Source organism: Chenopodium quinoa, unplaced genomic scaffold (assembly GCF_001683475.1).
Source record: "Chenopodium quinoa cultivar QQ74 unplaced genomic scaffold, ASM168347v1, whole genome shotgun sequence".
NCBI lineage: Eukaryota > Viridiplantae > Streptophyta > Magnoliopsida > Caryophyllales > Amaranthaceae > Chenopodium > Chenopodium quinoa.
In genome coordinates, this window is record NW_018743919.1 from 246,728 (window position 1) to 303,217 (window position 56,490).

The 56,490-nt window shown below is 34.8% G+C and overlaps 5 protein-coding genes and 1 pseudogene across 7 annotated transcripts; 4 read left to right on the forward strand and 2 right to left on the reverse strand.

The window, feature by feature from the left end:
- Positions 1–11,460: 11,460 nt before the first annotated feature.
- On the reverse strand, positions 11,461–13,116 carry LOC110687113. The gene has a single exon (XM_021863733.1). The coding sequence runs from the start codon at positions 13,114–13,116 to the stop codon at positions 11,461–11,463; it is 1,656 nt and encodes a 551-aa protein (XP_021719425.1).
- Positions 13,117–22,592: 9,476 nt separating this feature from the next.
- Positions 22,593–25,291, forward strand: LOC110687210 (protein MOTHER of FT and TFL1-like). Its single transcript, XM_021863824.1, has 4 exons — positions 22,593–23,016; positions 23,397–23,458; positions 23,606–23,646; positions 24,826–25,291. Exons 1-4 carry the CDS (start codon positions 22,804–22,806, stop codon positions 25,047–25,049), a joined length of 540 nt encoding a protein of 179 aa, XP_021719516.1. The 5' UTR covers positions 22,593–22,803; the 3' UTR covers positions 25,050–25,291.
- A 3,150-nt stretch (positions 25,292–28,441) lies between these two features.
- On the forward strand, positions 28,442–30,047 carry LOC110687115 (annotated as a pseudogene).
- Positions 30,048–31,471: 1,424 nt separating this feature from the next.
- LOC110687211 (uncharacterized aarF domain-containing protein kinase 2-like) lies at positions 31,472–38,228 on the forward strand. 2 transcript variants are annotated; one of them, XM_021863825.1, is made up of 5 exons: positions 31,472–31,799; positions 33,246–34,584; positions 34,940–35,203; positions 36,479–36,634; positions 37,750–38,228. In XM_021863825.1, the coding sequence occupies exons 1-5, from the start codon at positions 31,792–31,794 to the stop codon at positions 37,867–37,869; spliced, it is 1,887 nt and encodes a 628-aa protein (XP_021719517.1). In that variant the 5' UTR covers positions 31,472–31,791; the 3' UTR covers positions 37,870–38,228. The 2 variants fall into 2 exon arrangements, with proteins under 2 accessions (XP_021719517.1, XP_021719518.1); XM_021863826.1 differs by lacking the exon at positions 31,472–31,799 and adding an exon at positions 32,608–33,097.
- A 973-nt stretch (positions 38,229–39,201) lies between these two features.
- Positions 39,202–46,129, reverse strand: LOC110687212. 2 transcript variants are annotated; one of them, XM_021863827.1, is made up of 11 exons: positions 44,088–46,129; positions 43,840–43,985; positions 42,925–43,027; positions 42,679–42,811; positions 42,517–42,580; positions 41,400–42,414; positions 40,560–41,087; positions 40,360–40,432; positions 40,194–40,279; positions 39,813–39,932; positions 39,202–39,728 (listed from the first exon to the last, which is right to left on the reverse strand). In XM_021863827.1, the coding sequence occupies exons 1-11, from the start codon at positions 45,576–45,578 to the stop codon at positions 39,648–39,650; spliced, it is 3,840 nt and encodes a 1,279-aa protein (XP_021719519.1). In that variant the 5' UTR covers positions 45,579–46,129; the 3' UTR covers positions 39,202–39,647. The 2 variants fall into 2 exon arrangements, with proteins under 2 accessions (XP_021719519.1, XP_021719520.1); XM_021863828.1 differs by having other exon boundaries at positions 42,517–42,575; positions 42,674–42,811.
- Positions 46,130–54,702: 8,573 nt separating this feature from the next.
- LOC110687116 lies at positions 54,703–56,210 on the forward strand. The gene is made up of 4 exons (XM_021863734.1): positions 54,703–55,249; positions 55,368–55,651; positions 55,737–55,988; positions 56,055–56,210. Exons 1-4 carry the CDS (start codon positions 54,703–54,705, stop codon positions 56,208–56,210), a joined length of 1,239 nt encoding a protein of 412 aa, XP_021719426.1.
- The last annotated feature ends 280 nt before the right edge of the window (positions 56,211–56,490 follow it).

Here is a 56,490-nt window from a genome sequence, read left to right on the forward strand (position 1 = left end):
TTCTATTTTGCCCATTTTCTTCATTTCTTATCAAATGAACTCTTTCTTTCTCATAACATGTCAATAATAGGTAGTTTTAGGTGTTTATGGCTTGAAATCACAAAAAAAAAAAAAAAAAAAAACCAAATACTTAAGTTTTAAGAACCATTTTCATCCAAATATGGCCTCTATGACTTCTACTTTGCCCATTTTCTTCATTCCTTACCAAATGAACTCTTTCTTTCTCATAACGTGTCAAAGACAATTTTAGGTGTATATGGCTTGAAATCACAAAAAAAAAAAAAAACCAATTACTTAGCTATAAGAACCATTTTCATCCAAATTCATCCAAATATGGTCTAAATGACTTCTACTTTGCCCATTTTCTTCATTTCTTATCAAATGAACTCTTTCTTTCTCAAAACATGTCAATAATAACTAGTTTTAGGTGTTTATGGCTTGAAATCACAAAAAAAAAAAAAAAAACCAAATACTTAAATTTTAAGAACCATTTTCATCCAAATATTGCCTAAATGACTTCTACTTTGCCCATTTTCTTTATTTCTTATCAAATGTACTCTTTCTTTCTCATAACATGTCAATAATAGCTAATATTAGGTGTATATGGCTAGAAATCACAAAAAACCAATTACTTAAGTTTTAAGAACCATTTTCATCCAAATTCATTCAAATATGGCCTAAATGACTTCTACTTTGCCCATTTTCTTCATTTCTTACCAAATGAACTCTTTCTTTCTCATAAAATCTCAATAATAGATAGTTTTATGTGTATATGGCTTGAAATCACAAAACAAACCAATTACTTAAGTTTTAAGAATCATTTTCATCCAAATTCATCCAAAAATGGCCTAAATTACTTCTACTTTACCCGTTTTCTTCATTTCTTATCAAATGAACTCTTTATTTCTCATAAAATGTCAATAATAGGTATTTTTAGGTGTTTGTGGCTTGAAATCACAAAAAAACCAAATACTAGGGTTTATAATTTGAGGCTTTTTAATTCAAAACCAAATCTGAAAATTTATATACAAAAACCAGTGCGCATTTGGCGGAGCTCATTTAAGTTTTTCTACTAGTGAATACTTATCATCAAACATCATAAAAACCATCACAAAACCCCAAAAAAAAAAATTAGATTAAGGGTGGATTGAATTAAAAATCAAAAAGAAGAATTTTTTTTATACAAAACACACACACGCACAAGGGGGGAAAGGGAGGGTGGCTGGCGCCACCTCCTACGGTTGCTGCTGCTGCCGGCCTTGTGCTGGCGGCGGCGGCCGACTGTGGTGGTGGTGGCAGCTGGCCACCATGGTGAGTGTGGTGGTGGTGGTGAAAAAAAATTAAAATTAAAATAAAGGGGAAAGAAAATAAGAGGAGAGAGAGAGAGTTTACCTTTGGGTATTCTCCACCTTGGGCAAAGTTTGATTTTGCTCATATGATGGGTATTTATACCCTCTCTCAATAACCCTCCTACTTAAAATTTCTTTACTACCCTTAATGATCCCTTTCTTATTCAAACTAGTATCTTGACTTTCCTTAAATACCATTGACCTTAAAAATTACCTTTTTATAAAATAATATGCACCAATATTTCCAAATCATGAAATAAAATATTTTCAAGATTGTTAAATAATTAAAAATAAACTTTTAATTAAAATAATTCTTTTTAAATTAATGAAACACCATAAATAATTCATTTTGAATTATTTAAATATTTTAAGAAATACTTATTTAAATTATAATATGTATAAAAATACGGGGTATTACATGTCACACCACCATTACATAGTAATACACAAATGCCTTCTATTTTACTTGCCTATTAAACAAACTTACCATCCTTTTTGCATGTTGTATAGCTGACATAGAACCCTGATAGTGGGTTGGTTCAACCACATTTTCCAGGGAACCGTCCCTTCTGTTCTTCCTGTTTTGGGCCAACCGCTTCTTATACATCGGATCTGTGGCAACAATATCCATCATCTTCTTGGCGCCATTCATCTTGTGTGTGACTATGTAGAACATGTCACGTAGGCGAGTTGCAAACTTCTTTTCAAAAGTTTGCTTCACATGCTCGTTCAACTGAGGTGCCCATGTGAATTGTTTCTGCGAATGATAAACTTTAAAATTTATAAACTCAACTCCATCAATACTCTTAATAAAATATGTATTAACTAAGTTAAAAATAGCATACGCTGAACAAGTTCCACCAGTGTTGTTTCGTTCCTTCATCAACCTCTCCATAGTTCCTCCAAGGTCTTAATAGTATCCAGTTAGCGTACCGGAGACCACGCTCCTCACCTTGTTATCATCAAACCTACATTAATCGAGAAACAACAATGTTAGATGATCATCAACAAAAAGTAATATAGAACTTGGTAGAAGTAATAAATAGGTTAATTTTTGTAAAATAAGAATATAAGTCCAATTCATTAAATGTACACACATACCAGAGCGTAGTAGGGTCTAATACCAGCAACTCTGAATGCTGCTGTGTCAGATTTTGTGGTTGCGTGCAGGCGGGCTCCTGAGTGGCACCCAAATCATGTGCCTTCGCTTCCTCCATTTCTTCGTCATCGTCGTCGATCACCATTTGAGCTTTCCCCTTCGCCTTTTTCTTCTTCAACGATTCTCCATCTTTACCCCTCGCCATGACCACTGGAAATAGTTGTTAGTAATATGACATGATATTATAAATTACAAGTATAGTGCAATGTAACAAAATTTTATACAAAAAGTAATGATTCATTATACACCAAGTCATATTTTGATTTTACAATAACAAGCAAATTCTTAAAGGAGTTTAACATATTCTCCTATTCATTAATCTCATCACTACTATCACTACTGTAATCATCACTACTATCATCTAATAATACATCAATGTCATCATCCTCGTCACTATCACTAGAGTCGATGCTAGATTCATCATCTTCATTGCTTGAGATAACAAAGCCATCGTCATCATCTTCATCATCATCATCTAGGACATAGTCTGGAATGTCATTCGGTGGGCAAAGCGTTGCATGTACTTGTGGGGATGGTGCCTGCAAAAACTCTAAGTCCACCGGAGCATCAACCACTGACCTTGTTTGTGTTTTAAACATAGCCCATCATTGAACTCGACCTCGTTTCTGGCTAGGATATGATGCGTGGTCCACTTGAGTCACTTAGTAAGACAATACAAAGGGATCATACTTGGGGTATGTCTTAGTATGATTTACTTCGACAAGCTTATATTGTTCATTCCCCTACCACAATCCATCCAACTACACTTAAACAAAATAGTCTTGTACTCTTTTTCAGGACCAGTGTAGACAAGCTCAATTATGTCGTCTAAAATGCCGAAGTACTCTCCACCACCCTCACTTGATACACACACCATAATTCATTGTAGATTTGTGCTTGCCATGGGCATGTGTATGGAAATTAAATGCACCGACAAAAAACTGTCTCCAAGTTCGAACACGCTTGAAAGGGCGCATGCACAACGCTTGCAGGACATCCGAATTTAGTTTATCTTCAACCACCTATCAATGTTTTGAATATAAACGTCACAATTCATGAATTGAATAAGGGGTGGTGCAAGAAGTAAAATGTCATAATTATGTCACTGTTAGACCGTTTATATCACCTTGTGATGAAACCAATCAGAGAATTCAGCTTCTCATTTCTCCATGACTTCTTCTCTACGGAGATAAGGTCGAGTACTAAGAATGTAGTCCTCAAACTTCCTACAAGGTCAAAGACACGAGGTAAATCAGCATTGTAATCATTTTAATTGTTCATAACTTTGAATACAATTCATTCCTAAACATATTATACGTTTCGTATACACCAAGAATGCCGTTGTTTTGTAACACGAACAAATGAGCACACTCAAGTTCTTTTTCATCTAAAAACCGAGTTTTACCCTCATTTGACACACAACCGCTATCCACCATGAACAACTCTGGTATTTCAGCGTTGTCCACTACAGAGTCCACGTTGGCATTCACATTTCGACTGAGATCTCGTGTTTTTATGTCAACTGATGCCTGAAAGTAATTAGAGCAGAAGTTTGCTATCTCTTCGGTGAGATAAGCATTGCACATGGAACCTTCAACTCGAGCCTTGTTCCCAATTTTTCGTTTCAAGTGATTGAGGAACCTGCAATTATAGTTATATAAATGTATAAACAAGTCATGACAATGAATGGGATGTAAAAAAGAGGATGTGAAAGGGTCTTTGATTTACCTTTCGAAGGGATACATCCATCTATATTGAACAAGGCCACATAACTTGCCCTCATATAGCAAATGAATAGGTAAATGCTCCATAGAGTTAAAGAATGTAGGAGGGAAGACCTTCTCAAGCTTGCAAAGGATCTCAGGTTTTTCTCCAATCGCTCCATGTCACTAACTGTGATTGTGTAGCAACACAAATTGCGGAAGAATTGGCTGATCTCTCTAATTGCATTCCAAATATGGCAAGGGAGCAATTCCCTCAAAGCAGTGGGCAACAACCTCTCCATGAATAGGTGACAGTCATGGCTTTTCATTCCGTGTAGCTTACATGCTTGTAAATCTACGCATTTGCTCAAATTGGAGGCGTAATCATCAGGAAACCGCAGCTGTTTAACCCACTCACACAAAACTTTTCTCTGAGCCTTATCAAGAGCGAATGGAGCCTTTGGCATGAACTCTTTTCCTCTATCATCCTTCTGAAGATGAAGCTGGGGCTGTTTACAATATTTGGCAATGTCATTTCGAGCTGATGGCGTGTCACATATATGCCTTTTCACATCCATTATAGTGTGAATTAACTATCAAAGAAGTCCGTTTCAATGTGCATGACATCTAAGTTGCGACGAATGACCAGATGCTTCCAATATGGAAGATCCCACAGTGTGCTTTGCTTGAACCACCCTTTTTTGGCTTTTTTGAGGTGTTTAAGTGCCTCGGGTCCATTTATAGCCTTTGGAAGGTCTTTCACACATTCCCACAGTTTCTCTCCTGACATGATGTGTGGAGGTGCACCTTTTTCGATTTTGTTTTTACAAAATGTAGTTCTACTATTCCGAAAAGGGTGATCTGTCAAAAGGAATTGGCTATGGCAATCAAACTAAGAAACGTTACCACCATGTTCGAGCCAAAATTCTTTGCTTTTCTCCATGCAATATGGACAAGCCTTCTTACCAGATGTGGTCCAACCAGACAACATACCATAAGTCGGGAAGTCACTAACGATCCATAGGATGGCTGCTTGAAGATTGAAATTCTATTTCCTCGAAATATCGTAGGTATTTGCGCCAACTTCCCATAATTGTTTCAACTCTTTTATCAACGGCTGCATGTACACATCCAAGTTGCCCTTAGGGTTTTTAGGACCAGGAACGAGCAACGAAAGGAACATGAATTGTCTTTTCTTACACATTGAAGGAGGCAAGTTATAAGGGGTCAATATGACAATCCAACAAGAGTATTGTCCCCCAAGCTTACCATGAGGAGCAAAACCATCTGTACACAAGCCAAGTCGAACATTACAAGGCTCAGAGGCAAACTCTGGAAAGCAACTATCGAGGTGTTTCCAAGCTTTTCTAGCACTAGGGTGTGCCATTGTGCCTTAAACTCGAGGATTTTTCGATACCATGTCATTTCCTCCGAAACGTTCTTGGTTGCAAAGAGCCTTTGCAACCCGGGTGTAATCGAGAAATAAAATAGAACATTCAAATGCACTAAGCTACCTTTAGAAGTCTTCTTGTATCGGCTTTCACTAGCTTGTCCCATGTATCGAACGAGCCAGTGCCTTCATCTCTCAACCACTCCTTTGCCCTATCCCGTAATGAGAAGGGGAAAAGGCGTAGTCTAATTGCATCATCTGTAACACCATTCATCTTCATAGTATCACATTTCTCCAAAAAACTATCAATATGACTTACTGGGCAATTATGTGGTAGCCCTGCGAATGAATCATTGGAGATGAATTGGATGAATTGCGGCTTGAGCTCGAAGTGCTGAGCCGTCACAGGTGGTCTAACGACGCTATAAAGGATTCCGGTAGTCGTATCAGGAATACCGTTCTCCAAAAGGGATTTCGTTGGTTAGTCTACCATGTTTCTATTGGTTTGATTTCTCCTTCTTCTTCTACCTGCCCGTCTTCTTGCGGTTGCTTCAATTTCAGAATCAAAAGGTACTAGATCTTCCAAACCTGAGCTTCGTGTGGGCATGCAACAAGAAAACTAGAGAAAGAGTATCAAAAACACAAGAGAAAATATCCGAAGCAACGAAATAAGCCTAGCAAAAATGAATCACAAATAATCTAATGAAACCGTTAGTCCCCGGCAACGGCGCCAAAATTTGATAGGCGTGTCGCGTACCTAACAAAATATAACCTAACTGACCACTACTATGTAGCAGGGCAAGCAAGGGTCGAATCCCAAGAGACTAAGGTTCAAAAATAATTAAATAGACTCAAATTCCTACTAAGCAAGAATCAATAATGATCGATTAACTAAGAAACTAATGTATGGAAAATTCGAAAATAAACTAAAGAATATGAAGAAATCAAGTAATTAAAACATCCAAGATCTAGTATCACCACAATTACGCTTGATGCAATTATATTTCTACCCCTAACATACGATTCCAATTGAACGGGGAAAAGTAAACCCTAATAAATACCAAGGACCTCTCTCGAGTATCAATGGCTTCCCTAACATACAATCAAGCCTATTCTCATGGTATCATGCATATTAGAGACATTGAACACATTACTCTAACTTCCCAATTATCAAACCCAACTACTCTCGTGTTGAATATCAAATCCTAAATTAATCTACTCAAATCCGTTTAAACCCAACTCTCGCTGTTATAGAAACAATGGAATAATCACAATACTAAAATTACGTATAATCTAGCATTGGCACAATCACAATCAATTTAGCATAGCAATTGCAAAAGTCATTAGAGAATTTAAAGATTTAATTCATGCATCAATCATAATTGGGCTACCCTAGATCTTGGAATAGGAAATTTACTCACACATATTGAAGGAAACAATAACAAAAATAATTGAAGAAAACATAACCAAGAAACAAGAGATTAAAGGAAAATACCGAATCTTGAATTAAATTTAAGGTGGAAAGTATAAATCTTGAATCTTGAATTACAAAAGTAGAGAAAATAAAATAGAGAGAACTAGTTCTTAATAACGTAAAATAAAAGGCTAGAATAAAACTTAATTAAATAATAAAACACCACTTAGTGTAAATATAAGCCTAGAAAAGATAAGAAAATCGGCAAAAGTCTTGGCGCACAAGAATCCCACATAGGCACGGACGTGCCTACCTGCGTGCATAAACTTGGGTAGCTTTTGACTTCCAGGCACGGACGTGCCTGGTGTTGGGCAAGGACGTGCCTGCGCTGGTCTTTGAATACGGCTATAGGCACGGACGTGCCTCCTGCTAGGCGCAGACGTGCCTAATGTCAAAGCAATTTGATGAGTATACTGACTTGGAGGCACGTCGCTAGGCACGGACGTGCCTCCCCTGCTGCGCGTATTACTCATCCTAAATCAGTCATAACTTCATATCTGGAGCTCCGTTTGAGGTGTTTAATATATTGTTGGAAAGGTCTTCAAGTCTACTTTCCAATACAATTTGAATAACTCCATTATCATTTGTATATCAAAATTTATGAGCATAATAGTGAACAAGTGTCATATTTGTCAAGTATTTCATCAATGTTTGATAGGCCGTCGTCGAGCCTACCAAAGATAATAACTCCTATCTTGGTCTCACTAACAATAGTAAGGGTAAGAAAAGGGTCAAACCCAAGAGAGGCGTTGAATCAACCACCGAGTAATACCGTTTAAATAAGCTAAATGAATTCTAAATTGGGTTGGTTTTGAGTAACTTCTTCTAATTCAGTTCAACTAAAGCTAAGAGGAGATTAACAATATTAAGAGGAATCTAGGGCTTGGGTTATACCACTCAATTTCATCACAAATCACAATTAGCATGCAACAAACAAGGTAAATTAATGGGATAAATTAGGGGAAGTCATCTAAAGCACCCAACTACTCTCTCAAGCTAGAGGGATTACTTGAATCATGAATACAACCTACTCTCGTGGTTACATAGCATAAAACAAGTGTTAAAGCATAATCACGATGACATAAACATTCCCTTGACCGGTAATCCCTATTCTCATGGCATTTCGGGTCAATCAAGCATAAGGGAGCTAACTCAAGTTCATCTCTCGATCCTTCGTTGAGAAAGCTTGGATAAATAGTTCTAGCAATGGCCATATACAAGAACTAAGAAATTAAACCACTTAAGCTCAACTAATCATCATCCCACAACAACCAAATTAGCACATGAAACAAGTAATTAGTGACTACATTGAGGATTTTACCCAAACCCTAGAATTTAGACTACTCACAATCCATGGAGGTTAAAGCAATTAGAGGTTTCAAGCAATTCATGAACAAGTTCAAACTAAGGATTAAGCTAATTAACAATCTAAGCATGCAAGAATTAAGCAAGTAATCAACAACAAAGTAAAGAGAAGTAGAAAAGATGAGTAAGAAATGGTTACTATGAAGCTTCAAAGTGAGCAACAATGGTGGATTTTGTCTTCTACAATGATTGAATTTGAATGCTTCCAAGCTAAAAATTAAGAACTAACTAATGATTTGAGAATTTAATGTTCTAAGACTACAAACTAAGAGGAAAGCTCTAAAAAACTGCATCACTATACAAATGAGCTCTAAAGGGGTATTTATATGACCCCCAAATAAAAAGGACGGAGAAAACAAGGAAGGAGTTCGACTGCAGGTCTGCACGGACGTGCCAGATTTGGCACGGACGTGCAAGGCTAAGCACGGCCGTGCCAAGTTTGGCACAGACGTGCAGGAGGGCCAAAATGGAGGCAGAAGCTTCTGCCAAGGTCTGCACGGACGTGCAGCTTTTGGCACGGACGTGCATACTTGCACGGACGTGCTATCATCTTGCACGAACGTGCAGGATGCCCTGCCTAGACTTCTTAACTTTGGGAGGCTGTAACTTCTACGTTTCTTGTCGGAAAAGGACTTGCGACCCGTTGTTGGAAAGCTCTTGAGACGAACTTTAATCTCCAATTTGAATCGCTTCAAAAGGTTGATAAGATCAAAAGTTATGGTTGGTTGAAGTTGACGCTTACGCAAACGACCTTTCAAGGTTCTCCAAAAGCTTTTCATTTCCCTTTAAGGCATTCCTCCTTCTTCCTCCATGGCTCTATCAACCAAGCTTGCCCTTATCCTTGCTCACTCATGCTTGATCATGTCCATAGTGCTAAAAATAGCTACATTACATCAAAAACACAAACAACCGGTGAAGCATGGATGGTACAAAATTTGCATAAAAATAAGATAAAAAATGAACTTTGATGTCGATTAATAACGAAAACAAGGTTCAAAAGTACCCTAAAATCATGCCAAATAACAAGTTATCAATGTTTTGCTTCATTTTCACTCAATTAGCTCTGTTAATCCTGAAATACATCAAAAACAACGAAACTACCCATAAAAGCATCGAATCATCGAAACTAAACCAAATTACACCAAAATAGACTAAAACACTCGACTAAGCTAATAAAACCAACCAAAAATAAGCTAACAAATATGCACAAAACACGACTTATCAAACTCCCCCAAGCTAGACTAATGCTTGTCCTCAAGCATTTAACCATGAATCACAAGGGAGGAGAAAGACAACTTCTCAAACCATCATAATGTGCCATCAATTTGAAATCACGAGGAAAACAAAAATAAGAGTCAATATGCATAAAACCACCATAAACCTCTTAAACTTGGAATCGACAAACATCTTACCACACATCTCCCCATACCAACTCTCACAAACATAAATAACTCTCACTTTAGTTGTGAAAAATAAAAACAATAAACGCTCATGTGTTTACGGGGTGAAATATGATATCACTCAACCTAAGCATAGAATGCATGTCAACTTCACATGAATTGTCCTCTTTAGGCTTGCAATGTGACTTTCTCCACTTCTAATGATTGATGCAATTACGAAAATCATGAAATCCATAAAGGGTAAGCTTGGTAAACAAGGGTAGGACGACGTTATTTGGGAATGTGGTGCTCAAAATATAACAAATCCTAATCCCACTACACATTCAGATGTCGGGTTCAAACCAACCTTATTTCCTCCAACTTCATACAAAATAAGCATAGCCCCTTATTTCTTTCTTTTTCCTTCTCTTTTTTTCTTTTCTTTTTCTCTTTTTTTTTACATTCATTTTTTTTTTTGCAAAAAGAAAGGGATTCATAGCAAATTAGGAATTAGGAAGACTTTTAAAACTCTTTAATTCGAGGTAAGGGTATGTGAAAATTCGAAAACCCTATTTTTTTCCTTCTTTTCTTTTCTCTTCTTCCTTCCTTCCTTCTAATAAATCAATTCCCTTCTTTCTCTTTTTCCTTTTTTTTTTTAAAATTTTTTTTTCATTTTTTTTTTTCATTTTTTTTTATATATATCACTATAGGGCTTTAACAAGTGTAATGCTCCTTCAAAATAAACCTAGGAAAATAGCTCTATGGCTTTAAACGTAGGGTATCAAGAAGGGTTTAAAACACGGCTCAAATTGGCTCAACCTACGGGTGAATGAAAAATAAAAAAAAAAATTATGTAGGCCTAGAATGTGGAGGCTCTATTCTCTACAAGGAAATTTCAATCATTTTTTCGCAACATGCATCATTCAAGTCTCAAACAGTCAAAGAGCAAGACCAAGAATTCAATTATATGAAGGATAACTAATCACACATGAAGAAACACGACTGAGATAGAGTGCAATCAGTCAAATATGGCACAAAAATCTCACCGGGTACACAAACTATTCACATAAGTAGAGCGGGGAGACCATCCTGGCCACAAACCTACTCAATTCCAAGCAAATCGATGAATGGGTTTTCAAAAACTCTTTTCGCAAAGCACACATATATGATTATTATCATAGAAGTATAGGCATGTAATGGCATATCAATCAACACTAAAAAGAAATAAACTAGCCAAATATTAAAAGAAAAACTAATATATACAAGGTGAAAAGTGAATCCTCCCCAAGATAAACCATACATTGTCCTCAATGTATGCATATAACAGTGTAAATGGACAAGGGGAGAGGGAAACAAATCTACTGATCAGGAGGGGTAGGGGGAAAACCATACCTCGGGTCGGAGTTAGGTTGGAAGCACGGACGTGCCTTATTTCGTGGACTCCATCTTCGTAGAATTTTCTCTTTTCACCTATTTAGATAGAGAAAATAATAAAAATTAGAACACTAATAACCAGATCAAGAATCAAAAATAAAAATAAAAAAAAAGAATAAAAGAAAAGTAAAGGATCGAGAATGGGTTGCCTCCCATTTAGCGCTTGTTTATAAGGTCTTTAGCTTGACCGTAGTGATACTCATTGGCTCAACCGGGATCACCACACGAAGAAGGAGTTCCGCGATGTTGCCCATGAAAATATCTGCTTCCAAGTGACTCCTTCATTTTATAATTGACCTGCCTTGTATCCGAACTCACCTTCATATGGCCAAACACATCATCGGGTGGAATTTTGTCCTTGCTTCTCACGAACATTCTATCAAATACATACTTATCAACCAAGGGCTTAGTAGCATCGATTCTTAAGCAAGTACCACCATCAAATATAGAATTATGTTCATCAAAGAGCTTGAACATGACTTGTTTATCCTGGGCCCTAATGGTGACTTGTCCTTTAGGAACATCTATTAAAGCTTGACTTGTGGCAAGGAATGGACGACCAAATATAATCGGGATCTTATGGTCTTCTTTCATGTCCATAACAACAAAATCAACAGGAAAAACAAGTTCACCAACCTTAACTAATACATCTTCAACCACACCCTTAGGGAGTCTAGAGGTCCTATCAGCCAATTGAAGAGAAATAGGGGAAGGTCTAAGTCCTTGCAAGCCTAAACTCTCATATAATGAATAGGGCATTAAGTTAACACTAGCACCTAAATCGCACAAAACCCTATCGAAAAATTTCTCGTTTATCGTGCAGGGAATAGTGAAACTACCCGGATCATGCAGCTTAGGTGGTAGGTTATCATATAAGAGAGTAGGGCCCTTCTTATTTACTACTTCCTTATCCTTTTGTTGATCTTTTATATTCTTTACAAAATTTGCAAATTGAGGCATTTGAACTAAAAGATCAGAAAAAGGAGCAGAAGCGTGTACCTTCTCGAGGGCTTCGCAGTATTTCCCAAAATGTCTATCGATTACGACTTTTGACAACCTTTGCGAGAAAGGCATTGGTTCCTCATAAGCCGGTGGAGCAACATATTTGGGGCCTTGGACATCTTTGCCCCTTTCATCTTTCCTAGACTCCACACTGCACAACTTCTCACCTATTTGCCTCGGAGATGGTTCATCTCTTCTCAAGAAAACTACATTGCATTGTTCTTTCTGGACCTTTGCTTGATCATGAAGAGTTGATAGGCAACTCACCTGTTGTGAAAGTTGACTTATTTGGGTTTCCATGAGCTTACTCTGGGCTTGCAACTGTTGGATGGAGCTACCTTGTTGTTGGATGGCACTATTGGTTGTGGTAATGAAGCTCTCCATCATCAACTCAAGGCTAGATTTTTGGGGAAGTAGTTGCGTTGGTTGTTGGTTCATAGGTGTTCTTTGTTGGAAACCGGGTGGTGAGTTGTAGTTGTTGGATAAGGATGGTTGTGATGGTGGATTCTGTTGTCCTTGGGTGTTCTTATAAGAGAAGTTGAGATGTTGTTTCCAACCTTCGTTGTAAGAATTGGAGTAGGGATCAAAAGGCTGTTTGGGGTTCAAAAAGTAGAAAGCATTGGCTTGTTCGATAGATATCTCACTCATATTCTGCGGGCAATCCGGTGCGATGTGGCGCTGCAAATTGCACAATTGACAAACCTCCAGTGGGCTAGTAGAAGTTCCAGATTGGAACTTATCAAACCTGCTTGTTAGTACCTGCACAGAACAGGCTAACATAGTCAAAGCATCTACATCAAGCTTACCTCCTTTTTTCACATTTTGACGACCTCCTGGATGATAATTATCATTGGCCGCCATCTTCTCAATCGGCTCCTTTGCCTCAGTTGGGTTCTATGTCAAGAGAGAACCCCCTGACGCAGCATCAATGTAGATTCGGAACTCATGGGTTAGGCCATTATAGAAGGTTTGAATCAACAGCCACTCTGGGATACCGTGATGAGGGCATTGTCTCTGTAACCTCTTGAACCTTCTCCAAGCCTCATAGAGAGACTCGTCATCTGACTGTCGGAAGGTGGATAGCTTGTTCCTCAACCTGACAGTCTTCTCATGTCCCAAAAACTTCACTAAGAAGGCTTTCACTAGCTTGTCCCATGTATCGAACGAGCCAGTTCCTTCATCTCTCAACCACTCCTTTGCCCTATCCCGTAATGAGAAGGGGAAAAGGCGTAGTCTAATTGCATCATCTGTAACACCATTCATCTTCATAGTATCACATTTCTCCAAAAAACTATCAATATGACTTACTGGGCAATTATGTGGTAGCCCTGCGAATGAATCATTGGAGATGAATTGGATGAATTGCGGCTTGAGCTCGAAGTGCTGAGCCGTCACAGGTGGTCTAACGATGCTATAAAGGATTCCGGTAGTCGTATCAGGAATACCGTACTCCAAAAGGGATTTCGTTGGTTGGTCTACCATGTTTCTATTGGTTTGATTTCTCCTTCTTCTTCTACCTGCCCGTCTTCTTGCGGTTGCTTCAATTTCAGAATCAAAAGGTACTAGATCTTCCGAACCTGAGCTTCGTGTGGGCATGCAATAAGAAAACTAGAGAAAGAGTATCAAAAACACAAGAGAAAATAGCCGAAGCAACGAAATAAGCCTAGCAAAAATGAATCACAAATAATCTAATGAAACCGTTAGTCCCCGGCAACGGCGCCAAAATTTGATAGGTGTGTCGCGTACCTAACAAAATATAACCTAACTGACCACTACTATGTAGCAGGGCAAGCAAGGGTCGAACCCCAAGAGACTAAGGTTCAAAAATAATTAAATAGACTCAAATTCCTACTAAGCAAGAATCAATAATGATCGATTAACTAAGAAACTAATGTATGGAAAATTCGAAAATAAACTAAAGAATATGAAGAAATCAAGTAATTAAAACATCCAAGATCTAGTATCACCACAATTACGCTTGATGCAATTATATTTCTACCCCTAACATACGATTCCAATTGAACGGGGAAAAGTAAACCCTAATAAATACCAAGGACCTCTCTCGAGTATCAGTGGCTTCCCTAACATACAATCAAGCCTATTCTCATGGTATCATGAATATTAGAGACATTGAACACATTACTCTAACTTCCCAATTATCAAACCCAACTACTCTCGTGTTGAATATCAAACCCTAAATTAATCTACTCAAATCCGTTTAAACCCAACTCTCGCTGTTATAGAAACAATGGAATAATCACAATACTAAAATTACGTCTAATCTAGCATTGGCACAATCACAATCAATTTAGCATAGCAATTGCAAAAGTCATTAGAGAATTTAAAGATTTAATTCATGCATCAATCATAATTGGGCTACCCTAGATCTTGGAATAGGAAATCTACTCACACATATTGAAGGAAACAATAACAAAAATAATTGAAGAAAACATAATCAAGAAACAAGAGATTAAAGGAAAATACCGAATCTTGAATTAAATTGAAGGTGGAAAGTATAAATCTTGAATCTTGAATTACAAAAGTAGAGAAAATAAAATAGAGAGAACTAGTTCTTAATAACGTAAAATAAAAGGCTAGAATAAAACTTAATTAAATAATAAAACACCACTTAGTGTAAATATAAGCCTAGAAAAGATAAGAAAATCGGCAAAAGGCTTGGCGCACAAGAATCCCACATAGGCACGGACGTGCCTACCTGCGTGCATAAACTTGGGTAGCTTTTGACTTCCAGGCACGGACGTGCCTGGTGTTGGGCACGGACGTGCCTGCGCTGGTCTTTGAATACGGCTATAGGCACGGACGTGCCTCCTGCTAGGCGCAGACGTGCCTAATGTCGAAGCAATTTGATGAGTATACTGACTTGGAAGCACGTCGCTAGGCACGGACGTGCCTCCCCTGCTGCGCGTATCACTCATCTTAAATCAGTCATAACTTCATATCTGGAGCTCCGTTTGAGGTGTGTAATATATTTTTAGAAAGGTCTTCAAGTCTACTTTCCAATGCAATTTGAATCACTCCATTATCATTTGTATATTTAAATTTATGAGCGTAATAGTGAACAGGTATCATATTTGTCAAGTATTTCATCAACGTTTTGCTTCATTTTCACTCAATTAGCTCCGTTAATCCTGAAATACATCAAAAACAACGAAACTACCCATAAAAGCATCGAATCATCGAAACTAAACCAAATTACACCAAAATAGACTAAAACACTCGACTAAGCTAATAAAACCAACCAAAAATAAGCAAACAAATATGCACAAAACACGACTTATCAATATTTCACTTACAAAATATATAAAGTAAAGGACACATGCATTATATTATACAAATATATCATAATTAAACTAAACTAAACAAATATGTCAAACAATTATTAAATATTATATGAAACATTATATAAAACAAATATATTAAACTAAATAAACTAACATACATTATATTAAACTAAACTAAACTAACATACATTATATTAAACTAACCTAAACTAACATACATTATTATATTAAACTAAATCAAACACTAACATATCATAATACAAACATTCATTTCAAATATTTCAACATAAAATACAACAAACATGTATAAACTACACTAAAAACAATGATAAACTAACATATCATAATACAACACATTCATTTCAAATATTTCAACATAAAATACAACAAACATGTATACACTACACTAAAAACAATGATAAACTAACATATATCTATATACAATTAGTCACTAACATGCCATGTATAAACTAAAATAAGAATTTTAGAGTTTATAATGTCACTAACCTCTAAATCTGCACTTTGTATTGATAATCAAACCAAGTAAATATACAAATCCTACAAATAATGAAAATTAAAAACTTAATTAGGATTATGGAGGAGGCGTCAGTTTTAATTAATTAAAAAAAAACATAAAAAAAGGAGGAGGGTCTTACTGGCTGTTGGTGGTTCAGGTCGCAGCGACGAAGGAAGAGGGGGGATGTTGTACAAATGGTGATGTGTGGTTAGGGTTTACCGAAAAAAAACCCAATAAACACTACTTACCAAGCGGCAGCCCAGGAGTCACAAGGGGGCGGCGGTGAAAGACGGGTGGTTGCGGTGGTTGTTGTACATGGTGTTGATGGTTAGGGTTTACTGAAAAAAATAAATAAAAAAAACCCAAATAAACAGTACTTATCGATCGGCGACCAAGGACTCACAAGCAGGCGGCGCTCCGGCTGGAGGTTGCTGCGAATCGGCGGTGGTTGCGCCCCCTTTCACTTTTTTCTCTTTCTCTTTTCGTCGTTCTTTCTTTTCCCCCTTTTCTCTTTCTGTTTCGAAAATAAGCAGATCTAAAGCCCCCCCAGATATTCAGACGGAAATATTTTCTGTCAGAAATTAGTACTTCCGACGGAATATTCATCGGAATATAATTTCCGACGAATAATTCCGTCGGAAGTATTAATTTCCGACAAAAAATAATTCCGTCGAAAATTACCTTTTCCGACGGAATTTTCTGACGGATCCAAATTCATCGGAAAATTCGAATTTTTCGACGTAATTTTAGGTCCGTCAGAACGATTCCGTCGGAAATCAACCTATTTCTAGTAGTGATACTACCTCATGTATGGTTGAATTGTAATCAATTACATATTTGAAATCCTGGAACCATAAATTTGTCTAGTCAAATAATGCCTTAGGAAGGATCACCCTTTTGTGGTGTCCAAATCTTTCATTAAGGCAATCCCATAATTCTTTTGGATCTTCAACCATCATGTACTCAGTTTTAAGGCCTTCATGTAAATGATGCCTTAACAACACTAAGGATTTTTCCTTTTCTTATTCAGTTACAGGTTTTATAACCGTCATTGCAGAAGTAGTAGTATCAGCTGTTTGACCAGAGGGACTTTTATTTTCTTTAATAGAGTGCTCCAAGCCTTGAGCTTTCAAATCATCATTGCATCCACTTTCCATTCCAGAAATTTATTTCCAGATAAATCTAAAATGCCGAACTGTCTTTTCATAAGGTCTCCCATTTTAGCTACAACAAATTACGTTATAATTAGTTAAATAATAAATCATATGTACAACACATATGTTTAATTCTTCCATATTTATAGTTAGGTTAATAAAACACGTGATAATTAAATTTAACAATAATAAACCATATATAATATAGTTCTTTTCTCTCCCTTTGGTTTATTATTGTGAGTTTATATGATTAGGCAAAAATGAATCATGTTAGTCACAAAAACAGTAAAAACAACAACAATAACAGTATGTATTAACAATAATTATAATAATGACAGGAATATTATACAATGATGATTAATAACAACAAAACAACATAATAAAACAAAAACATGCTTTTAATCTACTAAAACGACAAAATAAACAAGCTTCACTTGTACATCATGACAAAAATTAATATTGCTACTAACAAGTGATAAATCAATGTCTACTACAAGAGGGGGGGGGGGTGAATTGTAGACTATAGAAAATTTTGCGAAATTAAACTATCTACTAAGAGAGAAGACACTCGAGATAGGCAATGAATAATTTCACTATGTAAAGATGAATTACAATCGCTAATATTCTGCCTAGACTCAAGTTCCGTAAGGAACTCAAGTTACCCAACTACGATCCCTCAATCGCAGTTTCTCACTCTTTGTGATTCTACTCCGAATCACTTGTACAGTATGAAGAACTCTCTCAAGCCTCACACTTAACAACTCTCACAACCCCAATCCCAATTACAAAGTAATTACAAGGATTTCCCTAATGCACTCAAGAAACTCAAGGATGGAAGGAACTCAGCTTTAAAACACTTAGAAACTTTTTACGCTCAGAAAACTGAAGTTGTTTTTCCACACCTTAAAACAGCAACGTTGATAGATTTTTATAGGGAGATTGGTTAAGTCTCAACCATGTTCCCACTTCCCCCTCAATCCCACATTCACCATAACTAGGAAGTTAGGATTTATGTTGAGGAAATTGAGAAACATGGTTTCACTGACTTGTCTCCCAAGTTCAACGTGATACCTTAATTTAAGCAAACTGAATTTTTACCAAGTCAAAATCAGTTTAAAAGAATATTTATTAAAAAGATAAATATTTATTTATTAAAAAGATATTTAAACAATTAATTAATTTATAATAAACTTATCTTTTAAATTAAAGAATTATTTAGATTTTATTTATTTGTAAAACAAATCTTTTCAAACTGATTTTATCTTTTCCTTAAATCAAGGACTTTGAAAACCGTTTTAAATCTCTCGTAAAAATCGTTTCTGAGTCATACGTCAAGTTCCTTCTGGAACTCCAGGTTCCTTCAGGAACTTCGAGTTTCTTATTAGTTCCTTCCAACACTTTTGCTTCTCAAGTACGTACAATAATATACTAAGTATTTGGAGCTTGTGAGGATATCTTGAAAGCTTGCAAATAACGTCAAGTCTTCTAAACTCTTTTGTTCCTACTCCGGAACATGTAGTTTTGTACCTGAATCTTTTTGTTCAACCAAGACTTATAAACATCATTAGTCAGAGTTTGTTTTATGTATGTCATTCATCAAAATATTAAGGTAGTCAATTCAACAACAAGACTACAAGTGCCATAATTAGAAGAAAGTATTGTTTTATCTTCCTTAAATCTTCCTCAAAAGTGAAGGTGTGAGTGTTTTGGTTGCCGTCGTCAGGGAACATATCGGAGAAGAAGGGGGGTGAAAAATTTTAGGTGATTTTTGGAAAAAAAAATTGGGAAAGGATAAGGGATTTGTGGTGAAATCGGGGGAAAATCTGCATTTTAAAGAGGTAAATTTATCCGTTACTATTTTGTTCAACTGTTAAAATATCATATAATAGTCTAATTTAATGGAAAAATTATGGTCCAAATATAAATATTTATAATTGTAAAAGGTTATCACACTGGGAATGCAAGCCATAGTGGTCCGAGAACCCTAATATCTACAAAAGTTCATGGGTTCGAAACGGAAAGAAACACAAAAAGTACGTAAAAGAAAGAAAAATAATAAGTATAAAAAGGCTTCATCTTTTTGTCAATTTAGTTAATAATATGCATGCAAAGTTACTACTAAGCAATTATAATAACTAAAATCAAATTTTTAAGTAAAAGATGAGAATGTAATATCAACATGCATGAATCAAACAAAAAACAATCAACATGAATAAAACAAGGGATAATAGTAATGAATTCATAAGTAAGAGAATTTCTCCACCGTTGTTTTAATACAGTAAATGTTTGAGTTTTTGGTATAGAGGATCCCAAAATATGGGCAACTATAGAGCATACTCCTCAAAACATTTAGAAGTAGATAGTATTTATTTGTTATAACTTTGAGAAGTAGGTATAACTAAACCTGGTTAGGAATCCGTGCTGATAACGTGTTAAAGTTTTACCGATAGTAAAGGAATTATTAGTGAAGGGATAGAAAGCAAGTAATATGATAGAAAACTTTTATTGATTCTTACTTCCATTGTTCACAATACGTGAAATTCTTATATAGCAAAATTTATAAAATATAATAATACACATTATTGTACTACATATATATCATTGTACTTGGTAAATTGCATTAACCGGTTACAAACTTATATACACGTGAACTTCAATCCTATTTGTACTTTTCTCAACATTGTGTAAGTTGTCCATACTAATAAATAAATATTGCTACGGTTTTCAACTCTAAAATTTGAGTTCTTAGTTTTTATTTATTCATCATGGCTAAGTTGGAGAATTGGAAGGGGTACCCTAACTAATACGAAGTAAAATTTATTTATGCTAGATACTTCATACGTAGTTTCGTATATTGTTATATACGCGCATCATGAAAAACAATCACAATGTGTATTGTGTTATTGTTACTTCGAAATTCTACCTCGAAGAATGAATATAATTTATTAATAATAATTCATAACTACTAAGCTAGTCTATAAAGTATAACCAGTAGTAGGATTTTAAAATAAAAACCACTATTGACAACTTGTGTCATCCTCTCTAAACTCTCATCTTCCCTCCCTTTAATCCTTTTTCAAAGTTTTTTTTTTTTTTTTTTTTTTTTTTTTTTTTTTTTTTTTTTTTTTTTTTTTTTAAATATATGCTATGGTTTTGTTGTGAAGTTTTGTGTACAATTTTTGCTTTGTTTTCATCTTACAATTAAAAGTTAGATTGTTTAACATTAACATTTTATCAAATGACAAAGTTATACATGTAAGTACTTTAAATTATTTTTGGTATTTTTATTCAACCTGTGCAAAACAGGCCAAGAGTGAACTAATTATATTAAGTGATCTTATGAGGCTGTTAGTGGTACCTCATACTGCCATTTGGCGTACGTGGAACTTCCACATATCACTTATCACTTTATGATGCATACATACATTCATTTATATCACCACCAATTAGTAGAATGAGTAATTTCCTTTGACGGAAGTTTCACAACAAGTTCTAACTTCTAATTAAGTAACTAGTGTATTACCCGAGCTTTGCTCCGGGTACGACACTTTAAATAATTTTTTTATTATATTAGAGGTTTTAAAACACTTATTATTATTATTATTATTATTTTATTGTGAGTAAATTAGAACATAATGACAGTATTTTGGATTTTTTTTTCTCGTTTTTATTCTACATTGTAATACTTATATGTATTTATATATAAATTTGGATTAATAGAGCATGATTTGTTTCTAGTTAAGATGGTAATTCATGTGGTTTTTAATCAATGAGGTTTGGTGTTCAAATATCTTTGTATGCATTTATAATTTAATGATATGACTTGATGCTAAAGGTTGTTGAATAATGATGTGGCGTGATACTGTTGATGAGTTACACGTGGCACATACAGTGGTCAAACTAATGAAAGCATAACACTTTTTCTCTTCGAAATTATTGTATTTTACATTTAACATTATCCTTATGCTAATCTTAATATTAAGTTATGTAAATGTAAATTATGTGACAAAGGATGTCAATGAATTGAACAACATTAAAGTAGAAGAGCCACCTCCTATAATAGATTTTATTTTACATTTCAATTTGGGACTTTTTGACCTTGATATATGTAATATGTTAGTGGATGATATGATAACAACTTTTTGAACTTTATTTTTGGTGGAATAACTTTTTTTAATTAACTTTACCCTAATTAAGTTAGCGTGTTAATGTGTTATATGTAATATGTATGATATTTAACTTAATAATTTTAGCACTTGTATATATGTATAATTTTAGCAGAAGTAGAACAATCATGTATACCTGTGTTAATGAACAGGAGATGTTGGTTATAAACATCATCGATCACTTTTAAAGTACTCCCAGCCTATTTTAGGTTATGTCACTTATGTGTGTGTATATTGGTAGTTGTTTTAGATTAATTATTTTGTAAATGATATGGTAGATTGAATGAATAATATATTTGTGTTATGTGTGAGATTTAGCCTACGACATGTCATTAGTTTAAACTAAGGATATGTTTTGCTGCAAAACAAAACATAATATTAAACTAATGATATGTACTGTTTTGTTTTGCAGCAAAACATATCATTAGTTTATTATTTATTATTTTTTCTTGTTTTTTTTGACAACAATATGCTCCCTATAATTAAATTTTAGGGTTATCTAGATCAAAACCTTATTATATACTTCCTCTATTCTTTTTTACCTGATCTATTTCTTTTATCATGCTTGTCAATGCAAAACTTTAACGATCAATAACTTTAATTCTCCATAAGTAAAAATTATAAAAGTTATATATTATGATAGTACTTATTGAAACGAATTAAAAAATATCCCACATGAATATGTTTTTTTTTACATATTATTTACAAAAAACGATCAAAAAAGAGGTGATAAATAGTGTAAAAGTCAAAGCGGGTCACGTAAAAAAGAATGGAAAAAATAATAGTAAAAGATGTAAAATTTAAATTAGGGTTGAATATTTTAGAAAAAGGGTCAACTTTTCAGAATCAAAATGCATTTTTTAAAATATGATTCCACCATCTCTCTATGGTATATAATTCTCGTACCTTTATAAATATCTCGTTACCCTTATACCCTCCTATGTGTTTCCAATACATAAGACGACATTGTGGCCAGATGCACGTTGATATCCAAACTTCCAAAGTACTTGTACCAAACAAGCACTAGAAATATTTTATACGAGTTTATTACTCCGTGTGTATAATAACGACCTGATACATATAATTTGCGTTACATCATAAAGACGGCAGGTGCGCACTGCTACTATGAAAACAGTTTAAAGAGACAGAACATCCTCGGATATCCCACACGTGTCCAACTCAACATTCAGTAGAACTCAGTATACTACGTGTCAACCACTTAGCTCCAGTGCTACCTGTCACTCATTTGAAGCCACTTAGCAAAGTCCACTCAGCGACATGTATATAGTTACTATATATGTAAGCTACCTACTATATGACCATGTCTAAAAATATCTGGAAACTTACAATTTTTGGTAAACAAAAAAAAAAAAGAAAAAAAAAATAGAATTTATAATTATTAGCTTAAAATGACAACAATGGTTAGACGGACAGTCGATCCTTTGGTTGTAGGAAGAGTAATTGGTGATGTTCTTGATATGTTTGTTCCGATGGTGGATTTTCGAGTTCAATATGGTACCAAACACATTTTCAATGGTTGCGAAATCAAACCTTCACTTGCCTTTGAAAGGCCTCTTGCTCAAATTTCGGGTCACCCTTCAACAGATAATTTTTATACCATAGTACGTATATATCATCCATATAACTTTCATTGTTGTTATGCTTAATTTTATTATTTATTTTTGAAAATGTAGCATATTGAATATAATGTCTCTTAAATCCCCCCTTACATTGAGAGCTATATAAATTATTGCATGGTTTCGAACTATTAATTTATTCTCTTACAATATGTATAAAATTGTATATATCCTATTAAAATGAATTGGTAGTCACTTGTTTATTATGGTGAGAGGAGGCCAAGTACATAATCAACCTAGGATCATGCAATAAATATTCGTATATCATATTGAGTTGTACTTTACTTTATAATGAACTTTAATTTGTAGTTTGTACAATATTCATGCGCACATTTTATATATTGATATGAATTTGTTTCTTGTAGATCATGATTGATCCGGATGCTCCAAGTCCTAGTGAGCCCAAAATGAAAGAATGGCTTCATTGGTTAGACACGTAACACATGCATGTTTATTTATGTACTTATGTTGTGTGTTATTGACGGAGAACTTTGATAAGAGATTAGAATAATTTATTTTTACCAATTAATCGATGAAATTAATAAATTCGAGGTTGTTTTGACTAATTCATCAGGATTATGGTTGATATTCCTCAAGGAATGGATGCTTCCAAAGGTTCGTCCTCCTTCAACTTCATTTGAGTTGTATTGCTTAATATTTTTCATTTTTTAAATATATATTTTTAATTTTTATTGTATTATGTCAGTTCACACTCTTTATCGTACTCTCCTCTTTATATATAGTGAAAAATATAGGCACATAAAATCTTGTTAGATTTAGAGTAGTAGACTTTAAAGTATCAACTTATATTAGTTTTAATAACTATGATATTGGTTTTACATCGCCAAATCGGCAAACGTGAAACTTAAAGTGCTGTATACATTTGAAAAAACATGAAAGAAGTATAGAAATTACATATGTCATTTATTGCCTCTTGGGGTCAAGTATATGGACATTTTTTCTTCGTTAAGATAGATAATTTCTTGTTCAAGTTTTGATTTAGGTAGCCTCAAGCGTTTATAGTTTAGCTTTTGCTTGACCAATAAAATATTGGTTTATAAAAAATGTATCATTATATATCCCTCTTGCTTTTTCTATGCTTTCATAGTTATATACTACAAAGTATAATTTATATATCCTTATTTTTTATATGCTTTCATAGTTATATACTACAAAGTATAATTTATATATCCTTATTTCTTTTATGTGTAGAGAGGCGTAAAAGACAATAACGTAAATATGATCCGATCTCACATCATGGATATCATCCTAAGTTATTAACTAAATAAACTATGTAATCCACTAATAATAGTCATGCAGATACAAACACTATTTGGAAATTAAATAGTCTCAACTATTTATTTATTTATTTATTTATTTTTAGTGTTTTCATCCGCTTTATCTTTTGGGCTAATTCGAATTCGTATCTCAGTTTTAGGTGCGTGGTTAGTTCTAGTCCTATTTCAATTGTTGGTGCAGTGCTCAGTTTTGGGTGACCTCAACTATTTATTGATTATACTACATTCTAAACTTATCTAGTGATGTTGTATTCACTTACGTCATTTTATTCAATCTTTTTGTTCCAATAACAATCATGTATTTGTACGTAGTAAATAATTTTATCAAACCGAAATTTATAAGGTAATACTCATCAATCCGCCTTAGGTTCTTACCACCAAAAGAAAAAAATCATTCCTTCGCAAATTATATTTGAAAAAAAAACATGGGAAATTATTTGATAGTCACTAATAATTAATTAGTGGACCAACACATTGTAAGGTATGAAATGTGCAGGAAAAGAGTGGGTAGAGTACATGGGACCAAAACCGCCCACCGGTATACACCGGTACATATTTGTGTTGTTTAGACAGAAAGGACCAATCGCGAAGCAGTGGCAACTGCCACAAGCCCGTAGCAACTTCAGCACTCGGAATTTTGCTGCACAAAACGGACTTGGTTTACCGGTTGCTGCCGTTTACTTCAACTCTCAGAAAGAGGCTGCAAATAAAAAACGTTGATTTGAAGTTGGTTATGTTGTACGTGTTGATGGGGTTACTACCTAAATGAGATAGGTTATTGTTTCTCATTTACTTGTTTTTTCTATGCGATCCTGTGTGTGCACTAGTGTGTTCAAAGTTTATTGCATTATGCTAGTAATAGACCAATAATGTGGTTTGTTATGATGTGTGAATATGCATTATATTGTACCACAGGAAGTTTTATAGTTTATAAATTATAATTACTTCGTCGTATAACATAATGATGTCACTGACGATACGGATACCATGTAATCCTATAACATAATGTCATTGGTGGTACATTTTTTATTATTTTCTCATATTATGCTTGTAATTTGTTTAAATATGGGACATACGATTATCATATGTAAAAGATGGAATATGATATGGAATTTTATAGTTTTTGAAAAACTTTTTAAGATGTAAATTGCAAAATTCAATCACTCCTTTTTTTTTTTTTTTTTTTTTTTTTGGGTAGAAAATTCGATCAAACTTAATAATAAAATTGCTATCAAACCAAAGTAGAATAAACTGAAAAAACTGGAGAAAGATTACCTGAAACCGACTACGCCGAAGTCGGACAACTCAGTCGAGCGAATCCACAGAATTTAATAAAGTTTGCGCGCTGAATTACAATATCAGATATTATTTATCCTATTTTGTTCTATCCAATGCTTGTACAGTTGTAAATACGCGTGAGTGTGTCTACAGTTCCTATAATTAAGAATGATCATTTTACAAGCACCAAAAGTTGAATATGATCTTTGTAAATTATTAATTGCCAAAGTAATAATTACTTTATCGGTTTAACAATGTACGGAGTAGCTAATTCTGATTTTCATTTTTGTCAATATATAATTTTAATTATTAATATTTGTAGAACAATATAATTTTCCTTGATTGGAGTATTCTCATTATAAACCAATATTATAGGGGTTAAGAACCAAATAGAGTATATGAGAGTAATATGGAGTATGAACCCTAAGATTAAATTTAAAGTTAAGGAACAATTGTCGTGTCCAACCTTTTGTGAAATTATGATAAGGGACATGTAACATACAAACATGACCAAATGCAACCCTTTGACGACTAAAAGGTACATCTATCTCTATATGTGTTGTCCTCTAATGTTGAACAGGATTGCAAGATAAGTGAACATCAATACCTTGTCAAAATAAACCAGCAAGGGTAGCCTCACGCATGGGACAATGAAACTCTAGAAGAAGATTACGAAGGAAACATGTCTTTGCTATGAAGTTCTCAAAGACTATATTCTACTTACTACATCCGTTTCAAATTATTTGCAATAACTAGACATTTTTTACTCACAGTACACTTTATATCAAATTGTTGCAAATAATTAAAACGGAGGTAGTATATAATAATGAATTAACTTTACTTTTAAAAAAAGCAAAAATTAATAACAAAGGTCTCAAGTAGGGGGACCTTCTTTAAAAGGTCTCAACTTTTGAATAACTAAGAGTGAACTATCATACTATTTTCTTCCAATGGTCCGTTACCTGAATTAACCTGCTAAACAGGTCAAATGGACCAAGTCTCATTGTTTCAATGGTTCTTTTTTTTTTCATATTTTTTTTTGTTGCACTCATTGTGTCATTTCATCACAAATCACTCCAACCAATACCCTGCCAAAACTACCACCGGCGGCCACCCACCACAAAATCATTATCGTCTACCTCCTCTCTCCGGGCACCCTTTCCTGCTAAAACACTATTGTACTTCAACCTCCGTCTTTTCTCCCTCCGTCCCCTGCCAAAACTGCCACCAACTGCCCCTGCACCACAGCGACCACCGCTTAAGAACAACTACCAAACCACCCCACTTCCCCACGACCCCACCTCACTTAAACCCTTAATTTTTCCCCAATTTTGATTAATGAGGTTGTATAACACCTTATTAAATTTGATTAATGACAAAATTTAGGCAAAATCTAAACAAATTTGGGTACAAGTTTGGGTTTGGTCGAAGCGGCAAAATGGGTTATGGTTTAAGTGATCGTGGTAGTGGAGATGCTAGTAGCGGGTCTGTACTCAAGACTGAAAATTTGGATGGGTTTTTTTTGGTAATGGAGGCGTGGGTAGTGAAGGTGGATGCCCTGAATGGTGTGGGTGGTCAGTGGTCTAACGGCGATGGGGTTATGGTGAAGCTGGTGGAGATAGAAGAGGGTTTAATTATTTTTTTTAAAGTTTATTTACAAACATTAACCTCTCAATAGAAATGTGACATGTGGTATTAGTAACCGGCATACCTGGTCATTGTAAACTAAGGACTGTTTTGAGAATATATTAGTATAGTTGGGACTATTCTTAATTATTCGAAAGCTCATATCTTGTAAAGAAGAATGCTTATAATTGTGACCTTTTTTATTAATTTTCCTATAAAAAATAGTAGTAAACTTTGAAAACAAAAAGAGAAATTACTCAAATTAGGTTATACAAAGTAACAATTTGGGCCCTTTCAATTTAGAGAGCCTATGCAATAGGGCTATTTGCATACCTATTAAAAGGGCTTGGAATTATAGTTTGGGCCAAGTTTTTAATACCAAGCCCAGTTAATATTGCATAGGAGCTCTAAAATGGCAGGCTTTATTCATAAACAAATGTTGTTATAATAACTTACAAAGTTACAAGTACATTACATCCTTATCAGAAAAGACATCTGTAAGCTCAAACAAATATCTTGAAGTTCATAATTCGTCCATGTGTAATAATGTATGCATATATAGTAATTTAACTAATACTTTTAGTTGTGCCTTAAAGTTTGTCTTGAATAGCGTGTTTTGTATACAGCTGGCCACACTATGTGGTCGCTTGTAAAATCACAAATTAATCCTTATAATATTAGTCGATTGTCCTGTAATACTGACCGAGTAATCCGTGCAATACTGGCTGATTAACCCTATAACATTGACAAAGAAACTTTTTTAATACTGATCAAGTAACCCCTAATAATACTAACGAAGTAACCCTTATGATGGTTGACTACACGGTATGACTAGAGTTTGTCTTGAATAGATATTATCTTAATTATAATATTATTTTGAAGTTAATAAATATAGCAAAAATGAAAAGTAGCAAACTTGCTAGCCACAAATCCGAAAGAACCTCAAATAAAAGTTAAAAAAAATGATACAACTCATACAACTATACAAGGCATTTATCAGAAGATTTCAGAAATCCAAATGTCACCCTTTTGATTTCTACTATATTCTATAACGTGTTACCCGTCAAATAAAAATAATCAAAAACCTAAAGTTTCGTAACATGCATATATAGTACATATCTAATAAGCTTTGTTATATAGAAAACTAACTTCAAAAAATTAAGCATTTGGCAAACATCATACATACCTAGCAATATTTAGTAGAAGACATGGCTGAAACACCGGAGATCCTAATAGCCGGAAAAGTGATCGGAGATGTACTCAAGCCATTTACTCCGGAAGCTGAGCTAACGGTTCAATACGGGTCCGAAGCGGTCTCTAACGGGTGCAAAATTAAGCCCGTAGAAGCCAAAAATAGGCCTCATCTTCAAGTGACATCTCATAACCCTCATTCCGATGATCTTTCTAGTTAGTGTATTTTAATCAACTTGTTAATTATTTCCTAATATCTTATCAACCTTTTATCATTTTTATTTTATGAGTATTCTATGTCTAGTATGATCAATTCAATTTCGCTAATCGATTTTTTTACTTATTGTTATATTAGATTATGGTTGATCCGGATGCTCCTAATCCTACTCATCCAACCTTAAGGGATTGGCTTCATTGGTAAGTTTTTTGCTATCCAAGTTTATTATAATTAACTTTTCCATAATTATATTACATAATATTATTATCTTTTATAAGTCCAAAATTACAATAATTTAATTTATATGCTATTTTTAAAAATCATTGTACTCCGCAATTAGAGCAACTCCAATGATTGTAGTTAGGAACTTGCTTGTAATATTAAATAATCTCTAGCTACTAGCTTGACTATTGGAGCTAGAAAATGCAATTAGTTTGGTTAAGCAAAGCTAATTTGTTAGGAAAAAAAAACTTGCTAAAATAAAACAAATTAGAATAAATAAAATTAAATTTTGAAACGTAAATTAAGGAGGTGTGGTTCATTTCAATAGTAAGCTAATAGTTAGCATTTGATCTCAAATGAGCTAAAATGATAATTAGCTCAAAAGTGTATATGGCATGACAAGCTAATTTGACAATTAACTTGTCATTGGAGTTGTTCTTATCAACTTATTAATTAATAATCAAACATACTCCGTATTAAATAATTAAAATATTATCTCTGGATGTTGTCTATATGCTACTTAAGTGTTTCATACAAATTATCCAGTACCGTAAAATAATTGTCTAATTTTGTTCTAAGAGATTATGCGCCAAGTCAAATTATTAGGATGAGTAAATGATTGCGCCTAGGAATTGATTGTTTTGGAGCATAAGTTCTTGCAATACTTAAATAGGAGGCTTTTGTAAATTTAATTTGATCATGTCACTTAAATTTGTGGTAGGATTGTTGTGGATATTCCTCAAGGAATGGATGCTTCTAAAGGTACGTGGTCGTTTATTACGTTACTCCGTATAAAATAAATTGCTGTTCTATAATTTTATTTGACGTACCGCATATATAGGATATATATGTAAGTACATAATATATAGCGTTCGATATTTTGATATATAGCGTTCGATATTTTGTGTTGTGTTAACTTGTGTTGATGTGTTTATTGGTTAGTAGGAAGAACGTTGGTCGAGTACATGGGACCGCAGCCATCTACAGGGAAGCATCGCTATGTGTTTGCTTTGTACAAACAGAAGGGGCCTCTAGTGAAGCCTAGGCCACTTCCCCAGAATACGCCCGGGGAAATTTCAATACCCGCCATTTCGCTGCCCATAATGACCTCGGACAGCCGGTTGCTGCCCTCTTCTTTAACTCCCGGAAAGAAGCTAACATAGCTTACGACAATTGATCGAATTACTAGCTAAATCATGATTAGGCTTTACTAGTTTCTAGTTAAGCTTAGTTGATCTGTGTAAAATATCATAAAAAGGCAATGTTATCATTGTTATACATGGAATAAAGGAAGTTTTGTACTTGTAGTTAATGACATGATTTGGACTTGTAGTTGAATTGGTTATCTTAGACAACTAGAATTATTAGTAGTAGTGTATGTAGTAATGTAATTTACGTGTGATATTTATGTGACTATATCTGATGTTGAATCTGTCAAAAATGTTGTTTATTTTGTTTGTATATGAAATTGGTAAAATACAGAAGTACCTTTGTCAAAAATAAAATATAATAAAATAAAATAAAATAAAATAAATATACAAGTATATTTAATATGAGTATTTAATATAATTGAGATTTGTTTAGAAATAAACTAGATTAGACTCGTGCATTGCACGATTTCTATAATTTTATTATTATGCATAAAAAGAAATTGTTTTTATCATTTGTGTAAAAAAAAAAAAAAGTGGCAATTATTTTTTTTGTTTGAAAAATGTATGGTGTTAGATTAAAAAAAAATAATAATTGATGACATCACACATAAAAATGGAGGGAAAAATTTAATGTAAGAATGATAGGATAGTTTAGGGGTTAATGATGTCAGCAATGTTTTGTTTTAATAATAGTTAATAGATTGAGATTTTACTATAAAATGCTCAATAAGCTATCGTAATCTAGAATATTTACTTGTAGCATAGATCAAGATTCAAGAGTATATATTTACATTTTGAATTAACACATACACGACTTTTTTTTTTTTTTTTTTTGAAAGTAATACTACTTGTTTTGCCTACTAATGTTCATAATAGCTACCTATTAACCTATACAAGTATAAATTTAAATCCAAATTTTGTTAACAATCACATACTTTACAGAAAAAAGAAAAGGAAACCAACCAAATAGCCTTTGGAGACAATTAAAGAGCAAACTCCCAATAAAAATAAAAGGAAAGGTCAATAATGATAGACATAATCAAGTCTCAAGTCAAAACTTAAAAAAGGGTTGACATTATTGACAAAAAGTAAATTTTTTATAAGAAAATAGTAGTAAGTATATTATATACGGAGTACATCATATGGAGTATAAGGCTTTGAAGAGTTATGTGTCTACTTAAAATATCTATAATGCTATTATTTTATATGTATTCTTTTAAAATATAATACTCTCAATGCTAATATAATACTTCATTCGTTCCTTTAATACTGCAACATGATAAATGAATACGTTTTTTCAAAGCTTAACTCGAACCTTATACAACCATCGAGTATATTTTCCCCCTATATAAATCACAATAAACGGTTAAATAAGTGTGTGAATAGTGTTAAAAATACACATATTGTAGAGTAATGTTAAAGTTAAAAGAACGAAGAAAGTATGAGTACTCGTTTATACGTTAAAACCCTTATTAAAGTAATTAGAGACACGGTGCATAAATTGCGACTTCTTGCGGCCCACGCTTCAAACAAAATGACCATACAAGCCCACCAACACCCAACACACAACAGCACCAGCAACGCCTCTCTCCCTCGCACCGACCTCTTTTCTCTCTCCTCTCTCTTTGGCCGTCGACCTGCTTGACACGGGCCGTGCTCAAATCCTGAGATTTCCCCTTCATCAAGCTAATCGACATGAGAAAATGCTCTTTCCTCAAATTTCCCTCCATTTTTTTCTTCTAGTTTCTTTACCCATCTTCCTTATTTTGCTCCTCCAATGTCAAGGTCAATTCTTTTCTCCTTTTTCCCATTATTATGTTTGCAATTTTCATGATTTGTTTTTGCTTTTTGTATTGTAGATTTTGCGCCCTTATTTCTGATTTGGGTTTGGGGAATTGGGTGTAGCATAGGTAACAAATTTGAGATTTTTGTGGGGTTTTGTTTTTTGGTTAGTGGGAAGATTTTATTGTTCATTAATTGAGTTTTGTGATTGAAATGTTAGATACCTTGTTTAATCAAGATTCGATGTGTTTGCATGATTAAAAAAAAGAACCAATTTCACATTACGTTTTATATTTGAGCTGCTATTATAAGATATTAGCTCTAATTCAGCTTGAATGATTTGTATATGCTGGGAATTAGTAATATAGCCAGCTACTCAGCTATCTCTATGTTCGAGGAATTGAAAAAGGCTGTGGGAAATAGAAATGCAATCCATTAATGAAGAAGAAAAAAAATGTGGATTTGGTAGTTTCTGGTATATTGTGATTTGGCTTTTTGACTACAGCTTTATGTGTTAGCTAGGTTGTCTTGAGTGAGTGACCATTGTAGTTTTTAAGTTTTGCCAGCCGAACTTAGTTTATATATTTAGTGCTCGAATGTGGTTTTGACTGTTCTGCTCTAGTTACCTTAGTTTTACAAACATCAGTGTGTGCTTGTTAGGTCTATCTGTTTGAACACTAAGTAGTATAGTACTTGCTCTTAGTTTGGTTTACAAGGAGTCTGATCTCGAAGGTTTGCTTAACACTTTGTGTGGATTGAAGGAAATGGAGGGAAAGGAAGGGAAGGGAAGGGAAATGGAGGGAAGGATTATCTTTCATTTGGATAACAAATGAGGAAAGAAGAGAATTAGAGGGGAGAGAAATGGAGGAAATAAATTGTGAGAAATTGATCTCTCCAACAATGGAGAGATTTGGAAGGAAAACTCGTCATTCCTCCCTCCCCTCCCCTTCCCTTCCCACCCATTCCTCTCTCTTCTCTTCTTTTCCTTCCCATTTCTCTATCCAAGCAAATTGTTAGAGTTTACTCTTGTGTTTCGCAGCTGACATAGTCATGCTTGTGCTAGGAGTGGCGTTTATTGGTTGCTACCTGACATTGTCTGATTGCGTTTCTGCTTTATCATATGATTTCGGATAATGTAACGGCAGTGTTGGTCCTCCCCGACATTCTGTTTATTCGGAACAAGATGGAATGCCAATGAAGTTTTTACACATTTGGGGAGATTGATAGGGGCATTGGACATTTTGATTTCCTCTCCTGTTTCCACCTTTTGGCACGCTTCTTCTTTTCTATCATTTGGAGATGTATGTTTCTTCTTTATTATTGCTCTGTTGACACTGAACTGCATGCTTTACTGGTTTAGGCCAAGCTATAGAATGTATTTATGATGCTAACTTGACAACAAGTGATATGGTCATGCTTAATTTGGTCAAACTCGTTGTTTGGTTGCAGAATTTTGATGTTTGGAAACATTAGGAGGGCCACACATTCCTTATTAAAAACCCGTGGCAGCAGCAATTTTGGATTGAAAAGGGATGGAACATACCCCCTCTTCCAGCCATGTTTACCACAATATAGATTGTATTCACAGTTCAGACATAATCATTCAGGATATATGCCTAATACTTCGTATAAACATCTGCAATTCCTTTACAAGAATGGCTCTCCTAGGAACTATTCTTCAATGTATGCAAGTAACACTGTGGCACATCATGCTCAAAATGCTTGGAAAAGGATTACAAAGATACGTTCTTCCTACACTTCAACAATTCCTACCATAAGCAGGGCTGCTGGAGTATTTAGCATAGCCTTAACCAAATCCCACCTTTTGGTGCCGGGAATTTTCACTTTAATATTTGGAGAGTTAGCTCTAACCCAAAGATCACATGCTGAATCAGATTATTTTTCCTCTAGTAACACTGTTTATACGCGGGCACAAGATGGACATATGTACATGAGCAGGTTGATTTCAAACGTACTAGAGGTTCTTATTTTGTTGCTAAGAGTTGTTTATCTGGCATTATTATTTTCACCCAGCATAGCCATGGCTCCATTTGCAGATAGTTGTGGACCTCGATTCAGAAGTTTTTGGCTTCATGTTGTGCATCGTACCCTGGAAAGAGCTGGCCCTGCATTTATAAAATGGGGGCAGTGGGCAGCTACACGACCTGATTTATTCCCAAGAGATTTATGTTCTGAGCTTGCAAAGCTTCATTCTAAAGCTCCAGAGCACAGCTATGCTTATACAAAAAAAACTGTGGAACAAGCCTTTGGTCGTAAAATTACCGAGATTTTTGAGAGTTTCGATGAGAAGCCTGTTGCATCAGGAAGTATTGCCCAGGTGCATCGGGCTGTTTTGCGCTTTCGACACCCTGGCCAAAAGACCAAACCCACTGAAGTTGCAGTGAAAGTTAGGCATCCAGGAGTTGGTGATTCTATCAGAAGGGACTTTGTTATAATAAACACAGTGGCAAGAATATCCACACTTATCCCTACACTAAAGTGGTTGAGACTAGATGAAAGTGTCCAGCAATTTGCCACTTTTATGATGTCACAGGTTGATCTTTCCAGGGAAGCTGCAAATCTTAATCGGTTTATATACAACTTCCGGAGATGGAGAGATGTATCCTTCCCAAAACCTCTCTATCCGCTAGTGCATCCTGCAGTTTTGGTTGAAACCTTTGAGCATGGGGAAAGTGTGTCACATTATGTTGATGGGTTTGATGGGCATGAACGTTTTAAAACTTCTCTGGCTCACATCGGCACCCATGCTCTTCTGAAGATGCTATTGGTAAACAAAACTATGTATTATGTTTGTCTTCACGAAGCTATCAACATTTTCAAATATCTTATGTCTTCTTTAGTTGATTTGCAGTGTAATGTGTCTGTTACTTCAAGAATCTGTCTATTTGATTGGTAATTTTAAGATATGTTTTGAGGATGATTTATAGGCTAAGTTATGTGGTCCATAAGGTCAGCCATTTTTATTGGCAACTTTTGTTTTGTTTTGTTTTTTTTTTTTTTTTACTACTCGAGTCTTTTTACATGTAGTGGAAATTCTTGTTTACGGTGTCTGCTAGACCAGTGGCCTTATTCCTTTTGGTTATTCAGGGAAGTCTTGTAAGCCTAAATGTTCCTTGTTGCAGGTGGATAACTTCATCCATGCAGACATGCATCCTGGAAATATTCTTGTCCGGTTGAAACATGGCAAGCGTAAAGCAGGGGCAAAATCGAAGCCTCATGTCGTTTTTATTGATGTAGGCATGACTGCCGAGCTTTCAAAAAATGACCGTATAATTCTGTTGGAGTTTTTTAAGGCTGTTGCTCGTCGGGATGGCCGCACTGTAGCTGAGCGCACCCTTCAACTATCAAAACGACAGAGTTGTCCGAATCCAGAGGCGTTCATACAGGTTCTTTGTTTACTTCTTTAACTCTTACTTTCGTAACGCAGCTAAGGTTCAAATTATGATATTATTTGGTTACTCCTAGAAACTCACATCTTTCTGTTGTAGTTTGCTTTTGTGTGAAGACTAATACCATTGGTCTTGAAAGTTTAATCACTTGTATACCCTCTGCAACACTATACTAAAGGGAATGTGATCTTTTGGTTCTTGATAATGTTTAAGTAGAGAAGTCAATTTTGTTCTTTCAATTGATGAAAGATATGTTCCCTTGTGCTTAATTGCTCAATTTCAGGGAAAGTTGATTAACTTTAGCTAGCTTCCACTTATCATCCATGTTTAGAGAAGTAAATAATACTTTATTAAAAAAGAAAAAAAAAAAAGAATTTTCTAAGACCCTGCCCTCTCCAGCTTATGCTATACAGTTTTAGTAATAATTAGTTTGGATCATTAAAAAAAGAATTTTGATAAGCAAATCTAGTTTCAATCTGTGAAAATTGGTTCAGCTATGACTAGAGCACTGGTGAAGCAATTACAAGTCTTTTTTGATAAGCAAAATATAGTTTTGGTTAAAAAAAAGTCATCTCTGTCTGCAAATTTCAATTCACATCAGAAATATATATATATATATATAATACTACCTCCGTTTCAATTAATTTGCAACATATACCATAAATAGATACTACAAATTATTTGCAACAAATGTTTTCTTTCCTTTTCATTTCTTTCCATCTCTCTCCTCATCAGATGCAACTTTATTTTTCTCTCTCCATTTATCACTCACAAATAAATTTTACCTAGATGTTGGTGAATGTCACATTGTTGCAAATAAAATGAAACAAAGGTAGTAATAATAATAAAATTGGTAAGAGTTCAGTAACAATCAATTACTGAGAACAAGCCTAGATTTCTCTTCACCTTGGCAAGTACATTGCCATTCTTTGTAGCTCTTTCTCTTACAAAGTGACTCTTTCCGTAAGTTGTATTGTAGTTCCTTATTTCATTACCTGGGTTGGTGTATAGCTTATAATATTTCAGGTTTCATACATAGCTCTTAATCCTCTAATCAGAATCTTCTGATTTGGGTAGGGCTAATTGTTGTGTGTTCTGACTATATGGTGAAGATATGCTTTAGGTTTTCCCTGCCTGTTCTATCTAAATGTGACTTTGTTTCTCCCTTTCTTGGAAATGGGGTTGTAAACAGCTACAAATACATCCTTGTCTTGCCTGGATATCATTTTAGCAAATGCAGCAAAATTTAAACTTTAGTTTGCATATTTACAGGAGGTAACAAAGTCTTTCGATTTCTGGGCTACTCCAGAAGGTGACTTGGTTCATCCAGCGGATGCCATGCAACAATTACTTGAGCAAGTTAGACATCACAAGGTGAACATTGATGGTGATGTGTGCACTGTAATTGTGACTACTTTGGTCCTTGAGGTAACCACTTTATCCTGGCTACTTGTATTGAATAAACAGGGAATGTGTCTACTTTGACTTATCTTTATTTTGGCATTCATACTTAGTTACATTTCAAATACAAGTAGTATATCTGTGGCTTGAAAATGTTATATTTTTCTTAAGTTGTCCTTGTACAAATTATCTACTTCGTATTATGTTTGAATTGAACCTTCCAATTAAAACCAAGCCCATGATCCTGCACCATTATAATTTGAATAAATTGTTGAAACTTTGTTTGGTCTATCCTTTGGCTTTTAAGTTTAGGTTATTTACTCTAAAATACTACATTCTGGGAATGTAGGGGAGGAATTTCTCCTCTATATGCTACAAGTCAAAGTTATTAGTTTCTATTTCATTTCGACCAAAGGATTGTCACATGTAATCTGTTGTTGTGTATGTTCCACTAAGATTGCACTAGAGTAGCGATGATGTAGAACAGTATTTTGGAAGTTTGAACAAATAAATGAGGAAACACTTACAAATGTTGTTGCTAAATGGCGCGTTCAAGTCATCAACAAATGGATGAAAGTGTGTATACAAGTACCTGGTTTATGGGTTTCTGTTAGGATGTGTTTTCAGGAATCATGTGGTCAAAAAGCCTATATCAGGTTGTATCAGGACATGAAGTGAGAAATGAGCTGCTACATGGCGTAAGGGGAAGAAGTGGGTGAGAGGTGTCTTACATTGTTGCTGTCTTATTGGCAATCAACTAGGTGTTCATGCTATACAACTTAAGTTTTTAGTGTGAAAACTATCTGCATCTTCAGACTATTAGGAATCAGAACAACATATTCTTCTCTCTTTTCTGTTAGGTCAGTGAGGTAGGGCCGTAGGGGTTTGTGTTTGGACTTAGGGGATGATAAATCCATCATATAAATGGGTAATAAAGATCCAATCCTAGGGGCATTTTGGGTTTCCTTGACTAAATAAGGTTATTTCAAAAGAGAAACCCTTAAGATTGGATGGTTTCTAATCAGAGAAGGAAGAGGATGGGCTAACTATGACTACTGCATTTTTATTTGAAATAGCTCGTTACTCTTAAATCTTTTAATGTTGTAATTTTCTGTATTGTGTGTCTTCTCTCTTCATTGTAGGGTTGGCAGCGGAAGCTCGATCCAGATTATAATGTGATGCACACGCTTCAAACTTTGTTGTTCAAAGCTGATTGGGCAAAATCTCTTTCATACACTATTGAAGGGCTTATGGCCCCATAAAAATTTGCTTCTTGCTACTACTAGCTGCTGCTAAAAATTTTGATGGATCATATACTATACATAGTTTCCATAAGAAATAAGCTTTAATTAATTTAGGTCATGTTCGATCATCCTTCTTCTCGCTTCTCCAGTCTTGGTCCCATATATATTCTTTTGTTTCAACTTTAATTTGAGTTTTGATGTTCAACTGATATAGAGTAGCACCTGTAAAAGTTTCCCGGGAAAAGGGTTTCTTGTTTTACATTTAATTGGCGTGTACATATTCAAATACATTCTGTATTCATTTTGACCCTCTGTAGTAGAGTTTTCAACATTAAGTTGTCGATTAAAGCTTTAAATTTTTGACTTATTTGCAGTTAAAAAAATAAACAATTTTTTTTGTGAATTTCAAGCTAGAGCTTTACGTGGATTTATAGGTATTTTATCTATGTGGTACGTATAGTGCAGGTGAACGAATATGTCCTAAAAGTATCGGAGATACAGCAAAAGGCAAACGATTTAGTTCCTTGGGCAGTTGGGCACATTTGGAGGGAGAGGATCCTATACGTGCCTATATCACGCAAACCTCCTTATAGATGCAACATTGGAATAGGAACAAAAAAAATCGGTTGTGTTCAGATATCTGGATCTGGATCATCATATCTATGTCACTGGCATTTAATTTGCTGGCTGCAAGCCATCACTTGCATTCATCCATGGTTGAATTTGGTGGATTTAAAGATAAACTAATAATAGTGATATGGACATGAGTTATTAGATGTAACTAGTCAAAGAACATGGGAAATGCCGAAATGGTAAGTCAAACGTTCCATAATTTTTAAAATATGTAACCCTTTAATTAAGTTTTTGTCATATTCTTGTTTTGAAAAATAAGTAACTTTGTCTAATCACTTGTTTCAAGATTAAGCTATGTTACATGGACAATTCACCTTTAGTTCACTTTTATGACACTTGGATACTTCACTTTTAGTTCAAAATCATGGATTTTTTTCACAAAATATCCAACTCAAACACTTGAACACATACCTGTGTCTGATATGGATAAGCGAGTGCCAAGTCGATGTACATAGTTAGCACAACTTTTTGTAGAAGTATCTTATATTCTTTTTTTTTAAAAAAAAAAAAAACTCACGAGGCATGTTATTTACAATTTTTTTGCAATTATGCAAGAAACCAATAAGTATACAATCAATGATCATCAATGCTTAAATCCATGACCCCATGTCATGAAAGCAGATTTCTAAGCCATAACTTCAATTTACATCCTGATTGTTTGCATACTACATCCACCGTTTAAGTCCAGAATCCTTAAACAACATTAGACAATGAATGTTTATGTTAAAGAGTCATACCAAAACTCGATTCAAAATGCCCTTCATCTACTGGTTGCAATTTCATACAGAAACATTTTGGACATCAATTTACTTGATAGCCAAAATAATGAGAATAACTTGGATACAATGGATCTACAAAAAACCAGGAGCACAAAAGTACCCAAATGAGCACCAAAATGAACACCTAGCAATTATTTACACTACTAAAAGAAGAATAATACACCCTGCTAGATCAACCTCAATAATTTGAATTGAATCTGCTGTAACAAGCAGGTCAACAACACCCTCCCCGAGCACAGTACCTCAATTAACAAGATCCCCTTCTTTTTATCATTAGATCAATAGCCTAAACAGCAAAACCTACTACTAAATACACACAAAGAAAACAACCTACATTCCTTGCTAAACCACCCATTTAAGTTCTACCTCATTTATATATTGACATCAACGGCTTCCTTCTTCACTCCGCAATCTGTATATTTCTTTTATTGCTTCGTCTATACTGCATATCGTCATTTTCTCCACCTGATCCAACGCTCACAATGAGTAACCAAAGCACTCACTCAAAAGAAAAAGACATTAAGAAGGAATACTAAAAAAAACGGTTACCTCTAAGTTCCCTTGTTTTGCCTTGTGATTATTAGGAAGAACACGGATTTCATTGATCAACTTGATGCACTCTGATGCATTTTCAGGTGATAAAAATCCCATGGCGATGTTGACACACGACTTCAAGGAAAAAATCACGACAAAATTAATAAATCAAAACAAAGAAAGGCAAGAAAGAAAAAATCAAATGGGACATTTGAAACCAAACACATGTGATTATGCAAACACTACACAACTATGCAGTCTAACTAGAAGTTTCAATAGTCACAATGAGCTCTTTACAAAAGTTCTGCAATTCACAATCAGAAACACCTTGAAGCACGAATTCTTGCATGTTGCTAACTAATAATAATTACTCTCAGGTCTACAAAAGCAGCTTACCTTGACGTTTTTTATTTGGTATGGACATCCGACAGGAATAAACACTGCTTCGCCAAGGCGTTGATTGAAGGACCAAGGTTCAATCTCTGAAATAAAAAAACCATAATGATGGCAGGTCACCAAAGAAAGAAAACAGAAACAAAATGGCTGTAAAGTGAAAAATTACCAAACTCCTCTTTGAGCTGCATTTTATGATCTGCATCAAGATAGAAACTTCCATCAAAAATTGGATGAACTACCTGCAAGAAAGTTCCAAAGATCAGAATCAGCGGGGAAAAAGAGAGGGGGGGGGGGAGAAGAATAGCAGATTAATCACTTGAACTAAAAATAAAAAATAAAAAAGAATTCTAAGCAGGCTTTACGCACATTATCTGAAACGCCATAGCTGAACCTCAATTCATCCACATGCTTTGTAATGTATTCTAGGAGCTTTGGGATGTCTTGTCGGCGGAAGACATCCCACTGGGCCCCAGAAGGCCCTGGAGGGGGACTTTTATCTGTCAAATTGAGATCCCCCAAACTATCCAACTGAGGTATCTGATCTACTGCTTTTTCAGGACTTTGACTCGTCCTGGAGCAAATCATTGAAGCATCAGAATCAGTATCAGAACTGTTAACTAACTTTGCAGGCGAAGATTTATTATTCGGGAGATGTTTGACAGCAGAAGCACCATTTGTAGCTGCTGAGCAACAAGAAGCACCAGCTACTCTATGCAACTCTCCTGCTTCAACTGAAATCTCACTATGCATTACTCTGGTCTCATTATCCAGATCTTTATCAGAAGCCTGACTACCTTTATCCTTCGTGTTACTATTTCGTTTTATTAGCTTCTTAATCTTATTGAACTGCTCTGAGGAACATGGTGCGTCACCCACATGTACTAGGATGTTCACCTGCAAAAGAACACCAAGGAGAACAAGTTCAAAGGTGAAATTATTTAAATGCATATTGTTAGTATTACAAGAAATTAACTAAAGTACTACAATTTTCTAGATGCTCACTCTCAATTTAAATATAAAACAAAAAATGTCCTATATTCCCTACCCAAACCCAACCATAGTTCCCTGAAGGATAAAAATTAAAAAGAACAAACACTCACGTAGTCAAATGAACTAAGCTTAAGCCATCAAAATATTCAAACAGTAAACAATGTTGACAAGAACTGACAGGCATATAGATTATCAAAAAAAAAAAAAAAAACCCACCAGATCATAAGAGTTACAACACAGCTTAGTCAACAATTCGCCCCGCGCAACTTCCTCCCTGCTCCCACATGAGATGCATACATGTGGACCTAGTTTAGAATCTGGAAAATCCTCTGGCAGTTTCCCAGCAATATTCAGAAGTCCCATTCCAGGGTTTGTGTACTCTTGAAGAGGTAGGGCACGAATAATCTCACTATAATATCCTTCTAAGAGTTTCCGGGAAAAATCTGAGGAAATCTTTGCCTTCACTGCAAGTGTTTCACGGTGTTTGTGCATATATCCTTCCTCTACGGATCCGGTGAATGACTCCCTCGTACCAATTTCAACATCATATGAGTCTGAGCAATTCGTAGCTTCACTACGACCTTTCAAGTTTTTACAATTACTAAGGCCATTTTCTAGATAACCACAAAACATAGCTAGTGGGTCCCAACTCAAGCCCCATACACACTGAAGCACATTACGGATCTTTATAGGATGTCCTTTTCGCCAACGTTTCTGGAAGTGAGAAAGCAGACAGTCATGATCATCAGACATACTAGGGCAGTAAAGGAGGTTGTCATCAGACTCTTTCCGGCTAGAAGCTGCCAATTCTTTACTTTTATCGCCTCCCTGAGAGATGCTGACACACGATGAACAATGCACAACACCATTTGTATGTAGAGAGTCATGTTCAGAAGCTGTTTCTTTTGCACTAATTTCCAGTTCCTTGGTCCAATTTAATGGGAATATACATCTCAAGTCAAGGAGGCTATTATCACAACCACCAAGCTCCATAGGTGGACATGATATATGGACAGAAGATGTTGAGTCCAGTATAGGGCCAGAAGCAGCAAGGTCTGCTACATTATCTGAGCACTTCTTCAAACAAGGAGAAAGTGTTTCTGCTCTGTTAGGGTATGTGCCCTTAAGAGATCCACCCTGAGAGTATTCTCGACAGCAACTGAAGCAAAGGTTGTATGAGCAATTCGGGCAGCTTCTGTGGATATCCAATATTGGGCTTTTGCAGTTATTGCTGATCCAGGGGTAAGACAGTGAAGCAGCTATCAAAGACTGAAATACAAATTATTTACAAAATATGCATTTCTAATCAAGCGTAGATCAATAAATCACATACCAGCAGCACTGATCCCTGCAGCCAACGTCAGCTTGTCGAATCTCAACATCAGAGGGATTCTGCCCTGTCAAAATTTATTGCTTCAGAAAGGAGAAACACATATGAAGGAACTTTAGATTTGAGAAGCACAGACCAAAATTCAACATTCATGACCTACCATACCTTTGACCTTCGCCTCCATCTCCACTTCAGCACTCTGCTCCTCATTGATTTGTACAAGAATAGGAAGAAGGAAATTTATCAAATACTGCAAGTGTTGAAATTTGCTTCGCTTGCATTTCACCTTCATAACTACCTACAGCAGTTTGAGAATAGATGTCAACGCTCAGCACACTTATAATCAAACAGTATTATAAACACCCCCCTCCCAAGCGTCCCAAATAAAACAGATAAGAGTTTGCCGTCAACCTTGCCACCCGTATCTTTTGATTTAGAAGAGCTACAGGCCTTACAATCGCAGCTTCCACGACAAACTGGGCATCTCGATTTAACCTCTTCAGTGTCAGCAGATCTGAAGCATAAAGCAAGATGAAATAGATGCTGATTGATCAATCACGAAATAAAGCTAATTTTTTGATAGCATGTATAGAAGCTAATGTGTAAGTACTAAACACAGACAAACGCCCTAATCACAAATTTATGTTGATGGGAAATATTAAAAGTTGCATCAAAAGATGTCATACAATTACAGTTTCAGAGTGCATCAACAATTTGATTGTCCAAATACTATAGATCCATCATAATGCTTTTCCTCTTAACTTTTAATTTTGAGTAATTCCTGGTTGTTTTCCAATCATCACCAACTAAGCACATTTTTAACATAAATGGCTTGAGAATACATCCATGGTCTATTAAATTTGCAAAGATGCTGCAGTATAAGCATAGAAAGTACTTACATAAAAGATTTATTCTAAGGTTGAAGGACACATTCGAACCTCTAATTATAGAAATTTCGCGTTCTCTTGCAATATGGAAATCCATAAACAGAACTGACCAGAGCACTGTCATAATGGCTTATAACAAACATTCCATAACAAAATATTGAGACTGAAATAAATCAAGTGAAAGACTCTCCCAAATCCACTCCAAGTTATGCCTCCATCTAACCAACTTTTCTTATACCATATCACCATTATCACCTAAACTTTAAAATGTACTATCAGGGCTATCACTAATGTCTAATATTACATAGCTAGCCAGTTCTAAATATTAAAACAAAAGCTAACAACTTAAGCTACTTATTTTGGAAGAGATGAATCAACAACCTAAGCTGAAATTGCACTTAATTCTATCTGAAAAAAGAGTAAAATCAACAGAATGTACCTCTCTTTAATGCAATTAGAACAAAAAAATCGCTTCTTACAGCTTGAACACTTGATTAAACACAAATTATCAAACTTCCGACACCAATGGCATTTCTTCCTTCCATTATTCCTTACTTTCTCAACATTCCCAGGATAAGGCACAACCTAATAAATAAATAAAAGCACATAACAAGCAAAACTCAACACTATATATCAAACAAAAACTAACAAAAAACAGAACAAAAATTAAAAACCAAAAGTAACAACCTTCAAAGAGCTTATTGGAGGGGGCTCAATGTTCTTAGACCGAAAACGCCTGTTAACCAAAGAATTCGAACAATGTGCACCGATTTTGATCCCCAGAGAGCCAGCATTGTCAAGTAACTGAGTATTGGGAGCAGGAGGGATTGCCATTAACCCATAAGGCAAGTCCCTAGTAACTTCCCCTGACTCCTCAGGACGTTTTTCACTCTTCTTCTTACTCTCAAGAATCTCCCTTCTCAAGAACACCCTAATCAATTCAGCCTTCATTCGCTTCATCCCTTTATCGGAATTATTCTCCAGCGTTTCCAATTCCCTTTTCCTCTTCAATTTCTTCTCAATTTTCTCCCCTCCATCACCCCTCTGAAGCTTCAATTCTTCAGGAACTGTAATTCTCATCTGCCTCAACCTCCCTTGCTCATAATGTATCTCACACAATGTCTTCCCCTCCAATACCCTCCTCTTACACCGCCATCCTCGCCCATCGGTCCGCTTACACCTCAACTCCTCCTCCTCCACGACTCGTTTCGAATTCTCTTTCTCCACCACCACCTTCTCACTAACCACATTCCCTTTCTCCACCTCCATTCCCACCCCCAAATCATCCTCCCTCTCCACTTTGATCACCACCTCCTTATTTGCCACCGGTACCGCCCCTTGCTCCAAATCATCACCACCCTTAGCTTTCTTCTTCCTCTTATTACCCTTCTTACTCTTCTCCTCCTCAACCAAATCCTTTAATTTAATTTTACTAAAATGCGCCTCACAGAAATCCTGCCCTTCCACCACCTTACTCTTACACCGCCAATCTCGGCCATCGTTTCGAGCACACCGTAAACTCTCCGGCACCGCCATTGCCACCACAACCCCACCTGCGTTCCCCTTCCCCTTAGAATTCCCCTGTTTTTTCCCACACCTAACATTCACCTCCGGCACCGGCCCAACCCCAAGCCCATTTTCTCTCACCTCCGGCATCGGGCCAGGCCCATCTTTTCTCCCCTCCTCCTTCTTCTTCCTCCGCATTATGGGCCGTCTCTGATTTTGGGCCTTGGCCTTATTAAAGTGAATCTCACAAAGAGTTTGCCCTTCCAAAACCTGCTTCTTACACCGCCAACTCCGCCCATCATTCCTATGACACCGTAAATGGTCCGGTACCGTCACCGGCACCGGACCCACCACCGGCGGCGGAGGAACCGGGTCAAATTCCGGCGGGGGAGCTTGGTTAAGCGGCGGTGGGCTGAAAACGACGTCGTCAATGGGTTCGGGTTTGACAGGAAGGCGGATCCGAATCCGAGGTTTGGGTTTGGGTTCGGGTTTGGGTTTGGGATTAGGGTTGGGAGTAGAAGAGGGATTGCGTTGCTTTTGGCCGCGGTAGATGTGAGAGAGGCAGAAGGATTTGCCGTCAACAACAGGGCGTTTGCAGCGCCAATCACGACCGTCGGTTCTCTTGCATCGTAGATCGTCCGGTGGTAAAGGCTCCTCCAAAACCCCTTCCATTGTTATTCCCGAGATAGAGAGAGAAAGTGGGAATTGTGAAGTGTGAAGGGGAGGAGAGAGAAAACGGTGGAATACAGTGATTTGGTGAAGATGCTTGCTTGATTGGTTTATGAAATACTCCAGATTATTGGATTTTTTGTTTTTTTTTTTTGGTTTTGGTTTAGGTTTTATTTTCAGAGGGTTTCTGTTTGGGAAGCAAAGATTGAGAGGAGTGAAATGTACATGGGTATCTGATGAGACTCATACAGATATGTCTATGCTTACTGGACCGTAACGCATTTGTATTTCGGGGTGTCATATGGCTGAGTCTTGTTTTGAGTTTAGACACTAAAATAAATTGAAACAATATGAAACCCCATGAATCATGAAATTCCTTTTTGACATTAAAAAAAATTGGTTTATATATTTTCTGTGGGTTATTGATAAAAGATCTAGGATCATCTGGTTTTTTTCTTTTTTTTTTTTTGGTAATGAATTTGTGATTTAGATTTATGATTCTGTATCCATACATTGATACATTTGCTGCAACAGACAAGTGTTGCAGCCTGCAAGGCTGAAAGTGAACTGTATGACCTACGCTGCAATAGTGCAATGTTACACAATTTGGTACTAATACAAACTTTATTTCATCAAAACCGGTAAACATTGTGACACTATGTATTGGTACTATCTTGTCTATCGGTCTACATGTTTGAGAACCAGAGATTAAGAGGAGTGAAATTTTCATGGGTGTCTTACACACATACAACTAGTCAACTACTCTATCTAATTTTTATTTTAAGTGCATCACTTTAATTTTTGCACTATATATTCATATCTTCAACTAATTACTTTCTTTCCCTCAAAAAAAATAAAATAAAAAAAATTACTACTTTCTCTGTTCGTTTTTACTTGAGGAACTTTAAGTTTTAGACTATTCACCACCCAGGCACCCCCTCCTTTTAACCGTCTTTTGTGAATTATATCATCATCTGTAAGGAAAATATTCAATAAAAAATTGTTTCAGTTCAGTAAAAATAATCAGAAAAATAATTCGATAGGATCTTATTAGAATCATCTTTTTTTTTCCTCTTCCAGAGGGTCTCTGTTTGAGATGCAGAGATTGAGAGGAGTGAAATGTGAAATCACAATTGTACATCAGTATCTAAGACTCATACATATTTGCTTATGCATAGGGATATAAACAGTGGCGGATCTTGAAAATTTTTCTTTAGGGGGCCGACCAAAATTAAACTTGCTACATATAAATTCAAAGTATATAGAACTTGAGTGATTTAAACAATTGATATTAATATTATCAAATCTATTAAAAAATCACTATAATTATTAAATTAAAAAGTGTCACTATCCCATTCTGAAACCAACAACTAAAGTAATGCACGTCGTTCTTTTAACAATCTAAAATCATCAATAATTGACTTTATACTAAAGGTCTTTGCTATTTTCCTCTTAACATAAAATAAATTTATTCGTCGTCACAACTCACAAATCATATAAACTCATAAACAAATATGAATATCCAAGTTAATATTTCATTAAAATTACACAAACAACACTACATGTTTCATAGAAAAAATTAAAAATTTATAAAATTAGAATTACAAACATCAATTAGAAATTCATAGAAGAAGCACATTATGCACAACATAAAGCATTAAAATTTACCTTTGGAGTCTTGATAGTTGATACTTGATACAGTGCGAAAGTACTACTGTTTGTCTTCCTAAATCCCAATAGCCAATTGATGATAATTATACTCCATGATTTGCAAGTTTTACTTTGTTATAGTACTTCTTAGTACCTAGGTTTATTAAAAAAAATTAGGAAAAAAAAGAAAAGAAAATAGGCTAATAGGGAATCTAGGAGATAAAGTAGGTAGAAAGTCAATAATGGGGAGTAGCAGTTACATTTACGGTTTACACGGCAAATATCAGACACACACAGCGGAAGACTATATTTAAAATCATTTAAAAACAAATCAACTTAAAAAGTCAAATTAAGTCAAACAAAGTCAACCTACAACTTAGAACCATTATAGGCCCTCAAAATCAAACAATATAAAAAAACTTTTGTATTAGTCTCATGGACAGAATAAAATAAATAATATTCAAAACAAATAAAACACATCATATTCCTATGAGAACTAAGCATGATTCGCTCTTCACTCAAGCCCATCATGAATATGCTTCACCACCTGTAAAGCTTCTCTCTACTTGTCCCCACTACTCGCTATTAGAAATGGGTCGTCGTAGGGCCAAGATAAAGACAAGGCCAAACAAACATACAAACACACAATCAGCAATGCTGAGTACATAAGCGTAATAAAACACACTAATATGCTTTCATCCTATCATCACACAACATACCTTGTTGCACCTGTTTACAAACATACAAAACACTCAACACTTAACTAGACAAACCCCAATTTTCATTTAATTTTGATTACACATCGAAAGGGTTTCCAACCAAATCCCTGCCTCAATAAATTGAGGTAAACTACACTGGGAGCTAACCAGGTAGGCAAATGTCACATGAAGTGACTGGACGTCTTGCGCATAAGATAAGTAAAAAAGAAAAATGCAGCGTCTTATACTCCCAGTAGAAGTCATGGTTAAATATAAAACTCCATAACTCCCCCCATATGTTCATACTCAAGGTATATACGTTCCAAGAGTTTTGGTGTGTAATCTCTTTCACTTTACGTTGTTTACATATTATTATATTTGGTGATGACTCTCAAATCATAATACAATCAAACATTATAATTCATTCAAGCAATCAAACATACCAATTTAATTCTTGAACAATTAGTGACCACATAAGTTTAATAGTTGAACCCTTTTTAATCTACCTCAGTGTCAAAAATACCTTAAACGCATAATGCGCCACAAATCCTGTCCCTCGATGTTAGAAACACCTTACGTGTACTTAAGCACCGCAATATAATTTATTCCTATGTACTAAAACACTTAAATAGCTCATTCCTCATGTTTATAGCATCAATAAAAATTATATGAACCATAATAAAATCCCCTTTTCATATTCCAAACCAATTAAACATAAATAATTTACACATCACAAATCATTTGGTTCATGATCACAAAATTATGTGTAGTTAAACTAAATGTTTAATTCATTCCAAATTATGTGTAGTTAAACTAAATTCCCTTTTCATAATTTGGTTCATAATTTGGACATTTAGTTAAACCAAATTATGTGTAGTTAAACTAAATTCCCTTTTCATAAATAATTCACACATCACAAATCATTTAGTTTAACTACACATGCCAATAATAAAAGTGTGGTTCATAATCAACATACCAATATAATTCATTCCAATCACCAATTCACCATAAATAATTCACACATCACAAATCATTCACCAACATCAATCCAATCAACAAATTCCAATCATCACCTACCATGATACTACTTGGAATTAATTTAAACAAAGCCTAGCATGCTTCGACATATTCAAATAATTACTAAGTACGCGAACGTACCTTGAATATGATCTCAAAATCACCACGACTAAATAAAATCACTCACTTGAAAGTCTCCTATAAACCAAAATTACAAAGAAGTATTAATACCTCTTTCACACAAATTTCCAACAATATATACACTCTTTAAATCACTCATAAACCCTCTTAAACAAGCTGAAATTTTATTTAAAACTCTTACTTTTAGTCCCAATTAATGGGTAATTAAAAATCCTTTCAAGAAACATAATTATAGGTTATATATAAAAATTCCAGCATTATTAAAATTTATAAACTTGCTGTAATTTAGCTTAAAACACTTATTTCCATAGTTTTAATTAACCAGAATCAAATTCCATCAATAAACATTAATTTAGACACCTAGGGTTTTCAATTTGGGGCTTTTTAATTCAAAACCAAATCTAAAAATTTATATACAAAATACTTATCATCAAACATCCTAAAATCATCACAAAACCCAAAAACAATAATTAGATCTAGGCTATATTGAATTAAAAATCAAAAAGAAAAAAAAAAATATATTTTTTTAATATGGCGAACGAACCACCATGGCTGGGCGGCTGCCGCGCGCCCGCTTGGTGGCCGCCACTACCGGCGTGCGCCGGTGGTGGCGGCGTGTGGTGGTGGCCGACCGATTTGTGGTGGCGTGTGTGTGGTGATTGAAATACATTAAAAAAAATAAGGGGAAGGCGAAAAAGTGAGGGGAAAAGAAAATAAGAGGAGAGAGAGAGAGAGAGAGTTTACCTTTGGGTGCACTCCACATTAGACATATGATGGGTATTTATACCCCCTCTCATATCCCTCCTATTTAAAATTTCCTTACTACTCTTAATGATCCCTTTTCTAGTAAAACTAGTATTTTGACTTTCCTTAAATACCACTGACTTTAAAAATTATATTTTTATAAAATAATATGCCCCAATATTTCCAAATCATAAAATAAAATATTTTCAAAATTATTAAATAATTAAAAATAAAATTTTAATTAAGATAATTCTTTTTAAATTAATAAAAATCATAAATAATTCATTTCGAATTATTTAAATACTTTAAGAAATACTTTTTTAAATTAAAATACGTATAAAAATACGGGGTATTACAAGCAGGGAAGTTGATGATGAATTGGTGAATTCGGAGACTATTTCAAAGAAGGTGTTGACAGATTTTTCTTCAATTGGATGGTGAAGGGCGGAGACTGTCGATGAGCAGTCCTGCCAAGCTCAATGAGTATCCTAAGTATTAATTGTAGAGGGTTGGGCAACCTCTGCAGTTAGTAATTTCCGAAACTTAGGCCCTGTTTAGTTCACCTTATTTTTACTTATTTCAGAAAAAATAAGTTCAGATCAGATCAGATCAGAAAAAATAAGTTCAGGTCAGAAAAAATAAGTTCAGATCAGATCAGATCAGGAAAAATAAGTTAAGATCAGATCAGATCAGAAAAAATAAGTTCAGATCAGATCATATCAGAAAAAATAAGTTCAGATCAGATCAGATCAGAAAAAATAAGTTCAGATCAGATCAGAAAAAATAAGTTCAGATCAGATCAGAAAAAATAAGTTCAGATCAAATTATTATTATTATTATTATTATTATTATTATTATTATTTTTATTATTATTATTATTATTATTATTATTGATTTATGATGTATCGGATTTGATTTTATCGTTTGTTTGAAGTAGCAACATTGTCTATGTTATTAAATAGCACAAACAATAAACGATAATAATTAAAATTTCATTATAAGCTCCAAATCATAAATGTTTACAAATATAATTTTCATTACAAGAAGTTCCAAATTTCCTTCGCTATATTAAGTTGTACTTCTTTCATTACAGATTTACGATTCTCGTTAAACAAATCATAATCTGCTCTTGGTTCGATTTCTATACCACTATCAATGGGTATATCCAACTCATGTAATCGAATAAAATTGTGAAGTGTGAATGTAGCAACCATAATTGCCAATTGTGAAGTGTGGGTCGGATTAATTCGGGTCGGATCATTTCGGGTTGACTACATTAATGCACATGCACCTACAAAGTAGTAGTATTCATAAATAATAATTACTAAATTTGAATAAAGAATGCACATGCATCCAAAAAGTAGTGGTATTCATAAATTTTCATAGGTTTTTTTGAGACGTAAATTATAATACATTTGATAATAGAGATTTTTTTTGAAAATATTTGAATAAGCTTAAATAGGAAAATAACTCATAGAATTAGGGAAAGAAAAAAAAAATGACGTAATCCTAGATTGCTAGTTAATTCGGGTCAATAATAAGTCGGGTTGATTTCAGGTCGGGTTAATGATAGATCGGGTTGAATTCGGGTCGGGCTAGTAATAGGTCAGGTTAAATTCAGGTTGGGTTAGTAATAGGTCAGGTTAAATTCGGGTCAGGTTAGGAATAGGTCGGGTTGAATTCAAGTCGGGTTAAATTCAGGTTTTGACGGGTTAAAACGGGTCAATGTGTCATTCCACACAACCATACACGCATGAATAAAAAAAGGTTCAATAGAGGAACAAATGAATAAAAAAACACTTAAACGCCCTAAACAAGTTAAATATAAAAGCTTAAATAAAAAAAAGGAAAATGAAATCTAATAATCACACCTTTGCTCCATCTTCCAGAAACAATCTCACCTTTTGAAATTTTAGAAACAATTCCATTAACAATAATATATTATTATTATTTAATAATAATATAATATAATATAATATAATAGTAATAATAATATAATATAATATAATATAATATAATATAATATAATATAATATAATATAATATAATATAATATAATATAATATAATATAATATAATATAATATAATATAATATAATATAATATAAATATAATATAATATAATATAATATAATATAATATAATATAATATAATATAATATAATATAATATAATATAATATAATATAATATAATATAATATAATATAATATAATATAATATAATATAATATAATATAATATAATATAAATAATATAATATAATATAATATAATATAATATAATATAATATAATATAATATAATATAATATAATATAATATAATATAATATAATATAATATAATATAATATAATATAATATAATATAATATAATATAATATAATATAATATAATATAATATAATATAATATAATACAATATAATATAATATAATACAATATAATATAATATAATACAATATAATATAATATAATACAATATAATATAATATAATATAATATAATATAATATAATATAATATAATATAATATAATATAATATAATATAATATAATATAATATAATATAATATAATATAATATAATATAATATAATATAATATAATATAATATAATATAATATAATATAATATAATATAATATAATATAATATAATATAATATAATATAATATAATATAATATAATATAATATAATATAATATAATATAATATAATATAATATAATATAATATAATATAATATAATATAATATAAAAAAAAAAAAAAAAATAATAATATAATAAAATATAATATAATATAATAATAATAATAATATAATATCATAGTAATATAATATCATATAATAATAATAATATAATATAAATTAAATGATAATAATAATAATAATAATGATAATAATAATAATAACAATAATAATTAAACATTAATATTGATTAACATTAAAAGTAGAATATTGAAATAATTAAAATAAGGTCAAATCAGAAAAAATAAGTTCAGATCAGATCATATCAGATCAGAAAAAATAAGTTCAGATCAGATCATATCAGATCAGAAAAAATAAATTCAGATCAGATCAGATCAGAAAAAATAAGTTCAGATCAGATCAGATCAGAAAAAATAAGTTCAGATCAGATCAGATCAGAAAAAATAAGTTCAGATCAGATCAGATCAGCTAAAATCAGGTGAACTAAACAGCCTCTTAATACGAAGAGAGGCCCCGTCTCTTATATTCCTTATGGAGACGAAGTTGAGTAGTGGAGAAATGGTTAAAATTCGATCGAAGTTTGTTGGTTATGAGGGGTTGGCGGTGGATAGTTGTGGGAGAGCGGGAGGGGTTGCTTTTCTATGGAAGGACATTAATGTAGAGTTACGTTCTATGTCAGTATATCATGTGGATATGTTGATCAAGAGGGGGTTGGGTTCGGAAGAGTGGAGGCTCACAGGATTTTATGGATGGTCGGAAGTCCACAATCAACATCTTTCTTGGAAATTATTATTAGATTTGGCGCTTGACTATGATGGACCTTGGGTGTGTATTGGGGATTTTAATGAAATTCTCTCTGACTCGGAGAAAAAGGGAGGTCATGATAGAGCTCTTTGGCAAATGGACAATTTTCGTGAAGCTTTTGATCTTTGTAGCTTGATTGATGTACTGTTTTCGGGGTATGAATTTACCTATGATAATGGACAATTTGCGGTCGATAATGTACAATGTCGCCTTGATCGTGCTCTTGTTATTCAATCATGGATGACCTTGTTTTCGAGAGCAAAACTGATTCATCTAGAGAGGGAGTGATCCGATCACGCCCCAATTATTTTGAATCTTGAAGGGAAGGAAAATTCGAACAAAAATATAGGCGAGAAACCGTTTCGTTTTGAGCAATTGTGGACCGAGCATGATGCTGTGAAGGGGTAATCTCAAACGCATGGCAGAGGGGTGTTCTACTTGAGAACAAGCTTGCTATATGTGCTGTAGAATTGAGGACATGGAGTGACAAGGAATTTGGCAAGATTTTCAGAGAGATCTGTAAGAAAAGAAAAAGGTTGGGAGTGTTGAATAACGGGGATAGGTCTGAGGCGTGGGTTAAAGAACGGAGAAAGGTAGTGCGTGAAATTAATGATTTGCTGCACAAGGAGGAAATCTATTGGCGTCAATGGTCTAGAGCTCTTTGGTTAGAGGTGGGTGATAAAAATTCTAGCTTCTTCCATTAAAAGGCATCCCAACGTCGCAGCAAAAATAGGATCTCTCATCTATACTCAGAGGATGGTATAAAGTACGAGGAGGAGGAGGAGGAGGGAGTTCGTGGGGTAGCTATTAATTATTTTCAAAATTTATTTGCCTCATCTAACCCTTCGAATTTTGATGATGCTCTTGTCGGGGTTGACCATCGTGTGACTGATGATATGAATAGCGGTTTATGTGCTACTTATACGGTGAAAGAGGTTCTTGTAGCTCTGGAACAAATGCATCCCTCGAAAGCGCCGGGGTCGGATGGTATGTGTCCTCTAATTTTCAAACTTATTAGCATATTGTTGGCCCTGCGGTTACTACTCTGGTTCTTAGTGTTCTTAATGGTGCTATTATTCCGGAAACTATTAATCATACTTTTTATAATAGTTTGTGCAATGTGGTGTATAAGCTGATTACGAAGGTGTTGGCTAATCGTCTGAAAGTTTTTCTTTTTGATATTACTTCCATCAATCAGAGTGCATTTATTCCAAGGAGATTAATTACAGATAATATTTTGGTTGCTTTTGAGCTTTTCCATCACATTAAAAATTCCGGAAGTGAGAATGGTTCGATGGCCTCGAAATTGGATATGGCAAAAGCCTATGATAGAGTGGAGAGGAGTTTTTTTGGAGGCGGTTATGAAAAAAATGGGGTTTGCAGAGCTATGGATTGAGCGGGTTCTACATTGCATTTCAACGGTCTCTTTTTTAGTTTTGATAAATGGGGCACCTTCGGGGGAGTTTGTTCCTACTAGGGGCTTACGAAAAGGTGACCCTCTATTCCCGTATCTCTTTATTTTACGTGCCGAGGCTCTGTCTGGTTTGTTGTCTGGGGCGGTGGGAATGGGTCAGCTCCATGGAGTTAAAGTGACTCATTTGACACTACCTATTTCCCTTTTGTTTTTTGCGGATGATAGTGTGATTTTCTCGAAGGCTAATGTTGAGGAAGTTAATTCTATCCGGGATATTTTGCATACCTATGAGATAGCGTCCGGACAAATGGTGAATTTTGGGAAGACCACGGTCTCATTTAATAAGGGGGTTGCTGACAAAAGGAGGGTGGAGCTGGCAAGTTTGCTTGGTGTGGAGGTGGTGGATGTTCATGACAAGTACCTTGGCTTACACACGGTAGTGGGGAGGTCAAAAAGGGTGCTTACTAAGGGTATTAGGGATAAGTTATGGAGTCGAATCCAAGGTTGGAAGGGGGGTTTCTTATCTAAGACAGGTGGGGAGATTTTGATTAAGGCAGTGGCCCAATGTATTCCGACCTACGCGATGAGGGCATTTAGATTCCCGTCTTCTTTTTATGAAAGATTCACTGGGTTGCTTGGAAGAAATTATATTATGTGAGCCTAAGGAGAAAGGGAGTTTGGGTTTTCGGGACTTCAAATCTTTCAATTTGGCTCTACTAGGGAATGCTGCGGTGATCAAGGAGCACTTTCTTTCTTTTGAATGTGAGCGAATATTGAGCATTCCTATTAGTTCCAGACTGCCAGAGGACTCTCTTTGTTGGGATCTTAAGAAAGGTGCATATTCGGTGCGGCCTTCTTACTGGGTGATATTTGGGGAGCTTGATGCGAATGATGCTGCTGGTGCGGTCTGCTTACTGGGCGATATTTGGGGAGCTTGATGCGAATGATGCTGCATGCTGCCTCTTCTTACTCTACGAATTCTGGAGCAAGTTGTGGTATACTACTGCTTTGCCAAGGGTAAAGCTCTTCTTTTGGAGAGCTTGTAGGGGAACCTTACCCATTTTGGTGGGACTGGGGAAACGCTTGCCAGGAAGGAGTACAATTTGCTCGCTATGTGAAGTTGAGAATGAATTTGAACTTCACTGCTTGAAGGAATGTGTGATTTCTCGAATGATGTGGGATACGTGTGGTTTCTTGATGGATGTGGGAGGTTGTTTTCGCACCTTTGGGGATATGGCTGCGGTTTGCTTTGAATGTCTTCCGAGATCAGAACATGGGCTATTTATGATAATTTGTTAGCTGATTTAGGCGGCTCGGAACAAATGGATTTTTGAGGGCGAAGCTTGCAATCTACAACATTCATTGGAGTATGCGACTAAGCTAATGAGTGAATTGAAGGGGGAAGAGGGCGAGCTAGTCAGCATAGGTGGAAGAGCGAAACAGAAATGGTGTCCACCTGGGTAGGGGTTTGTAAAGTTAAATGTTGACGGGGGGAGAATGGCTGGGGTAGGGTCGAGTGCAAGGGCAGTGGTGCTGGACGAGACTTGCTCGCTGTTGTTGGTTGCTGCTTGGATGGTGGAGGATCGCTGGCCGCCGGATATTGCTGAAGCAAAAGCCTTGCCTTTTGGGATTCAAGCTACTGTGAACCATGGTCTCAAGAGGGTGGTGATTGAGAGTGATTGCCTTGGGTTAATTAACGCCATTAAGTTACAAGAAAAGGGAGGGAGTAATTTACATCTTATTT

What these genes read in the sequence shown, in the direction of transcription:
- LOC110687211 (XM_021863825.1), top strand. An exon ending in CTCTTCTGAAGATGCTATTG is followed by an intron (nt 34,585 to 34,939) that starts GTAAACAAAACT and finishes TCCTTGTTGCAG; the next exon opens with GTGGATAACTTCATCCATGC. An exon ending in TGACTACTTTGGTCCTTGAG is followed by an intron (nt 36,635 to 37,749) that starts GTAACCACTTTA and finishes TCTTCATTGTAG; the next exon opens with GGTTGGCAGCGGAAGCTCGA.
- LOC110687212 (XM_021863827.1), bottom strand. Translation starts at nt 45,578, where the DNA reads ATGGAAGGGGTTTTGGAGGAGCCTTTACCACCGGACGATCTACGATGC. An exon ending in GCAGCTCAAAGAGGAGTTTG is followed by an intron (nt 40,280 to 40,359) that starts GTAATTTTTCAC and finishes TTTTTATTTCAG; the next exon opens with AGATTGAACCTTGGTCCTTC. An exon ending in CAAAACAAGGGAACTTAGAG is followed by an intron (nt 39,729 to 39,812) that starts GTAACCGTTTTT and finishes GCGTTGGATCAG; the next exon opens with GTGGAGAAAATGACGATATG.
- LOC110687116 (XM_021863734.1), top strand. Translation starts at nt 54,703, where the DNA reads ATGGGGTTTGCAGAGCTATGGATTGAGCGGGTTCTACATTGCATTTCA. An exon ending in CGAATGATGCTGCTGGTGCG is followed by an intron (nt 55,652 to 55,736) that starts GTCTGCTTACTG and finishes TTCTGGAGCAAG; the next exon opens with TTGTGGTATACTACTGCTTT. An exon ending in CCTTTGGGGATATGGCTGCG is followed by an intron (nt 55,989 to 56,054) that starts GTTTGCTTTGAA and finishes TAGCTGATTTAG; the next exon opens with GCGGCTCGGAACAAATGGAT.
- LOC110687113 (XM_021863733.1), bottom strand. Translation starts at nt 13,116, where the DNA reads ATGGCGGCCAATGATAATTATCATCCAGGAGGTCGTCAAAATGTGAAA.
- LOC110687210 (XM_021863824.1), top strand. Translation starts at nt 22,804, where the DNA reads ATGACAACAATGGTTAGACGGACAGTCGATCCTTTGGTTGTAGGAAGA. An exon ending in ATGAAAGAATGGCTTCATTG is followed by an intron (nt 23,459 to 23,605) that starts GTTAGACACGTA and finishes CTAATTCATCAG; the next exon opens with GATTATGGTTGATATTCCTC. An exon ending in AGGAATGGATGCTTCCAAAG is followed by an intron (nt 23,647 to 24,825) that starts GTTCGTCCTCCT and finishes TGAAATGTGCAG; the next exon opens with GAAAAGAGTGGGTAGAGTAC.